At 37.0% G+C, this 72,089-nt stretch overlaps 1 protein-coding gene and 1 long non-coding RNA gene across 3 annotated transcripts in view; both read left to right on the plus strand.

The window, feature by feature from the left end:
• Positions 1 to 13,019: 13,019 nt before the first annotated feature.
• On the plus strand, positions 13,020 to 19,881 carry LOC118804440. The gene is made up of 4 exons (XR_005006987.1): positions 13,020 to 13,111; positions 14,534 to 14,605; positions 18,647 to 18,706; positions 19,846 to 19,881. It is a non-coding gene; the product is annotated as an uncharacterized LOC118804440 (long non-coding RNA).
• Positions 19,882 to 54,117: 34,236 nt separating this feature from the next.
• Positions 54,118 to 72,089, plus strand: part of zbtb32 (zinc finger and BTB domain containing 32) — a 22,519-nt gene continuing 4,547 nt past the window's right edge. The window contains exons 1-4 of one of the 2 annotated variants that reach the window (XM_036564947.1): positions 54,118 to 54,227; positions 61,338 to 62,418; positions 67,008 to 67,108; positions 71,513 to 71,686. In XM_036564947.1, coding sequence (XP_036420840.1) covers positions 61,454 to 62,418; positions 67,008 to 67,108; positions 71,513 to 71,686 — 1,240 coding nt within the window. In that variant the 5' untranslated portion in view covers positions 54,118 to 54,227; positions 61,338 to 61,453. Of the gene's footprint in view, positions 54,228 to 54,387; positions 54,718 to 61,337; positions 62,419 to 67,007; positions 67,109 to 71,512; positions 71,687 to 72,089 lie in introns of those variants that run through there. The other variant, XM_036564948.1, reaches the window with a different exon arrangement.

A 72,089-nucleotide genomic window follows, 5' to 3' on the forward strand; every position in this document is an offset into this window, starting at 1 on the left:
AACCTTTCATCAAATGACACAGAACCATTGTTTTGTACGGCATCCTGCTTCATTGATGGAACACTGCAGAAGATTACTGGCCATGGGATCTCACTGACAATTCTTGGTGGGTTACAAATATTTAAGTATAACAAAGATATACAGTAATTCAGCTTCTAAAATGTGGTCATGTTAAATGATTAAGTTCATTTTTTACTTACAGAACGGCAACCAGAGCTTCTGATTCCATGGCTGAAATATCTCCTCTTCTCTGTTAACCTTTTTATTTTCTTAATAGCCACCTTTACATGTGCATTGATCATTCGAAAGAGGATCTAAGCAATAAAGCCAGAAATTTGTAAAGAAAATATTCTCTACTCTTCTTGTACAGTGTATATCGCTGTTGTTGGAACAAAACCTCGTATCTCCATTTTTGTCAATTTTCAGTTTTTGACATAATTTGAAAATGCATGATGCTCTTTATATTGTTTGTAAATTTCATGAAGGATGGACTAAAATAATTGGCCAAAAATGACTTGAAAAAAAGTCTGGTTCCATTGACTTACATTGAAAGTAATGTATGTTTTTTCCTTCTCCTGTAAAGTTACCATGTTGGAGATATGAGGTTTTGTTCCGACAGCAGCGATATGCTTTTCTCATCACAGGCATCCTCTGATTACTTGTTCTTGAAAGTCAGCATGGATTTATATTGTGGGAATTTCATTACAAACTGAAAAATTCTGAACACTGTGACTGAGAGAAAATAGCCAAGGTTTGTCAGTGATTGGTTGCTAAACGAGAAGTAATGGCATATTTAAATCTAAATTACAGTAACTGTGTCTTTAAAAGTTAAAAAAAAAATTACTTATTGTCCTATTGGTTGAGCTGGGTGTACTTTACAAACCTAATAAACCCTATAAACTTATAAAAAGTCAGCCATTTTTTTTCTTATTTCTTTTCATTTTCATGTTTAGCCTGTTGTACATGATATTTGCTTCCCCAGTCATTATTCACCACTTCACAGTTCTTAAATCATAACAGTAACATTTCAGTGAATTAAGGTAAGAATGGTAATAGCAATGCAGTCATTAGACAAACTGACAACTTCATTGATTATTTGGAACCTGATTGTTAATTTATCAGGGAGGAAAAAAAATATATATTTTTTTTACTCCATATTACACAGATCTTAAAGATTACTACAAATTAGACAGATCTGAAAGATTTAAATGAAACATGAAACAATCAAAGGTTTTGGTGACACTTTATTTTAAGTGGCCCTTTTAGATGAAACCAACACTCACCTCAAAAAAAGGAGATATATGTTTTCCATTGGACAGCATTGATATGAGGGTTAGTATTAGGTTTTGGGTTGAGGTTAAGGTTAAGTTTAGGATTAGGACAAGGGTTAGGATTAGGTTTTGGGTTGAGGTTGAGGTTAAGGTTAAGGTTAGGGTTAGGATTAGGTTTTGGGTAAGGTTGGGTACGTTTAGATTTTGCGTAATGGAAGTAACATATAAACAATACATATATTTAATGTAAGTAATGTATCATCAAAACATCTACAAGATATTTACTTCAATGTATTCAGATGCTTCACTACTGCTACTCCACTGATATGTTGTTGATGTGTTACTGATGATCTATAAAGAGTTTATTAAACATATACAAAGGGCTACTCCAAATAAAGTGTTACTGAGCTTTTGAATAAATCCAATTCCACTGGCTCCTCTGCCTTGCAGTAGCTATATGGAGGGTTAATCACAAATACTAAAGGTCTTACTTTGTACTTTGTACTGCCTCATCTGAGTAGCTTTTATTATGAAATAATCCTGTTTACTAAAGTGTGAATTGTGAATTGACAAGTTACGAATGGTAAAGAGTGGAACTGAGTATAATAATAATACTACTACTAATAATAATAACAAAAATAATGATGGGTTTCTTGATCGTAAGGAAGGGAAATGTTTTCGGATAGCCCTTGTTTTAACATTCAGCTTTAACAAAGTTGATAAATGAAGATTACAACTTTCTTTAAGCTGTCAAATTACTGTTAAGTTTGCTTCCCCATTACCGCCAACATGTTTATTGATTGATTGATTGATTGGCTTGCTGGCTTAGGTGCTTGCTTATTTATTACACTGTTAGAAATAAAGGTTCTGTACAGGTACAGAAAGAGTGTCGAAACAAGATAGTGTACCTAATAAAGTGGCCTGTCAGTGTAATGACACAGGTAGAACTTTGAAGTTGAACTAAATCTAACACACTTCCTTACTGTATTACAGTATAGCATATCTATAACAATGTTAATTTGCACAAAAATACACAGGTTACTTTTTTATAATGTTCATATCATTCTGTAAATTTCTGTATATAATATTCATTGTATTATGTAGAATATCTAGTAGACATATATGTTCACCACCAATGTGAAGAAATATGCATTGGTAAGTCTCTTTACCATCTTATATCAAACGAATGACTTCAATTACATCTCAACACTGTTAGAAATTAAAGTTCTGTTCAGGTACATTTTTCATTCATCAAGGTTCAAACAGTGCAAATGTTCCCTCAAAGGTACAACAGTGTTTTTATGGTCCAACTGTGAACCTTACATAAGTTTTTCCAGGTGAAAAGTACAGATTAGTACCTTTTCATAACCGAATGTTTTAAAACAGAACAGTAAAATAAAAAGCCTGCAGACGAGACGGGGTGTGTGAAGTCAATACAACTTACAAAAATATATCATTTCAATAAATTATGGTACAATTATGTTCCCTGACTAAAGGTATTGAGATGTACATTTGAGGGTACCAGCCCAGTGACAAAAGGGGTACTGCCCCAGTGACAGTTTACTACCTTTATTTCTGAGAGTGTACCGTGCTGTATCCTAAACCTGCTCCTTTATTCCAGGCTTTTTTTTCTGCGTTGTAACTTTCACTTTCTGTTTTCCAGCCCAACCACGCCTGTTTTATTCTAGTATTTCCTCTGAGACTCTGTAAATCTGTCAGGACAGTGTAGACTGCTTTGTGGATTCATTAAAGGTATGTCTATTTTGTCCTTATTTAAGCCAAAGTCCCACCAGCTAAACTTGGTTATCTAGACGGATTAATGAGAGAGCCTGCGCACCTTCTGATAACATCACTAACCTGCTGTACTGGTTAACTTTCTCTAATCCGCACTGATAGTTTGGTTTTAGGCACATCCTGCATAGAACTAATACTTTTCGCCTTTAGACTCAAGTGATACATGAATGTAACCGATGCTCCTGAATAAAACAGTCATATTTGCTCTGATCTCTGGAATGAAGTGGACTCAGTTCGCCAGCTTGACTCACATTTGCTTGGCTTTTATTATTATTAGTGTTTTATAATTTTATTATGTAATTATGTGCTGTTCCTCTCTTTGGTGCTGCTGTCTCGGAGAGCTGCTGTACAGAGTTAGAGATCTGAAGTGGTGGATGGGAAAGAAACCGTTATTTGGCGCGAGACATGGTGGCGCCTGCAGTTCAACAAACCTACTGCATTTCTTTTTTAAAGCACAAATGTTTAATGCTTTTCAATACATTTCTAAAATTGCCATTAATATTCCAGTAATGTTGTTGGATTCAGAATTTAGAGGTTTCTTGTTTTGAAATGACCTTTGTGAATTTCTGATGTTTACTGAAGCAGCAGGAGCATTTCGTTTTACTCTTGTCTTCATGTGCAGTAGTGGGTCCAGACTTCCTCCATTCCTTAGTCTTCCTGTGAGGAAAGGAATAATTCCTCCCAGTTCCAATTAAGTGCTTCAGCAGATCCTTGTTACTATTTTGGGTTTATTTTACTCTGCTCTTTTGGTATACATACCAGTACATACCAATAGGGACAAATATATACAAATATACACCAGTATATACCAACAACAGTCTAATATTTGTGTATTTATGGTCACATATTTGACAGCCTTCATTATTATCATTATTATTACTCATCTAAAGTAGCAATACAGCTGTCTTCTAGTAATATATATATATATATATATATAAAAAACACCTATATGGATAAAAGTATTGGGACACCTACAGGAGGTTTTATGACATGCAATTCTAAAACCATAGGCATTAATATGGAGCTGGCCCCCCCTTTGCAGCTATAACAGCTTCCACTCTTTGGAGAGTGTCTGTGGAAATTTTTGCTCATTCATTCAGAAGAGCGGTTGTGAGGTCAGACGAAAGATTGGAAGAGAGGGCCTGGCTTTTAATTTCCGTTCTAGTTCATCTCAACGGTATTCAATGGGGTTGAGGTCAGGGCTCTGCAGGCCAGTCAAGTTCTTCCACACCAAACCCTCCCAGCTATGCCTTATGGACCTTGTTTTGTGGTGCACAGTCATGCTGGAACCAAAAAGGGTTTTCCCCAAACGGTTGCCAGAAAGTTGAAAGCATACTACTGTCCAAAATGTCTTGGTCTGCTGAAGCATTTAGATTTCCCCTCACTGGAACTGAGGGTTCTTGGCCAACCCCAGAAAAAACAACCCCATAGCATTATCCCTCCTCCACAACACTTTACTGTTGGCACAATGCAGTCAAGTAGGTAACGTTCTCCTGGCATTTGGCAAACCTCGGACTCGTCCATCAGACTGCCAGATAGAGAAGCATGATTGGTCACTCTACGGAATACGTTTCCACTGCTCCAGAGTCCAGTGGCCGCATGCTTTACACCACTCCATCCGATGCTTCACAGTGTGCTTAGTGATATAAGGCTTGCATGCAGCTGCTTGGCTATGAAAACTGATGCCATGAAGCTCCCAGTGCACAGTTTTTGTGCTGATGTTAAAGCCAGAGGAGGTTTAGAACTCTGCAGTTATTGAGTCAGCAGAGCTTTGGCAACTTTTATGCACTATGTGCCTCATAGTGAGCTCTTTAGAACAACCCATTCTTTCACAAATGTTTGTAAAGCCAGACTGCATTGCTAGGTGCTTGATTTTAAACAACTGTGGCAATGGGACTGAATGAAACACCTGAATTCAATGATTAAGAGGTCTGTCCCAATACTTTTGTCCATGTAGTGTGTGAGAAGTGTATTATTTTGAATGAATGGCTCTGAGTAGAGTTAAATGCAGATTTAGGTCTCAGATTTACTCAGCAGCATTGCTAATCTCACATTATCCTGTAATTGTGTTGGCTTTATAAGACTGTCCTAACAGGAGTTCAAACAGAGTTTCCAGCTCAGATCATCTCATCCACTGAATAGCTTAACAGGCATTTCAACATGATGTTTAACATAATAATGCAATGATCATGTTCAGTAGATCAATAAGCACCTCTTTGCTCTTTGTGTGTAATTTAATGATCTTGGACGACCTGGAAATTTTTGCTCATTCATCCAAAAGAGCGTTTGTGAGGTCAGACACTGTTGTTGGACGAGAGGGCCTGGCTTTTAATCTCCGTTCTAGTTCATCTCATTCTGTGTAAGCATAAAGGTCACTGCCTCATCTGAGTAGCTTTTATTATGAAATAATCCTGTTTACTAAAGTGTGAATTGTGAATTGACAAGTTACGAATGGTAAAGAGTGCAAGTGAGTATAATAATAATAATACTACTAATAATAATAATAAAAATAATGATGAGTTTTTTGATCATGAGGAAGTGAAATGTTTTCGGATAGCCCTTGTTTTAACAAAGTTGATAAACGAAGATTACAACTTTCTTTAAGCTGTCAAATTATTGTTAAGTTTGCTTCCCCATTACTGCTAACATGTTTATTGATTGATTGATTGATTGATTGGCTTGCTGGCTTAGGTGCTTGCTCATTTATTACACTGTTAGAAATAAAGGTTCTGTACAGGTACAGAAAGAGTGTCGAAACAAGATAGTGTACCTAATAAAGTGGCCTGTCAGTGTAATGACACAGGTAGAACTTTAAAGTTGAACTAAATCTAACACACTTCCTTACTGTATTACAGTATAACATATCTATAACATAATGTTAATTTGCACAAAAATACACAGGTTACTTTTTTATAATGTTCATATCATTCTGCAAATTTCTGTATGTAATATTCATTGTATTATATGTCTACTTGATATTCTACATATGTTCACCACCAATGTGAAGAAATTTGCATTGGTAAGTCTCTTTACCATCTTATATCAAACGAATGACTTCAATTACATCTCAACACTGTTAGAAATTAAAGTTCTGTTCAGGTACATTTTTCATTCATCAAGGTTCAAACAGTGCAAATGTTCCCTCAAAGGTACAACAGTGTTTTTATGGTCCAACTGTGAACCTTACATAAGTTTTTCCAGGTGAAAAGTACAGATTAGTACCTTTTCATAACCGAATGTTTTAAAACAGAACAGTAAAATAAAAAGCCTGCAGACGAGACGGGGTGTGTGAAGTCAATACAACTTACAAAAATATATCATTTCAATAAATTATGGTACAATTATGTTCCCTGACTAAAGGTATTGAGATGTACATTTGAGGGTACCAGCCCAGTGACAAGAGGGGTACTGCCCCAGTGACAGTTTACTACCTTTATTTCTGAGAGTGTACCGTGCTGTATCCTAAACCTGCTCCTTTATTCCAGGCTTTTTTTTCTGCGTTGTAACTTTCACTTTCTGTTTTCCAGCCCAACCACGCCTGTTTTATTCTAGTATTTCCTCTGAGACTCTGTAAATCTGTCAGGACAGTGTAGACTGCTTTGTGGATTCATTAAAGGTATGTCTATTTTGTCCTTATTTAAGCCAAAGTCCCACCAGCTAAACTTGGTTATCTAGACGGATTAATGAGAGAGCCTGCGCACCTTCTGATAACATCACTAACCTGCTGTACTGGTTAACTTTCTCTAATCCGCACTGATAGTTTGGTTTTAGGCACATCCTGCATAGAACTAATACTTTTCGCCTTTAGACTCAAGTGATACATGAATGTAACCGATGCTCCTGAATAAAACAGTCATATTTGCTCTGATCTCTGGAATGAAGTGGACTCAGTTCGCCAGCTTGACTCACATTTGCTTGGCTTTTATTATTATTAGTGTTTTATAATTTTATTATGTAATTATGTGCTGTTCCTCTCTTTGGTGCTGCTGTCTCGGAGAGCTGCTGTACAGAGTTAGAGATCTGAAGTGGTGGATGGGAAAGAAACCGTTATTTGGCGCGAGACATGGTGGCGCCTGCAGTTCAACAAACCTACTGCATTTCTTTTTTAAAGCACAAATGTTTAATGCTTTTCAATACATTTCTAAAATTGCCATTAATATTCCAGTAATGTTGTTGGATTCAGAATTTATAGGTTTCTTGTTTTGAAATGACCTTTGTGAATTTCTGATGTTTACTGAAGCAGCAGGAGCATTTCGTTTTACTCTTGTCTTCATGTGCAGTAGTAGGTCCAGACTTCCTCCTTTCCTCAGTCTTCCTGTGAGGAAAGGAATAATTCCTCCCAGTTCCAATTAAGTGCTTCAGCAGATCCTTGTTACTATTTTGGGTTTATTTTACTCTGCTCTTTTGGTATACATACCAGTACATACCAATAGGGACAAATATATACAAATATACACCAGTATATACCAACAACAGTCTAATATTTGTGTATTTATGGTCACATATTTGACAGCCTTCATTATTATCATTATTATTACTCATCTAAAGTAGCAATACAGCTGTCTTCTAGTAATATATATATATATATATATATATATATAAAAACACCTATATGGATAAAAGTATTGGGACACCTACAGGAGGTTTTATGACATTCAATTCTAAAACCATAGGCATTAATATGGAGTTGCCCCCTCCCCTTTGCAGCTATAACAGCTTCCACTCTTTGGAGAGTGTCTGTGGAAATTTTTGCTCATTCGTCTAGAAGAGCGGTTGTGAGGTCAGACGAAAGATTGGAAGAGAGGGCCTGGCTTTTAATTTCCGTTCTAGTTCATCTCAACGGTATTCAATGGGGTTGAGGTCAGGGCTCTGCAGGCCAGTCAAGTTCTTCCACACCAAACCCTCCCAGCTATGCCTTATGGACCTTGTTTTGTGGTGCACAGTCATGCTGGAACCAAAAAGGGTTTTCCCCAAACGGTTGCCAGAAAGTTGAAAGCATACTACTGTCCAAAATGTTTTGGTCTGCTGAAGCATTTAGATTTCCCCTCACTGGAACTGAGGGTTCTTGGCCAACCCCTGAAAAACAACCCCATAGCATTATCCCTCCTCCACAACACTTTACTGTTGGCACAATGCAGTCAGGCAGGTAACATCTCCTGGCATTTGGCAAACCTCGGACTCGTCCATCAGACTGCCAGATAGAGAAGCATGATTGGTCACTCCATGGAATACGTTTCCACTGCTCCAGAGTCCAGTGGCCGCATGCTTTACACCACTCCATCCGATGCTTCACAGTGTGCTTGGTGATGTAAGGCTTGCATGCAGCTGCTTGGCTATGAAAACTGATGCCATGAAGCTCCCAGTGCACAGTTTTTGTGCTGATGTTAATTCCAGAGGAGGTTAAGAACTCTGCAGTTATTGAGTCAGCAGAGCTTTGGCAACTTTTATGCACTATGTGCCTCATAGTGAGCTCTTTAGAACAACCCATTCTTTCACAAATGTTTGTAAAGCCAGACTGCATTGCTAGGTGCTTGATTTTAAACAACTGTGGCAATGGGACTGAATGAAACACCTGAATTCAATGATTAAGAGGTCTGTCCCAGTACTTTTGTCCATGTAGTGTGTGAGAAGTGTATTATGAATGGCTCTGAATAGAGTTAAATGCAGATTTAGATCTCAGATTCACTCAGCAGCATTGCTAATCTCACATTATCCTATAGCTGTGTTGGCTTTATAAGACTGTCCTAACAGGAGTTCAAACAGAGTTTCCAGCTCGGATCATCTCATCCACTGAATTATGTTCTGGTCATCTCCTTTCTTGTCTGCTGTAGATAATGGAATCGCTATGTTTGATGTCATTGATGATCCTGGTCCAGCCTTTTCTTATACAGTCTGGTAAGCCACAACACCCCTAATCAGATTTCATGTTTTGTTGATTTTAAAGGAAAATAAGTTAACATGTCCACTACAGAGAACACAGTTCTGAACATGTTAATGCGCGTTTACTGCTTACTGAAAATAAATGAACATGTGGCCTGGTCAAAAGTTGTGGCTAATTTTCTATGTACATATTTACGGGGGCAGCTGTGGCCTGGAGGTTAGGGAAACAGCCTTGCAACCGGAAGGTCGCTGGTTTGATCCCCTTAGCCGACAGGACGTGACTGAGGTGCCCTTGAGCAAGACACCTAACCCCCAACTGCTCCTCAGGTGCTGTGGATAGGGCTGCCCACCACTCTGGGCAAGTGTGCTCACTGCCCCTAGTTTGTGTCTTCACTAGTGTGTATGTGGTGTTTCACTGCATGGATGGGTTAGTTTGCGGAGGTGAAATTTCCCTGTTGCGGGATTAATAAGGGTCACTTAATCTGAATGTTTTTCTAATATGTCAAACTCAGCAAATAAATAGAAATTGTACATTTTAGCTGATTTTTTACCTTTATTATCTTATTTTCATTATTTTATTATTTTTTTATTTATTATTATTCATATTCTTATTCTTATGTTAATTATGATTGTTTTACTATTATTTGTCATTTTAATTATTTATTTATTTTTTACTTTTTGATCTTATTCTCCTCTTATTTTATTTTATTTTGATTTAATCTGTTTTTATTCACCTTTGCATTTTAGCTATGTTTTATTTATTGTTTTATATTTTTTATTGTATGTTCATTTTTTTTTATTATTAATGTTTCACTTTTTTATACTTACCTGATTTGAGTCTTTTTTATTTATTAAATTTACTTTTATTATTTGATATGTTTTTTACACATTACCCCTTGCTCTGTGTCTACTCAGCAACATTGTAAATGAGGGTCATCCCTCAATGTTCTGCGAGATTAAATAAGGGTTGATTGTTTGAAATCTGTAGAAAAATGTCATGAGGTGTTCTCTGTAGAGAATGTTTTAACTTATTTTCACTTAGAAAATCCACAGAATATTTGAACAGGGATGTTCAAAACCTTTGCACATGACAGTATACAGTATGTATTTATTTTCATATTATTGTTCCTTGTTTTGAGTTTTTTATCTTACAGAATGTGAATGCACTTATCGTTGGAGAAGTAGATCCTACTGCTGGTCATACTATTGATTGTGAAATGCAATTTACTGTCCAGTGGTGATGGAATTTTTAAACCTCAATTAATCCTTTAATTGTAGTTTTCCAACACATAGACATACACTGTGATTTTGAAAGCATGGGAGCCATCACAGCGTGCCATGATCCACAATTGTGCACATGGAAAGTTAACTTGATGTCATGTCAGAGTAAGTCTCAGTTACTGCTTTATTATTGTGCTTAATTGTACACTTCTTGTTACAAACTTTCAAGATGGGCACTAAACATTTATGATATGCCAACAGTAATGCTCACTGTTTGTCGTATATGTTGAACAGAATTTGATGCCTGTGCTTGCTTTCACCTTCCTGATTCTCCAGCCTTACAAATGCACTGCATTGAAAATGATGTACAAAAAGCTGTGAGCTTCTGTAACTCCAGTAAAGAATGTGGATTCTCAGAGTTTCCAGATGACCTACTGGGTGATGTAGACTGCAGAATCATAAAAGGTATGTTGACCCCTTAAATGGCCAGGGCCCATCGGGAACAGTTCAATCAGTTTGCATTGAAGCCTCTGTAGTTACTGAATAATAAGCCTTAGTATGTAATAAGCCTGGGATTTTAAGGCGTTCAATGTTTATTAATATTCCCTGAGTGCTTAGCATTTGATTTTGCCAATGCACTGCTGTTCTACCCATTTTAAGTAGTTTATCTGAATCCCCTGACTATATAATACAGTGTTTTTCTGGATCATTTTACAGAACTGATTCAAAGTCAGTTGAAAATACACTTTGGAAATAACAGACTAAGATCATTTTGCTTTGAGTGACTCTATACCTTATTTGTGTTTATTGTCACTAAAAATAAAATTAAAATAATAATGTTTCACACTGATTTTCAGACTTTGGGACACACTTAATTCAAAACAATGGGATCTTACTGCTCACCAAGTGGCCATGAAGGACAGGGATGTAGTCTCACTTCCTGCTCTAAAACACTATTTAGTCTATAGACTAAAATTTACATAAACACACCACCAGATTTACCGTGATGCAGTGACTCCGATGTGATGCTTAGTGTGTGTGTTGCGCTGGTACGAGTGGATCAGACACAGCAGTGCTGCTGGAGTTTATAAACACCTCAGTGTCACTGCTGGACTGAGAATAGTCCACCAACCAAAAATATCCAGCCAACGGCGTCCTGTGGGCAGCATCCTGTGACCACTGATGAAGAACTAGAGGATGACTAACACAAACTCTGCAGCAGCAGATGAGCTATCGTCTCTGACTTTACATCTACAAGGTGGACTGACAAGGTAGGAGTGTCTAATAGAGTGGAGAGTGGATCCACTCATACCAGCACAACACACGCTAATACACCACCACCACAGTGTCACCGCAGTACTGAGAATGATCCACCACCCAAATAGTACCTGCTCTGTGGTAGTCGTGTGGTGGTCCTGACAACTGAAGAACAGGGTAAAAGGGGGCTAACAAAGTACGCAGAGAAACAGATGGACTACAGTCTGTAATTGTAGAACTACAAAGTGCACCTGTATGGTAAGAGGAGCTGATAAAATGGACAGTAAGATTTCTTCTTTTTACCCCTACCCCTTGTTTTTGAGTGTCACCCTAACCCCTTGGGTTACATGGAGTTACGAAGGGTAGTGGTTGAAATCTTGCCCTAGGAATTGGGACCCACACAATTAAAAAGAAAAAAATCAGGCTACTAGCGCTGCTCTGTAGGCGACCTGGCCCGGCTTCAGTGATAGCAGAAAAGGGAAAAGTTCAGCTCCTCACTGCTGGGCTTTAGTTACATTTAGGGTAACATATGCAAGAAGGGGTATAAAACAATTATTTATTATTGCCCACCACTAATTCATTGGTGATATGAAGCTAAAGTCGGCTATTCTTGTTCGAATTTTCCCATTCCACCTTAAATGGTGCAGAACTGCTGGACTATCTAAGGTGGAACGGGAAAGTTAGCTGGCTAGCTACTGAAACATTAGCATACTTTCAGCAATTTTTTATGTTTGTTAGGAAGAAAAGGACCATAATACATTGAAACAACATTAAACTAAGATAATACAGTGGTTATCGTAATTGTTTATCACAGAAAATTCTCACATATTGATGGTACATGTCTATGAAAGGTGTAAATTAATGATTGATAGAAGACTGATACAAAATCTGATGTCTGTTTAGGATCTTGATGTAGTTTCTCATTGATTTTCAGTGTGGTTAGTGTTGTTACTGTGTTGTGTTTTGCTTGGCTTTCCAAGTTCTCTACATGATGAAAAAAAAGGTAGCAAATGTTCAGGTATTCAAATAACATGCTTTAGCATCCAGAATTTTTCTCCACAAAAGTTTTTTAGTTTTGTAGTAATGTTTTGTATTATTTTTATTTATTTATTTATTTATTTATTTTTTTTAAATAACTTTATATTTTTTATCTCTTTCTTATTGCTGTGTCTTTTCTGTTCACATTGTAGCATAAAGGGCACTAAACAGGCCTTTCTGCCCTCCTTGGAGTGTGATAGGCCACCTAGAGGCCTGGCTAGGAGTGAAAAAGATTTTATAGTTATGCAATATGTGAAAGCCCACCTACTTTAACATAGATATGGCAATATATAATTTACGAGAAAAAAACATACTTTGTTTTAATAAAATAAATGTATACTAACTTATGCATTTTTCAATATTGCTAGAAGCTCAAATCTATAGTTGAACAACAGTTGTTCTTTAAGAACTGTTGATCACTGACATAGAAGGAGGCGAGTAAGTTCAGAGGAGAAGAGTACTGTGCATTGTTTCTTTTTCTCATCCTCTTTTTCCTTTAGATGATGATGAAGTTCCTAAAATCACCTGCACTCTTCAAATGGGGTGTGGGGATGTGAGGCATATCTGTGTTTCTCCAAAAAACTGTGGATGGAAGCCCAATAAGCGTTTTAAGGAAATCAATGATGCAAGATGTGTTCTCATGTATGATGGTGAGTTCAGTTTCTAAAAAGACTAATCACAGTATTGATTTGTAGAATTTACAAAACATTATTCTCATCTTTTGTGTTACACCCACTCTTGCCCAAATTCAAACAGGCTGGGATTTTTGCGTCCCGTCAAATATGGCTCTAAAAATGAGCCGACCAAAATTTCACTGACAAGTTTTATAATTTGAGCCCCTTTGCCCTCAGACTGTACAAGCCCTGACATTACTTGTACTTAAATTATCAAATTATAATTACTTTTATTTATTTATTTATTGAATTAGTTGCTATTTCTTAATCCAGGCAAGTCATTTGTACTGGTTAAAAATTCATGTACTTCTTTTATTTATTTTATGCTAAAAAAAAATAATAATAACAATAATATTAATAATAAAAAACTCAAATATAAGCAATAAGAAAGTACAGGGCGGGGTCACTCAGAATTCCTACTGTTTATTAGCTCTTATCTTTCCTTCAGATGTTGTTTTCTAACATATTCATATGTTATATATACAGCATAAATATGTATCTGTGTATAATTTCAAGTAACTGAAAAATTGAGTTTCAAAACTTAATTCATTTGAGTTACCACTAATATTTTGAGTAGACTTAACTTTTTTCAGGGTTTACAGTGTGAGGTTTACAGCTGGGGTTCTTTTAGGCAGCCCCTCTTGTGCAATACTGCCACCTGTGGTTCTGTCACACATTAGCACAGAGCTGGAAATCCCACCAATAAAACTCTAAAATCTCTTTAAGAAAGTGTCACATTGGGATCCTTTTGAACAATGACCAAACATTTCATCTTTGGCTTTTCTTTAGGATCAAACTCATTTTAGGTTTAAGTGTGAGTAGATATGAGCAAAATAACACAGTCAAAATAATCACCTATACCAATAATAACATCCATAATAACAGTATGAAATGTTGATAAGAATAATAAGAGGAGGATACGAGGCTTAGATTAGGGTGCTTTTTTCATGGAATGCAACAGATAGAATTCCTCCTTTTACAGATTATCAATTGCATTAAATCTATGTGTGTTGTTTGACATGCACAAAAGGGCCTAGTGGGCAGTGCTGATCTCAGTGTAGCTGAAGATGGTTCTTCTGTTCTGCTCAAATCACCACTTATTATTTTGTCATATGAGTAACTGACCACCACAATTTTCACTCATTCTTATTGCAGCCTTGATTTATGAGGGCCAGTATCTTCACTCCTCAAGCCTAATGAATCCCTCACTGTACTCCCCTTCATTTAGGATGAAGTGACTTTTGATTTTTACTGGATTCACCCCAAGAAGACACATCTGTTTAACTTGTTTGAAATGTCCAGATAGTTACCTAAATTAAAAATAATTATGTAAATTTCTTTGTTTCCTTGTTTGTTTGTTTTTTTTTTCTTTTTCTTTCTTTCTTTCTTTCTTTTAAGTAAGCAAATGCATCACAGCAAATCCAAAACTGAACTTCACAGACCATCTAAACTGCACCATAATACATCCAGGTATGTAAATAAATTACAATGTACATATCACACAGTAACATTCAGAATGCTGAGACTGTTTAAATATAGCACCAAGAACAGTGGTGCACAACTCTGATCCTACAGGGCAGAATTTGGTGATTTACCTACACTCATCTGTTAAGTGCCAGGTTTAGTGGCTGTGTTTGTGTAGGGAGACAAGCAAACTGCACTGGCCAACTATGACTCCCCTGACCTAGAGGAAAAATAATAAAGGAATCTGTTTAGATAAGAAGGAGTTCCTCTCTGTCATGATTTTTGGGAGCAAGTTAAAATGTACAGTCATAGACACCACCATAGTTGTAGTGATTACTTTTCCAAATTTCAGTAATACAAAGATAGCAATTCAAATACTGTATGTACTTTTTTAGAGATGACCATACCAAGCTGAGTGACCATGACTCTGTAAACTGGAATGCTATAGCAAAAAACAAGAAGTGTCCATAGAGCGGACCTTAAAACTCTATAACAAAAATTGTCATGTAATTTGATTGTTCCATTATAGTTCAGAATGCTTTTCCTTCTCCTGCAAAGTTACAGTTTGGAAGATTCAAGACTTTGTTCCAACACTCCTGATATGCAAATTAGTTTAAAATACACGTATTCTGTTTAAAAGTATTTATGTAACATTGGGTGCAATTGTGTATCTCCTGCTCAGGTTTTACTAAAGTCCATTGCAGAAACAGGAGCGATAAGCAGGAAAAACAAGAAGAGCAGATAAGTGTGTTTCCTGGTTGGTATAGTATAGTGGGTAACACCCTTCTGCGCTGTAGACTAGGGTTCAATCCTCTGCCTGGGAAAGCACTCTACACTATACCAATACGAGTTCTTGGGCAAGACTCCTAACGCTACCCTCGCCTACCTGTGTAAAAAATGATCAGATTGTAAGTCACTGTGGATAAGAGCGTCTGCTAAATACCGTAAATGTAAATTTTTCTATCTGTGAAGTGAGCAGAAACTTTCAAACTGCTGAAAATATCTCAACTGATGCTGATAGACAGCGCTGACTGAAGCGAGTTTTACTCACTACAACCCCAAGCCACCTGTTTAATAGATGCAAAAGGAAAGACAAATGATGAGTATGTATGTACAGTCATATGCAATGACTGAACATCTAAAGTACATGCTTTGTTGTTTTCGAAGTGAAAATAAGTTAACACACACTCTACAGGGCACAAATTAAATATGGCATTAACTGTGCAAATTTTGTGAACAATCAATATGTGACGATGGCAAACGGAACCAGACGCTCACAGCAGAGGGCAATCCAAACTCACAGTCAGTATACACAGGCAGAAGGTCAAAAACCAGATATTTAGTACAGAACAAAAGGGCAAGGCTTGAATCGTGGTCACAAACAAAATATGGGTCATACACAAAGAGACAGACAGTGACACAAAGAAAACAGTCACTATGCACATGTGTGACCATACTTCACAGAGATCTAAAGCTAAAGCCTGGGCTTATATACTAAACTAACAAACACTTGTAACAAGAGACAGGTGTGGATAATCAGTAGTCAGGCAAACTTGAATGGGAAAGGTGGATCTGAGAGAGTCCTGAGTCATGTGCTGCAGCGAGGGGTTCTGAGAAACGTAGTTCTGAGCAGCCATGTTGGCTGTAGGCACAGCCAGGTCTGAGGGAGGCGTGACAATATTATTGTATAGTGGAAAAAAATGCACAATATAAAATGTGCCGTAACTTTTTTTTATTTAATGTGTTAAATTGAGCTAATAAACATTAATTATGCTTTAAAATGTGCAGAAGTGTGTTTTCTGTAGAGCAGTGGTCATTAACCCTTCTCCTGGAGATCTACTTTCCTGCGGAGTCCAGGCTGCATCTGCATGCTCCTCCTCCCCCATTACTAAACACTAACGCCAATCAAGGACTTCTGAAGAAGTGAGTTATCTGGAGTAGGTGTGGTAGACTGTGCTTGGAGCTTGACTCTGCAGGAAGGTAGATATCCAGGAACAGGGTTGGTGACCACTGCTCTACCCACCCACATAAAACAGTTTCAGAGTCAGGGAAACTTACTGAGCCAAAACTTACCCAGCATAACCAAAAGCTAGCAAGTAGGTCAGCTGTCAGTAGCTGCCTGTCACCTATTCATTTGTTTATCCATACACCAGCATTGTTCGTTTGTCCGTTCCCTCATTTATGTGCTGCTTCATCTGTCTCTTTGTCCGTCCATCTGTCCATCTGCACATCTGTTCATCCATGACTTTTTTCGTCCAGTTACCATCACATAAAAGCTGGATAATGATTTTAATTCTGTGTGAGTGGTGGAGCAGGCTAGGAGTGTTGGACAGAGAGCTGTCAATCAAGATCCTCATTAGCCACGCCCACTTCCAAGTTCTCAGAAATGTCTGATCAGTGGGTTTTAAGCCACGTTTTATCATATTTATATCTTATATTGTTCATTCAAGCTTTGCTGGATGTTTAATATAAAACTAACCTTTAGTATCATACAAACATTCCTAATGTTTCACTCTGTGTTCTGTGGGACTTCAGGTGAATGAATATAAAAGACTGGATTAATAATGCCTGATAGTTTGTTAGTCATACCTGGAGAACATGAACTGACATGAGAGTTATGAGCGAAGCCCCGAGTTGTATTTGTACTGACCCTGCATTATCAGTACATACCAGTAAAACAAAGCTCCACTATCCTATCTGGGAGGAGGCAAGAGATCAGTTTATAGACATTCATCACCTTTGTAGCTTTTATTTTTTTCCTGAAATGAATATTTTTTTCCTCCAGCAATCATCTCTGGCCTAACTGTATGCATATATTTTGCATTTGTCATGGACCATTGTTTATCTGTTAAGCCATTTAAAGGAGAGTTCCACTGATTTTTTCTGAATTTCTGCATAATTGGCATAATTAACATTGGCATAACAGCACACAATAACAGCCTTTTTTTATTCCTGATCTAACTTACCACAGCAATGAACATCACACAAAGTCATGTGTGTGTGTGTCACTGGGCCTCACTGTGTACAATGCTGTGTCTTTTATTTCTCTTATGATACTTATACTTAAAACACATTAACTAAAATCGCGTAGCTACTCACTCAAATATATCTTTATGCCATTTTTAAGTGATTAGCTGACATGAAACTGAACAACACTGACTGAGGCTGCACTCTGCACAGGTGCCTGTTGATGCCCCTCCAAAAGTCCCACTATCCCCCAGAGCTATGATTCAACTGAATGCACTGAATTTCTGCTTGCCTCACCATCATTGTCACTTATCCAGTTCTTCACAATTTAGTAATCGGCCAGGTGTAAGCCTCATGTCACACTCACAAAGATCTGCACAGCTGTCCATCTTTAATACTGCACACTGACCCCAGACTGAAGACACTGCACACAATGCATTCTGCTTAGCATCACAAATCATTTTGAATTGTTCAGCCTGGCAAGTGCACTGTTTTTCTTTCTTGTGTTGGGGGAATGAAGAACAAATGTTTGCTGAAGTGAAACTTCCACCTTTGGTGTCAACAGTAGGGACACAGGTCGTCTTTAGCGCCTCTGAAAAATACATTCTGAAAAAAGCAGACTGCAACAATTAACGCTTCCTCTAGTTGAGTGTGGTACTTCAGTGTGTTTAATGAAGCAGGATAGCTTAAAATTAAAACCTGCTTTGAAATCCACAAAACATAACAGGAAGTACGGGTCAGTATTTAAGAACCAATGTGACTCAGACAGGTTTAAATGTGGGTTTATAGCTAAGCTAATGACAAAGTATGATTACTCCATAAGGTTTTATTCCAACAGTTATTTATTTATTTATTTATTTATTTGAAATACTTTGAAAATGCCAGTTACACTTTACATTGTGTCATAAGGACCAACAGAATTGCTCCAAGCTTATTTGGAATAAAATGTTCTTGCATTCACGTACATTGAAGGTTAAGATTGTTTGTTTTTTTCTTCTACTGTAAAGTTCTGACAGTGAGGATGAGTATGTTTGTAGTTACTGTTTAGCTACATAAATTTTCCACCCTTTATTTTGGCAGAAGAGAAACAGGGAGACTCACTTCATGGGGATGGATGTGTTACTCCACCCAATAAAGCAGGTGAGCAGAAATAAGCAGGTAAACACTTGATGAGCTTGTTTTCCTGCTGAGTGACAATCATAAGAGGTTTCTCATAAATATAAGCACAAAGAAAGCATACAGAAATATAAGTCTTATCACACTTAATCCGCAATTACACTTTCTGAAAGATATGTTTATGGTGTTGTATTAACAATATGCTACGTTTCAGTATATCTTAAAAACACTTGTCACAAAATCTTCTCCTGGGATTGTGTTTTGGGATTCTGACTCCTCCCCCTCGCTACTCTGTTCAGCTTTATTAGCTAGTTAGTTATAGTGATGGGAATTCCGTCTCTTTTTAGAGAGCCGGTTCTTTTGGCTCGGCTCACTAAAAAGAGCCGACTCTTTCGGCTCCCAAGTGGCTCCTCAGATTTTTTGTTGCTTAAATTAATTTATTACCAAATTATGTGTAAAATGGATTACTAATGTAAAAACATAGATTATATCAAATATTTATTTATATGGCTTTATTTATATACTCAACATGGAACAGAGTGCTACAAAAATAAATTATGAAATACAAAAATCAAAGACCCATCTAAATTAGACAAAAATGTCCAATCTCTGATTGTGTATATTATTTGTAAATTTGTACAGTGAAACAACACAACATCAACAAAACATCACTCAACTTTGCACAGTCTACACTCTGCCATTGAAGTGTCTATCACATTATAATGTGTCCAAACTTTACTACGTTTCCTGTCACTCATTTTCCTCACCTTTCCAGCATGTAGTCTGTCTGACTATGTAAAGCGCTTTATTATTTATTAATAAATAACCATTAGTAATAACCAATATTAATAACCAATATTAATAATAACCATTATTATTTGCAGTTTTCATCCAACACTTGGTTTGGCACAGTATTTCTTTTTAAAGAAACACTTGTCTATCTTTATTGTAATTCATTGTAATGACTGTAAAAACACAATTATTACACAGATAAAATGCTGTATATAATGTACTTAGGTGACTAGGACTTTTGCCCAGGACTGTATAAATTCTGCATAAATATATAAAAGTTATCAGGCTTATATATTGTAAACATTATATATACATCAGTGTAATTTATTCTTTTTTACATTTTAATTATATACATCTTCTTTTCTTTTCAGAGAAAATAGGACCAGCATTTATTGCAAGCATTGCAAGCAATGGAATTCTTGTGATTGTGGTAGTGATTGTGATAGTAAGTAATCAACTTAATATGCTTCAAATATTTGAGAATATTATATGAGAAATGCTCATAAACAGGGATTTCAATTTACACATTTCTGGGATTTGTTATTTCAGCTCATGGGACCAAAACCTATAAAATCTAACATCAAATCTTATATTAATTTTAAAAGTTGCATAACAAACATTACATGCTAGAGTTTGGTACAAACTTATCTGGGTAACGTTTTGACCTGACACCCAGAACAAGATCTATGTATGTGTTCAGTCTGTGTTCTGAAAGTAAAAGAACTAATAAAATAAAATAAAATAAAATAAAAAAATAATAATAATTCAGGCCTTGGATATCTAGAAGGATTGTTGTGATCTATATAACCCCAAATCATTAATTGACATAGTTATAAGCTAAATATATACATATTGCTGTTGTCGGAGCAAAACCTCGTATCTCCGAAATGATAACTTTACAGGAGAAGGAAAAAACCTACTTTACTTTTAATGTAAGTCAATGGAACCAGATTTTTTTCCAAGTCATTTTGGGCCGTTTCTTTTGGGCCATTCATCATGAAATTTACACGCCATGTAAAGGGCAACAGACATTTTCAAATTATGTCAAAAACTGAAAAACGGAGATATGAGGTTTTGTTCCAACAGCAGCGATATCATCATTTATATGGTGCTAGTCTTCTGGGAGGTGTCTGTCCCAAATCCTAACCATTACACTTGTGAAAATAATGCATACATTTTTTGTATTTGTTTTCAATATTGTCTTAAAAAGATATTTTAGATTTCTTTTAAGGTGAAGGATTTTGATTTATTCTAAGTTTATTATTATTATAATATTTATTATATTATCATAATATATTATTGTTATGTCACTATGGAAACACAAAGAGTCTTAGTCTGTAGGTGGAGCCTTATTGTAGCCACACCCCTGCATTTTAGAGCAGGAAATTAGACTGCATCCCTGTCCCTTGGCCACAAGGTGAGCAGTTAGATCTCATTGTTTTGAAGTAAATGTGTCCCAATGTCTGAAAATCAGTGTGTAGCATTAAGAATTGTCACTACTGAAACACATGGTTACTGCAATTAAGTTTTTTTTGTGTGTTTTAATGAAAAATAGTATGACTTTATGTGTATACCACTGTTCAAAGCTGTGTTTGCTAGTCATGTACTGACGAATATTTTTGAGTTCTGCTCAAATTGTCGGTACAAACACAGTCACTACTGAAACCTTTGGTAAAGTTCCCGTAATAATTAATAATATAGTGATGCTTAGGGGCAGCATGGTGGCGCAGTGGGTAGCACTGTTGCCTCACAGCAAGAAGGGCCTGGGTTTGATTCCTGGCCGGGCGACCAGGGTCCCTTCTGTGTGGAGTTTGCATGTTCTCCCTGTGTCTGCGTGGGTTTCCTCCGGGTTCTCCGGTTTCCTCCCACAGTCCAAAGACATGCAGTCAGGCTAATTGGACATGCTAAATTACCCCTAGGTGTGAATGTGTATGTCTGTCTGCCCTGCAATGGACAGGCAACCTGTCCAGGGTGTATCCTGCCTTCTGCCCAATGACAGCGGGGATAGGCTCCAGCGACCCAGAAGGATAAGCGGTATAGATGATGTGTGATGTTTATTGATTTATGTTATTTTTGTAATTATTACCATCCCTGTCATAATATTCTTTTTGTGTGCCTTGTGCTGCCATTATGTGTGTGTGCTGCATTATGTGCAGGTCCGTAATTGGCCACACAGGGGCGCCCTCCTGTATATAAGAGGTCACTGAGTCACTACCAAAGGGGACATTCAGGGCTCTGTCTCCTCTGACATAACCTGAAAGTACACTTGTCCAGACCAGCCAAGCACTGACAAAATGGAATTTTCAATCATTCTGCTTTGAGTCCCTTCCTCTGCTAAATTCATGAAAGCTTTAAAAGCTTATTGGTACGGGGCGAACTCCATTTGTTTTGATGACCATTTTCTCCTGGTTTTAAACTACCCCAACCTTCAGATCAAACATTTAAAAGTGGCAAAAAACCTTTTACAAATTTAACAGAGAAAAGGGAAACGAAGCAGAATGGAGTAAAGAGTGCCAGGCTGGTCTGGACAGATGTACTTCCAGGAAACACCAGAAGGGAGAGAGCCCTGAACGTATCCTCTGGTAGTGACTCGGCAACCTCTTACATGCAGGAGGGCACCCCCATGTGGCCAATCACAGACCTGAACATAATGCAACGTACACAGAGTGAAAACACACACACACACACACACACTTCCACACACACACCTCCACACACACACATGCCCATACTCACACACAAAACGGCAGCACAAGGCACACAAAAGGAACATCATGACAGGGGGTCATAACAATAACAAAAATAAAAATAAATCAATAAACCTCACTGACTGAGTAAACCTGAACCATGGGCTGTTATTAATTTTACAGATTGCTCTGATATGGGTCCACAAAAACCGGGTAAGTCTGAAATTACTGCATGAAGACCCATGATGTCTCTTTATTTCCATTCATTTATTTATTTACATTACCTTCTGTGTAATATAGTACACATCACAGTTTAACCATACTCATCAGAGAAGAGCAGTATATTCTAATTTCTAGATTTATATGAATGTAATCTTCATTTTGTACTAAAATCCCTTACTTACATTTTCTTTCTTTTGAATTTAACTGAATTTAATTTTTCATATCTTTCTTTTCAGAACACTGATGGGCAACCTCAGCAAGGTATGAAAGTTAAAAGAATAATGCTCTGTAATTTAATATTAAATACTGTTATGTACTGTGCCCTTGTTTGTGTGTGAGTTTGTGTGTAATGTTTGTGTGTGTGTGTGTGTGTGTGTGTGTTATGTATAGTACTGTGCACATTATGTAAAACTATTTGTTTGGATAGTAAGCATTTATTTGTTCAATATATATATGAATATATATATATATATATGAATGTCTTGAAATAAACTCAATTTGAGTGTGTTCACTCGAGAAGTTTCAATATTGACAGTTACCATCCAATAGCTACTTTATCTAATTGATCAATTATTAATTACATTAGGTGCTGCTGATGGCATTGAACAATTCTATCCATCCTATATATTAACATTGTCATGTTTTACAGATTTTTTTTGTTTGTTTGTTTTTTTTTACTTGTATTCATTGTAATGTTATATAGTTTATATATATATATATATATATATATATATATATATATATATATATATATATATATATACACCAAAAAAACTGGAGAGATAAACAGTGGTTTAGACAGTTTACATGGCATATCACATTTATAAAGCATTATACAGATAGGTTTTCTTTAAAAATTTGTATGATGAAATCTACATGAACTTATGTTTATGAAATATTAGGTTTTCACTAAGATAGTCGCAACCTTTGAATTCCATTTTGATTTTGACATTTAAACGCAGAACCAATGCCGCTACAATGAGCACCATCACAAAAAGCAGGAGAAGATGCAGTGACGGGTATCTGACTGTCAAAGTCAAAGACAAATCCTACAAAAGCAATGTTGATTTATCCTCCAGCAAAAATCACCAAAAACCAACAAATACCTTAATTTCCACTCTTCCTTCTGTTGGTGCTGTACAATAAAAAAGAACCTGTTTGCATCTTACATAATTTCACAGAGCTCTGTGGAGGTTTGGGTTTGCATATGACAAGTATTAATTAGTATTAATAATTTCATTAATAATTTAATTCAAGAGTTTTAATTTGCATTTGTGGATGCAGTGCCAAACTGTTTTCACAAACAGTGGTTTTCAGAAGTGTTTCTGAGCCCATGCAGTGATTTCCAGTAGAGAATCATGTCTGTTTTTAATGCAGTGCTGTCTGAGGGCCCAAAGATCATGGCCAGCAAATACTGTTTTTCAGCCTTGTCCCTTACATACAGAGAGTTCTCCAGATTCTCTAAATCTTTTAATGATATCATGTACTGTAGATGATGAAAAGCACAAGTTCTTTCCTGTTTTACATTGAGAAACGTTATTCTGGGATAGTTGCATTATTTGCCTTTACAGTCTTTCACAGCGTGGTGAACCCCTCCCCATCTTTACTTCTGAAAGACTCAGCCACTCTGGGATGCTTTTTTATAAGCAATCATGTTACTGACCTGTTGCCAATTAACCACCAGGTGTTTTTTGAAGCATTACACAACTTTACCAGCCTTTAGTGGCCCCCCTCCCAACTTTTTTGGAATGTGTTGTTGGCATCAAATCCAAAATGGGCAAATTGTTTTTTCAAAAAACAATAATATTTCTCAGTTTCAACAGTTGATATGTTGTCTTTGAAGCATTTTCAATGGAATATAGGGTTTAAATGATTTGCACATCATTGCATTTTGTTTTTATTTTTGGAAATGAGGTTGTAGATTCAAAGTAGATTCCACCACTGCCCCTGTAAAACTACTGTGATCCAGGGACTCTGTAAAGCTGTTTAATGTGGCCTAAAACTGTGAAGAGCTCTGATCTCCTACATTGTGTGAAGTTTGCTGTTTAAATTCTAATAATCCATAAATGTGAAGAGGTTTTGGGAGGATGGTATAAGACATTGAAACTACAATTGTGGGGCCCATGTAATATGAACATTTGTGGCCAATCCTGATACTATTGTAGAGGACCAACAATTCTAATAAGATAATTAAAATTATGGTAGCCCTTCAATTCATGGTATAGTAAGCATATAGTATTTAACAGGTAAATATGTAGTATTTAATAATTTTCTGATACATACCTTGCAAGTACATACTTATTGTCAGGTATATACAGCATTACTTCTTCAGAATTTAGTGATAAATATGTACTATTTATAAATAATAAATACTTGGTGCATACTTTGCTAGTTTAATATATAACTACGATAACTAATTTGAGAAAGATTTTCAGCTTTAAATGCTAAGAAGTTACATGATGATGGCAAGTATTACCAAACTACTTCAGGAAATACATGTCTACACTCATAGCAAAAAGGGTTCTTTGACTTGTAACAATAGTGGAACCCTTTTAGTGAACCATCTATACCACATTCTCCTGAAAAAACCTTTCATGATGCAAAAAACACTTTGATAATGCAAAAGGTTCTTTGAGTGTTCATGGTTCTATATAGTGATAAAAATGTGTAAAATTGTAGGGAACCAACCAGTGAGTACTCAGTAAGTGTCTTTTTTTTCAGGTACAGTAATATGATGGAAAAAGGACTGTAAAATAAAGTGTAACATTGTACACAGTATTTACACAGTAACTATTTGTTTTCTTGTATTTTCCTGTATTTGTGTGTCGTTTTTGCTTCATAATCATACACAGTGTTCATAACCATGCACAGTGTGATCAGATATAGGTCAACAAACAATGGTGAAAGGTAAGTTGTATGTGCACTGTAGTGTAAAACCTGGATGAATGAAGCAAAAATAACACAGGACTAAGAAAATGGAAATGTACTGTATTAATACAAGCTAACCAGTAAAACAAGACTTTCAGTACTGAGAATATCTAAATAATATGCATAAATATAATAAACAATCAAGCTCCCAAATCCAAAAAGCAGACAGCAGAGATCAGCAACAATTTAGAGTTCAGAACAGAATCTAATGCTTGTGCACGCACAGAACTACAGCTCCCATCTGCCCCGCAGCAATGACATCATACGCAGTGACGAGATGTGTGAAAACCCAGAAGACGCAGACTGGAGTCCTGCATGGAACTGTATTGGCCTGTACTCAGTAATTTGTCAATAATTGTACTTACTAATTCGTCAATAACAGCTGATCCTGTCCAACCCATCACTCCTGTCTACTTTCAGGGTTTTGTCTCTGTATCTTGTCTGTGTGTTGGACTGTTTGAAATATGTCACAGCCTGTTAGCTTCTGCAGCTGGATTAGTTCATCTGCATTTTTCTCAGCTGTGCATTTTGCACTGACCTATTGGTTTCGTCACTGTTTTGTAGATATTCTGTGTTTAGTGAGTTTTGTCTTTCTGGCCTTAAATTCTAAGTAAGTACTACATATTTACCATTAAATTCTGAGTAACTACTGTTGTACATACTTAATACTTTTCATGTAGTTACTAAATATGTACAAAGTGTGCACTGGAAAATTACTTGTAAGTACTTGTACTTGCCTCACAGCGAGAATGGCCTGGGTTCGATTCCCAGCCGGGCGACCAGGGTCATTTCTGTGTGGAGTTTGCATGTTCTCCCCGTGTCTGCGTCGGTTTCCTCCGGTTTCCTCCCACGCTCCAAAAACATGCAGTCAGGCCAATTGGACATGGTTAATTGCCCCTAGGTGTGAGTGAATGTGTATGTCTGTCTGTCTGCCCTGCGATGGACTGGCGACCCGTCCAGGGTGTATCCTGCCTTCCGCCCAATGACAGCTGGGATAGGCTCCAGCACCCCACCGCAACCCAGAAGGATAAGCGGTTTAGATGATGTATGTATGTATGTACTTCATATTTACCCATTAAATTCTAAGTGAGTGCAGCTGTTCGTTCCTGGTAGTTGTTACGTAAATTACTATGTATGTGTATGTACCATACAAATTATGTACTGCATCACTGGTAAGCATCACATATTTACTTATTAAAGACTAGTTACTTACTGTACTGTAAATTTTACCCAATGTTATTTTATGTTTATATTTTAGATTTTAATGTTGTCGTCCAATATGTTGCTTAAACATTGCTTTACTGATAGATACACAAGTTTGCACACTGCAAACTTCAGCTCATATGTTTTGTTGATTTTCTAAGTGGATATAATTTAACACATGCTCAACAGCAAACATACTCTTGCATAGTTTAATGCACAGTTACTGTTTTTTTAACACATGGGGGGGGTAAATTGGGTCTGTGCAAGATATGTGGCATATTTTATATTTTATGCATATTATTTGTATATATTTTCCAATATGTTAATGTCATAGTAATAAATGAATAAATAGAAATTGTGCACTAAAACTTGCAGAAAACGTTAATGTGTGTTTATTTACACTTAGAAATTCAACAAAACATGTCATTTGAGGAGGGATGTTAAAATTTTTTGCATATAGCTGTTCTCCAACTCAAATAAACATCAGATTGCAGAAGTTGGACTAATACAAGCTAACCAGTAAAACAAGACATTCAGTAATAATATGCACAAATATAATAAACAATCAAGCTCCCAAATCCAAAAAGCAGACAGCAGAGATCAGCAACAATTTAGAGTTCAGAACAGAATCTAATGCTTGTGCATGCACAGAACTACAGCTCCCATCTGCCCCGCAGCAATGACATCATACGCAGTGACGAGATGTGTGAAAACCCAGAAGACGCAGACTGGAGTCCTGCATGGAACTGTATTGGCCTGTACTCAGTAATTTGTCAATAATTGTACTTACTAATTCGTCAATAACAGCTGATCCTGTCCAACCCATCACTCCTGTCTACTTTCAGGGTTTTGTCTCTGTATCTTGTCTGTGTGTTGGACTGTTTGAAATATGTCACAGCCTGTTAGCTTCTGCAGCTGGATTAGTTCATCTGCATTTTTCTCAGCTGTGCATTTTGCACTGACCTATTGGTTTCGTCACTGTTTTGTAGATATTCTGTGTTTAGTGAGTTTTGTCTTTCTGGCCTTAAATTCTAAGTAAGTACTACATATTTACCATTAAATTCTGAGTAACTACTGTTGTACATACTTAATACTTTTCATGTAGTTACTAAATATGTACAAAGTGTGCACTGGAAAATTACTTGTAAGTACTTCATATTTACGGGTGGCACGGTGGTGCAGTGGGTAGCGCTGCTGCCTCACAGTGAGAATGGCCTGGGTTCGATTCCCAGCCAGGCGACCAGGGTCATTTCTGTGTGGAGTTTGTATGTTCTCCCCGTGTTTGCGTGGGTTTCCTCCGGGTACTCCGGTTTCCTCCCATAGTCCAAAGACATGCAGTCAGCAGTCAGGCCAATTGGACATGGTTAATTGCCCCTAGGTGTGAGTGAATGTGTATGTCTGCCCTGCGATGGACTGGCGACCTGTCCAGGGTGTATCCTGCCTTCCGCCCAATGACAGCTGGGATAGGCTCCAGCACCCCACCGTGACCCAGAAGGATAAGCGGTTTAGATGATGTATGTATGTACTTCATATTTACCCATTAAATTCTAAGTGAGTGCAGCTGTTTGTTCCTGGTAGTTGTTATGTAAATTACTATGTATGTGTATGTACCATACAAATTATGTACTGCATCACTGGTAAGCATCACATATTTACTTATTAAAGACTAGTTACTTACTGTACTGTAAATATTACCCAATGTCATTTTATGTTTATATTTTAGATTTTAATGTTGTCGTCCAATATTTTGCTTAAACATCGCTTTACTGATAGATACACAAGTTTGCACACTGCAAACTTCAGATCATATGTTTTGTTGATTTTCTAAGTGAATATAATTTAACACATGCTCAACAGCAAACATACTCTTGCATAGTTTAATGCACGGATACTGTTTTTTTAACATATGGGGGAGGGGTAAATTGGGTCTGTGCAAGATATGTGGCATATTTTATATTTTATGTATATTATTGTATATATTTTCCAATATGTTAATGTCATAGTAATAAATGAATAAATAGAAATTGTGCACTAAAACTTGCAGAAAACGTTAATGTGTGTGATTATTTACACTTAGAATTTCAACAAAACATGTCATTTGAGGAGGGATGTTAAAATTTTTGCATATAGCTGTTCTCCAACTCAAATAAACATCAGATTGCAGAAGTTGGACACAGTCTTAAGCAAAATAAATATTGCAGAAATGGAGTTACCAATAATCCAGTTCTGGATTCTGTTTCTTTCCTCTTTATTAATAAAGTTTTTATTGTGTTAATTTGTTATTTTCATAATAAATTTTACATTTTCTGCTATTCTTACCGTAATGGTGTTTTTGGTCAGAGTGACCAGTTCAGCCTTTATCGCTGTCATATAGTTGACCTAGTTGGACAGGGAGTAAGTCATATTGGGTTCCCCAATGCTACATCTGTTTAAGGTTATGCCATGTCTCTGAGAGATTGCAAGTTTCAATCCCAGTGATCCAAAAGGCTGATAATGATCTGCACATTTTTGGCATTGTTTTTACCAATACCAATGGAGGTCAGCTGATATCGGTAGGGCCCTGCTGTAAAGCTAGTTTTTCAGTCTGATAACAGTATAGAAGAAGACATTCATGTGAGAAATGTATGGACTGCTGTTTTCGCTTGATTTTAGCATGGAGCTTCATTTAGTTCTGCTAGCTTAGCTCTCCTTACTTTGAGGTATATTTGAGTATCGTTGGCTATTTTGCTTTGCTGTTTTGAGAAGAAAACAAGCGCAGCTTTATTTGAAATTATTCCCATAATTTCGTCTGGCAGCCCATTTTCTATTTCTGCTTGACTTGGTCAAAACCCATCATTTGGGTTTCATCATCATCAGTGAATCTTTACTGAAAATAATGTAGGTGTGGATTGGAGAAGCCTACTGGGATAAAACAATAGTTGGCATTTTCAACAATCTGTTTAATATTGCCTGTTGTTCTCATTTGGAATATTGTACGTTGATCACAATTACTTGGCAAATTTAAATCACTTGTTATTGCAGTACAGAGTAAATATTAAGATGATGTTAAAAAAATAAGAGAAAAGACTTAATACTTACCTGTTTAAACATTAATATAGCCAGTTTACTCATAAAGAGGACAGGACAGAAAATAGAGCCAAATGAATTTTATGTATACAACTGTAACTTTCATTTCCCTACTTTTCCTTTTTTGTTGTCTTTTTTTTTTCTTGTTTTTGTTGTTGGTTGATTGTCATTTTATTATGTGGAACACAGGATGAAGAGGTTCTGCAAACATCAGCCAATATAAATTCTATTAAAGCAATAAAACTATACCTTATCTGAAACTGAGCCACTAGAGGTCAGCAATGTTTTGTAATGCGACTCTACTGTACAGTGTAAATGTTCGGTATATCAGTTTGCTGAGTTATAACTGAGCAAACACAATGTTTTAAATAAATGTAAACTGTGTGAAGGCATGATATGGGTTATGTTGCCTTACTAATTCTGCACTATTAAATAAAGCCATAAGAATTTTATATTGTATATGTGTGATTAGTTTTGGGTTTTGCTTGCATGTATAAGAGAAGTACTGAAGTAAATTTCTTATCTAATAAACTTTCCGTGCATAAACCTCCATCCTCTTCAAATATACACACTGACTATCTTTTAGTGATATATTTACAGTCATATGCAAAAGTTTCCCAATTGTTTATTGATTTTCTAAGCGAAAATAAGTTAACACATCATCTACAGAGAAAACACTTCTGCATACGAATGTGGCATATTTTGGGGGAAAAAAAAGAGTTGGTGTCTTATTTTCTCTCAATATGTCAGAAATTGTGAAATTAGAAATAGAAATTGTGCACTAGAATTGGCAGAAAAATTCCATATTTACATTTGCTCTGTATAGATATTGTGTTAACTTTTTGCGGCTTCAGCGTAGAGGATAAGACAGGGGAGGCCATGATTCCACCACAAGAAGTGGTCTTTTTAAAAGAGCAGGGCAGAAAGGCACATACAAAGCATTGAACTCACAGGGGGGGTCACCACTAGCCATACTCTTTACCTTAACAGTGACCACCAACCCACACTAGCTCAGCCCATTCCCCGACACAGACCAACACAATAAACACATACCACATACCTTTAGCTGATGAATAACAACATAAACAACACTTACGTCCCTTTTCCGTTGGGTGCATGTCGTGCATGAGCCTCCTAGTGTGGCTGTCAGCAGGACCACACCTCATGAGCATCTAGAGGCCAGCTCTAGCCAGTAGCAGCGTTATTAATGATAGCATTTTCACATTTTATGAAAATCAACATTTCACTGGCTTTAACTTTTATTTAACATACTTTTGCATATTAACAAATAAAGTATATATTCATAAACAAAGAAATGTTGAATTAAATTAATGCAGGAAAAAGAATACAGACCTGCCTCAGTACCGTTTGCAAAAAAGCAGCTCCGTTTAATGATGTTCCCAAGTTCATACTTCACTGTGATCATGGTATTCTTGGCATCATATGCACAACCCTGAATTAGTAAATTATTGTAAAAGAGCTCTGTTTTTGTGTCATACAACGAAAGCAAATTGTTCCAAAATAGTTCATATTCATCTCAATACTCACGTAAATTGTAGACACGTATCTCCGTGCTTCTTTTTCAGCAGAGGAGTTTGCGTGGGTTGTAGGAATGGAGATGATTGCGGTTCAGTTCATCACTGATTGTTTCACTGCGTAGCTTTGTTTCTGCTGCTTTCGGGTCATCCTGCAATTCCCTCTGAGCGACTGCTGGCTTCACTCTTACCTTCTTAATCATTAGTCTGAAAGCATGTTGTGATTTTTTTGTGTGTGCAAGGTTGATTGGTTGTAGCTCCATGAACTTTCCACTTGAATATTATCAAATGTTTATTATTAACATTTTACTTACAGGGACGTTTAAGGTCCTTGCTAGGGCTCTTTAGCTTTTTTTTCCATAATATTGTCATCAATGGCAACTCTTATATAATTACACCAAGTGCCACAGATGTGCATGTCACCCATGCCATGTGCACTAATGCACCCCTATACCATCATGAATACTGACTTTGAATGGTACACTGATAACAAGCTGAGTGGTCTTTAGCCCGGAGGACACAATTCCATGATTTCCAAAAATAATTTCAAATGTTGATTCGTTGGACACTTTTCCACCTTCCCTCGGTCCATTTTAAATGAGCTTGGGCCCAGAGAAGGTGGCAGCATTTCTGGATCCTGTCTATATATGGTTTCTTCTTTGCATTTTAGAGTATTAACTTGCAATTATGGATGCAGTGATGGACTGTTTTCACAGACAGTGTTTTTTAGAAGTTTTTTGAGCCCATGTAGTGATTACTACTGAATTGGCCAGAATCATATTTGTTTTTAATGCAGTGCTGCCTGAAAGCCCAAAGATGAACTTTTTTCATTTTTTTGCCTTGTCCCTTGCATACAGAGATTTCTGCAGATTCTCTGAATCTTTTGAGGATATCATGTACCAAAGATGATGAAAAGCAAAAGTTCTTTGCTTTTTGACATTGACAAACATTATTCTTTAATTATTCTTTAAGATCAATTGCAATTATTAGGGTAGGCTTCAAGGGGTTAAACATGAATGTAACTGACTGCCTTCAAATTGCTATTAAACTTCTAATATTACATTAAAAGAGCAACAGTCTGTCTTACATTTGTACTATTTGAATTTCAGTAAAACCACACTGTACATTTACTTTAGGGTTAAACACCAAATCATTTCTGACAGTGAATTGAGGGATTTTAGTGAAGTGAACAGCATGAACGTTTATTTAAATCTGGGATTTAGTGGATGTGAGCTGTAACTTGTGGGTGTGTACGGCTGTCTTTATTTTAGGTGAAGATGCAGGGAAATACCTCTGACTCAAACTAACCACACCAGTCAGAAATACAGCAGAGACAGGCACTTACTGAGCAGGTAGGGGTACTAACACTTCTGAGGAATCAGAAACTTAAAACTTCACACACACGGTTTCATTGATCACCTTTTTCTACTCTCTCACTGATCTCAACTGTACTTATGCAGTATCTTCAACAAGTTATGTTAGGGAAATCGAGGCTATTTCAGCGATATACTGTGACTACTAGACTCATTATCAGCGTAAGGGCTTTTTTACTGTTTTTTTTTTTTTGAACATTGCTATTATTTTCCATTTTGCCATTAGCACTAGCAAAAGGTGTCATGTGTCATTTAGTGCCGTGTGTCACTGGACAGCATTACTCAGTTCACACGGTATCCCACCCACGAGCACAGGGGTACATGAGACCCCCGCTGTCTCGAACAAGGTGATGATACTTCGCTTCCTTTGAACAATGCATATGAGCTTTCCTTTCTGTGGTTTATTCTAGTAGGAGTAGTAGGAACAGTTGTTACATTGTGTGCATTGCATACTTCAGTTTAAGTATGGCAGTTTCAGTCAAATGTATAACACTATAATCGCCAAAACCGTTATTTCTGTGAATTGTATTCCTAAATCGTATTGTTTGCTCAAAGCACTGACGTCTTTTCATTAAGCAATAATGTCTCAAGCAAATCTGTAAAGCTTTGGCATAAAGATGTTAGTTTTTGAGGCACATAAGCATATAAGAAACATATGACATTTTTACATAAACATTCAAATTTAGGTCAAAATCACAGAGCACAGCTTCCTTTGCATAGTTTTAGGTGTCCATTTAGACCACCATGCACTCTTTTGAAATGATTTCAACATATGTAAATAGATAGATTAGATGGATGGATGGATGGATGGATGGATAGATAGATAGATAGATAGATAGATAGATAGATAGATAGATAGATAGATAGATAGATAGATAGATAGATTTATGTTTATGTGCTACTAATGCTTAAATGGTTGCAAAGTCAACTGGACAACAGGTAAAGTTCACATGGCTGTTTGATTTGAGAGCTGGGAAAATTTAACATTAACTTTCTGGTGTTCAACAAATTCAACAGCAGATTAACCAGCAGCCACTTTGCTATTGTCTGACACTAATTTGTCACAAAACAAGCAACAAAACAGAGCAAGCAATGAGCACAAATAAGAGGGATGATGAACACACCACTTCATCGTGAAGCGCAAATTACTCAGATTTGGTCATTTCTTTAGTGTTGGGGAGCGGCCATGGGACATAGGGGAATGGGTATGGGTAATCTGAATGCACTCTGTAAAATATCAGTAAATTACTGACTGCTAGTTGCTACTTTCACAATAACTCACTGCATCATATTTATAGTAAATGAGAGTAAAGCAACTTTATACAATTTTTATACATTTGTCAATCACCTACAACACAAGACCACACAATTACTGAGAGCTAACCATATTCTGGTCTAATACATAATAAATAAAGGTGGAAGGTAACAAATTATATTTATTCTCATTACTGTACCTGAGTACATTTTCCCTCTAAAGGTGACTTTTTATCATAGTCATTATACTTCTATACTTCTGTAATTCTACTACACTACTTCAATAGCCATTACAGAGTACAAATATATTATGAGCGTATGAGCTCACACACAGCAAAACAGAGAAGCTTCCAGCTGCAAAAACACTACAGATGAGTTCAGATCCATTCAATTTATTGGAGAAAGAAAGAGGAGAACATGACCAGTACACATGAGAAACATATTTCATCCAACGGTCATCTTAAGTGTCTGCTAGCTGGCTACTTTCATTAATACAGGTGTCAACCCATATGCCTTTTTGACACCTGTATTAATTTTCACACTCAGATTCGTTCTTCATGTTGTTTTTTTAAGACTTTCTCTCCTAAACAGTAATCTGATCAGACTGTGGGAGGTGGAAAAAGTTCTTCTGTTGCATGCACACTATACATGGACAACACAGACATTACATCACAATAATAAAAAGCCATCAGAGACACCAGGACACCACTCAAACAGAGTATTAAACATGTTGTGCTGTATTCAGATCATTGAGCCGACACCCTCCTAAGTTTGTTCTTCAATGTGTTCTTGAGAAACGTCCGAAGAAAAAGTCTGCGTCAGATTCGTGACGAGTTCTTAAACAGAACTGTTCACACCTTTGTGCTCTTGCGTGTGTGTAGATCCTGTTCTTGCCTAAGAACAAATCCCAAAGAAGAAAACCTTGGTGAATGTAAGTGGGTGTTAAGAAGAAATTTCTTCTTAAGAATCATTAATGAATGAGGCCCGTCGTTCTCATAGAAGAAAAATGACCTGGACTCTTGCTCATTTTGAAGGCTGTGAATGTAATGTTTAGTTAATGTAAGCTAATGTTGAAGGAGCCAGTGGGCAATAAGGCTGCAGGTAATCTGTATTGTAATTAGTATTTGTCTTTTAAGGCTTCATTATACAGTAACAAACTGCACAGCCTTTGAGAGATTCTAAACAAATAAAATAGGACATATATAATCATCTAATCATGAAATGCATGTAGTTAAATGTGATCCTTGTTGCTTACACAGTTCGCACGAAGATCTATCGGACTATCGGAGCATCTTATTATCACTCTCGGTACTCAAAACTTTTTTTTTTTTTTCTCTTGCAATTTCATGTTCTGTTTGCACAGATTATTTCCAATGATATCGGCAAGTCAACTCGGAAACATTTTCGGAGTTTGACTACGGGTATAAAAGAAAGTAACCTGATTACTCAAGTAGTTTCCAACAGAATCACACACTCTTACTTGAGGAATTTTCTTTATTAATGCTTTTGCTTGCACTCAAGTATAACTACACTCTTAGAAATAAAGGTTCTGTGCAGGTACATTTTTCATTCATCAAGTACAAACAATGCATATGTACCCTCAAAGGTACAACAGTGGTTTTAAGGTCCAACTGTGAACCTTAAATAGGTTTTTCCAGGTGAAAAGTACATATTGGTACCGTTTCATAAGCTAATGTTTTAAAACAAAACAATAAAATAAAAAGCCTGGAGACGAGACAGGGTGGGTGGAGTTAATACAACTTCTCAAATCTTCTCAATATCTCAGATAGGTTTTTTAATGAAAGCATAGTCTATCTGCACATTTTCTACTCCTGATAGATGAACAGAGAGATAGACAGACCAACAGACAGACTTGAGGAAACTACAGTAGCAACAAAAAGTACTGTGCAGAACACACATATAAAAAATACTGTAAAAATGTACACAACATACAAGACTTACAGTACACTTAAACAACACTATAGGTTTGCAAATGTGAGCTTGAATGCAGGTGAATACAAATGTGTGCTGGGCTGCATCACCTGAAGGATTACTCCTTACTGAGATTTCAAATGAGTCTCATAATGTATGGTTTTATGCAAGGGATTGAACACCCCTGGACAAGTTACATATGTGAAAATAGCACATCCTCCTCAGAGAACACATTTAAATTTGGCAATTTGGCACGTTTACTTGCTGAGTTAAACATGTATATAATATATATACCTTGGGGTGCCTAAACTTTTGCACACTACTGTTTCTCCTGGGTCTTGCTATCCACAGGAAAATCACACCTTACAGCCATGACTAAAAACACACCTGTCTGACATAAAATCTAAACCAAATGCACCCATGACATATTCACAACCTACTGTGCTATCAGTCAGATAAGCATCTAAGCTCTGATTCATGCACTGCACAAACAGATGCATAATCTCATATGTCTTCAGTCTTTCGTTTTTACCTCGTCTCCACCATGGGCCATAGTGACCGGCTGTCCAGATAGTGTTAGTTAATCTTCAGAGGCCTTTATGCGGATTTTTGTGACAGTACCTGCTATGAGAATCACAATTAACATGAAATTGAACTGTATCATAACTGCAAGTATCATTGATAACTGAATCACATTTACAACACATATTTGGATCATTCTACCAGATTCAGACCTTAGATAGTTTATAAGGATTATGTTATGATCTATTAACCCAATGCATTAATTGAGATAGCGATAAACTTAGTATATATGAAATCCTAATTAATTTGTCACTACCAAAACACAAAAAGATGTAATTCATAGGTGGGGCATTATTTTGGCCAAACCCCTGCATTTTAGAGCAAGAAGTGAGACTGCATCCCTGTCCCTCATGACCACATGGTGAGCAATTAGATCACGTTGTTTTAAAGTAAATATGGCACAAAGTCTGAAAATCACTTTGTAACATTAAGAACTGTCACTACCAAAACATATTTTCTGCAAATTATAAACTTTTTTTGTTGTTCAATGGAAAAATATGATGATTTTATGTGTGTACAACTGTTCAAAGCTGTGTATTTTCTGCTCAAAATTAGTTCAATAATTGTCAAAATACTATTAAAACATTTGGTAAAGTTCTGGTAGCATTGTGATTGTTTTGTAAGTGACAAAATGGAACATTCAGTCATTTAGTTTAATAAAATAAACATAATTAAAATATTGGGTCACTCAAAGCAAAAGAATTTTTGTTTAAAGTTCAAGTCAGTTAAAAGTCAAAAGTGTGTTTGCAACTGACTTTAAACCAATTCGGTAGATTGATCTATATACACCAACTGGCCACTTTATTAAGTACACCTCTTTGTATCTATACTTTTACGATATAACTGCACTTGTAGTTCTACAGTTACAGACTGTAGTCCATCTGTTTCTCTGCGTACTTAATAGCCCTCTTTTACGCTGTTCTTCAGTGGTCAGGACCCCCACAGGACCACCACAGAGCAGGTATTATTTGGGTGATGGATCATTCTTAGCACTGCAGTGACACTCACATGGTGGTGGCATGATAGTGTGGGTTGCGCTGGTATGAGTGGACCAAGCCGTGTTGAACACAACTGTAGAACTGTAGATGTTCCAGCAAGATTTGTCTAGTAAAGTGGCGGGGAACTGTACACAGTGTTTGAAAAAACAGTAACACTGCTGTTTTCATATGAGTCAGGAGGTAGTGGGAACTGTGTTTAAATCAATGTGAAGCATATCAGTGTGAAAAGTGATGTTAAACAGAAATGAAAGACTTACCTCTTTTAAGTTTTGTAGTAAAATGACTTGATAGTCGACAGTTTTGAAACCTGAAACTTGACAGTTTTACAGATGAACTAATGAGATAAGCTCTGCAAGAGAGAATGAAGCTGGTTTTGAAGATCCTCCAGAGTCGCAGTCAAGGGGTGGCCAGGGAAAGTGAGACAGTCCGTTATCATCAAGAAAGCATTCCGCAGGAAAAGTGTGAAAGATTACATTTTATGATGAAAATCTGCTTTCAGAGTAGATACCAGTCAGTTATAAGAGCCTGATGATGCTGCATTTAATTAGTTTAGTTAGTGCATCTTGCTGTGATAGGCTTGTAATGGCCAGTCTACATGTTGTTTTTTTTTTTGGTTTTTTTTTTAATATTGTGCATTGAAACTTTGATTAAAATTTCTAATTTTCTTATGAATTAATAACATGCATTACATCAATTTTGTGTTTCACTTTCCTTTTCGCAATAATTGGGTTGATGTTTTTTTTTTTGTTTTTGTTTTTTTTTCCCAAGTGCAAATGATGAAAACCATGAAAAAAGAATCTCCAGATGGAAATGGATGGAAAAACCAATTAATCACTTTTTATTTCATTTTAATGCAGTAGAGCTTTTATTTCATTTTTTTTTTCCTAGCTGTGTGCCGCTCCAATAAAATCTCTGGGTCTAGCCAGGCCACCTTGTTCTAGCTACACCCCTGAGAACTTCTTAATTAAGTTAATCTTTAAGAAACGTGCTTTACCGCTACTGCCAGACTTTTAATGGTTTAACATATTTAAATTATTATGCTAGTTCCAAGCATGAACACATCGGATCAGATAATCCATAAAGCTGCTGGATCCCACACAAAATTGCATGTTTGTGTCAGAATCTATCAAAGCATATGTAGGTGTCTATTGATTTGTAAAGCATCTGAGACTGGTTTAGTTCTGATACACAGAGTCTAGCTCATAAAGTTAGATAGTTACCCTAAGAAACGTATTAAATGGTCCATATTATATTAAAAAAGACTTTTACTTACTAAAATAAGAGTTTCATGGTATGTATGGTTAAAGGTCAAACTCATTTCCTGTCCATGCAGTCCATATATGGAGACAGAACAGCTTGTTTTGAATGCACTGTTTTTGTGATGTCACACATTTAAAACAGGCTGGTTTTGCAGTTTAGTTTCCATGCATTTACATATACCCACCTATTCAGCCTACGCAGTTTAGCACCGCCCATTTATATTGACATTATAAGGTGTGTTTCAGAAAGGACTGCTATTTGAATGAGGGCAGAGATCATTTACATATATCAGTCCTAAAGGCACAGTCATAAAAAAACAGCCTTTAATTATAAAAGATAAAGAGAGGGTGAAAAATGGTCATCTAGAAATGAATTATGATGTTTTTTTTCCTTTGAGCATAAACCTACACAATGATAATTAAATACAAGAAAAACCTAAGGGCCCTTTAAAGCAAGTGAAGCACAAAAATAGAGTATGACACATTTTAGAGTGTATTAAGAGTGTATTAATCTACATTAGGATGCTCATATTTATCCATAAAAACCAACAGTCTGTACATGGGCTTTAATTCCTCACTCATCAATATAGAACATACATATTGTGTTTATAACAGTTAAATAAATAATGACCAGCAATGACTGAATGAGTTTTATGATTTATAACTGAGTAATAAGACTAACGTCCAAAAGCTCAGGTCAGGAGTTATTCTCATGGCAGTACTGTAATGTGCTCAATAAATTGTTGCAGTGATAAAAAACCTTTTGGTCATTTTGTTTACTTTTTGGCTCCCGTTGCCCTTTACATTGTGTTAAAATCTCATAATGAACAGACATTAACTTCATTTACACGTTTAGGAAGCTTTTCCTGGTTTTGTTCGGATAGGGACAGACTGTTAGATGACCATAAAAGGGCTAGAATGCATCACTTAAGGGGAATTCCACTGATTTTTCAAAATGCTCTCATAATTCAGGTGTGAAGATGTAAGGAAAGCCATTAAGAGTGGTCTAACATGAAGTGCACCATTCTGAAGAAATGTACCAACTCAAACATCTTTACAATGGTGGTGATAGGAACTAGATGTCCAAAACGTTCATAATGGAGAGGTACATGCGTAGCATTATTCAGTATTTTTAGATTTGCCACTATTTTACTAATAATAGAATTTAATACATTTCATGCTCACTTCCTCTAGTACACCTTCTTGTTTCTAAACTTTTTGTCCATTTTATCAGCTCCACTTACCATAAAGGAGCACTTTGTAGTTCTACAATTAAAGACTGTAGTCCATCTGTTTCTACGCATAGTTTATTAGCCCCCTTTTACCCTGTCTTTCAAAGGTCAGAATTAGGGCCAAAGTGGGATACGTTTTCGACCGGGAGTTACATGATGCATGTTAATATGTGTTGTGCTGGTCTGAGTGGATCAGACACAGCAGTGCTGCTTTTGGTAACACGCCATCACCACATCAGAGTCACTGCAAGTGCTGAGAATGATCCGCCACACACATAATACCTGCTCTGTGGTGGTCCTGTGGGGGTCTCGACCATTGAAGAACAGGGTAAAAGGGGGCTGACAGAGGGTCTACAATCTGTGGTTGCATCTATATGGTACGTGGACCTAATGAAATAGACAAAGAGTGTCGAAACAAGATAGTGTACCTAATAAAGTGGGCTGTCAGTGTAACGACACAGGTAGAACTTTGAAGTTGAACTAAATCTAATACACTTCCTTACTGTATTACAGTATAACATATCTATAACATAATGTTAATTTGCACAAAAATACACAGGTTACTTTTTTATAATGTTCATATCATTCTGTAAATTTCTGTATGTAATATTCATTGTTTATATGTCTACTTGACATTCTACATATGTTCACCACCAATATGAAGAAATTTGCATTGGTAAGTCTCTTTACCATCTTATATCAAACAAGTGACTTCATTTACATCTCAACACTGTTAGAAATTAAAGTTCTGTGCAGGTCCATTTTTCATTCATCAAGGTTCAAACAATGTAAATGTTCCCTCAAAGGTACAACAGTGGTTTTAAAGTCCAACTGTGAACCTTAAATATGTTTTCCCAGGTGAAAAGTACATATTTGTACCTTTTCATAACCGAATGTTTTAAAACAGAACAATAAAATAAAAGCCTGGAGACGAGACGGGGTGTGTGGAGTCAGCACAACTTAGAAAATATCATTTCAGTGGATTATGGTACAATTATGTTCCCTGATCAAAGGTACTGAGATGTACCCTTGAGCGTCCCACCCCAGTGACAAGAGAGGTACTGCCCCAGTGACAGTTTCCTACTTTTTTTTCTGAAAGTGAATGATTAAATTGTGTAGAAATATAGAAAAATCAATGGAATTCCTCTTTTGAGATTAAATTGCCAAAAGTCCTTTGGAGTAATTCCATAGAGCACTGGGTGGGGAACTCCAGTCCAGGAGGACCAGATTCCTGAGTAGTTTGTGATTGTCTTGCTCAAATACATCTGACTCAACTCATCAGTTGGTTTGGTTGTTGTTCATTAGCAAACTGGACTCCTCAGTTCCCCACCCATAGCTTAGAAGAACCACTTTCACTCCTATAAAGAACATTTCAGTTAAGTATTTTCAAGAACCCTTTATTTTTCTCAAACACCTAAGTGGTTGAATGTAACAGTTATAACCACTTGAGACTGTTCATGTTTTGCCACTCTGTACATGAAACATATAACATTAAACATCTAACCATAGCAGGAATGGCAGCTTATCTGCTTTGTTCATCACCTCATTTCACCTTCTAATGAGGCCACACCAGAAAAATTCCCTGAGAAGAAACATGCATGAAGTGCACTTAATTTTAGCATGAACAGGAAAACGTCACATTTCCCATGCTGTGGTGCGACTGACTAGTAACTGACTGTCACACTGTGTCTCTCTCGCTCGCTCGCTCTCTCTCTCGCAAACCCACACATTACGGAGAATTTCACATTGAGCCACCACTCAACATTCCTCCAATGCACTCCCCCCACTCCTCTTTCTTATTCTCTCTTTTGATTTCTCAGCTTCTCTCCTTTTCTCTCACATACTCAAATTGCAGATCACGCAACCACAATTCTCAGCAATGTAAAGCTGCCGAGCCAGTGTTTATGAGCATTACTCTGGTAACTCACATGCTGAGTTTCTCATTCATGTAATGTGTGCATGTCCTAGTCATTTTGGTCATAGCTCTACGTGTGAGATGAAACCACAAAGCAGGCTGATTTAACCCTCTCTGAACCAAAAACAAACCAATTCAGCGGTTCAACTTGAACGGCGATCCTAACCTGCTTGCAAGAGCGGTATACGGTTCAATACAGTTGTTCGGTTTTACCTCTTTGTGACCAGCAAGACAGCTATGCAATAGCTAAGCAGCTAGTGATCGCTAACTTAAGCATTTGAAGGGAGTTAGTTAGTGTCACGTTCTCCTCAGATGTAGCTAGGGGTAGAGAGGAGGAAATATGTGGCATATGATGGAAGAAGGCAGGGAGGGACACAAGGACACAGTAGCTGTGATTTCAATCAAGGTTCTTTTTCTTTACTTCGCTTGCCACTGGCAAAAAGTGTATGATACAAGAATAATATTTATAAAGAAACAGTAAAAACCATGATACAATGAGCTGCCTATTGATTAATAATACACAGAATGAGTATGGAGAGATAAGATTTGACTAACCACTGGTTAAGTATTGACTTGTATGACCCAACCAACCACGGTGGTTGGTGCACGGAGGACGGTGCCAAAGAAAAGAAACCAATAAACCAAAATCTAATCTACCTGGCCAGGTCTAATCCTCACCAAAATACAGCGGTTGGCACTCATCCCTTACCTGATGTGTCTAAACATTAAAACAACTACCGTGTATGTATAGGCATGCCCTTACTTGACACACAACTCCTCTCAGGTGGGTCCTTTTATTTGCCAAGATGTGCCCCTCGTGACTCTGAGAGGTGGACAGAAGAGCGCAGCCAAACATGGACGACGTCATCATTGGTCCTTCGCACACCTCTATAGTAGTCTGGTAGGGTAAAAAGAGAGAAAGAACAGAAAAGGAAAAAAAAAAGAGGAGAAAACAAAAAAACTAAACATATATGCATCGCAGGCACGTAACAGTTAGCTATTACTAAGTTATCATTCAGCTGATGTTTTGTCAGTCTAAAATATGAAGATACACTCATATGTACAGTTTGTTAATACTGTATATTTGCATTAGGGACATGAAGAGACCTGCTTAATTATAACCTGCTCCATCAGCTGCTTGGAATAAGGGATGAGTTTGGACCACTGCACTACTAAACCTTGACTACTGTCAACTGTTTTTACTGGATTGAACATTGGAAGCAGTTTAGTTTACTGCTATTCGAGTCCAATTGTCAGCTTCGCATTGTTGCCCACACATGGGTTATATGCAGGTACATGGGCACTCACCCAAGTATACTTGGACCCAATGTTCAGAACTTGCTAAGTTAACTAGCAAAGTTGTTGTGGCTGAATTTGCTTTGTCTTAGTTAACAAGAAGCTGTGTGCAAGGAGGAGGAGAGACTCGTAGCTCGGTTACCCTGATTGTGTAAATTTAATGTATCAGAAAAGCAAGAGATGTGCATTTTGGTTGTTTCAGCAGCCAGTATTTGCGTAAAAGACATTATCAAGTGCAGCTTGCATCATCACATGTTGTGTTTCTTTGCTTTTGTCACTGCAATTGTTTTCTTCGGTTAGTCATAAAACACTTCAGTCCATAGCTATTATGCTGCCAGTGCATGTAAAAACAGCTGGTAAGCTGAAGTGTGACCTGCTGGGGCAAAAAGACTCAGGAACAGAATCAAGTCCTCACTTTTTTTTCAGAACTAACAAAAAAAAGGTTAACGCTTGGGCAGGCATCAAGTCAGACCATTAAGTTATATATTTTTGAAAGAGAGTATATAATTTCACAGGGGCAAAATACATTCACTCACTTTCAAAGAAGTCATAAAGACATAAATTAGGCCTGCAAATAAAAAGGTCTTAGTGTCATTAATATTCATATGTAATTGTGTATATCTGTAAGAGCTGAGTGCAGTTAGTGTTCAAAACAAAGATTATATTCATTTTGTTAAGAGTTTATGCTTTAGAGTGGTTTCTGGAAAAATTTCAGACTTTTAAATTGTGTTCAGTCTACAAAGCAGACAATGCACCACATGACAATGCAACATTAATCATCACCAGGATAAATGTTATATCAGAAGACTTCCTATTAGTATATGTATACTTGGGTAGTAGCATCACTCTACGTGCAACCATTTCTTTGTCCTCTATACAAACTCCTGTCCTAATGCATTAGCCAACTCATTCACACAGGAGCATCACAGCCATATGGAAACCATAAAATAATTTATACTGGACTTGACTGTGCTAGGATGGCTACATATAAATGCAACTGTCTAGTAATTTTAGTGGTTAAGCCAGTTCAATTCCTGTTTCAAACCTAATGTGTAAAGACTGCTTTTTCAGAGAAATATTAAAAAGTTTTTAATGTTTCATAACTTTTAATTATAAATATGCAAACATGACAGTAAATATGAGCAGTTTAATTTTAGAGGCCTCCCTTGTTGATCAGGATCCTCCCTTGCAGATAAGTACTGTTTTTGGGCAACGAGGCCTCCCGGACTAGTCACTTGAGCTATTTTACATCACAACTACAAAGCTGACTGGGCCAGCTGCCTGAGCAATGCTACACCTCAGCAACGAGGGCTTTCAACCTAAGAGGACCTTCCCTTTCAGCTAAGGACCCTTTCAAATTCATTACATTAAGTCAGTTCAACAAATTTTTTATCTAAATAGAACTTTATTTCTTTGAGGTGGCCATTGCCTTGAAGTAATATTATAAGCAAACACGTCCGTCATGTTGAATCTACTCAAAAAGCTGCATGCAAAATGGTGCCACTTTAAAAGAAACACCTACGAAATAGATGTATTTTGTAGGTTTACAATTACACACTGTCACTTCAAAGTTTAGAACTAATTTACCATCCATCAGGGACCCCAGCAGAACCACACTGACGAGTATTATTGTTAACTGTATTGGTAGTGGCAATGAAGTATTACTATAAATTATTAGAATTATTAGTATTATTAGAAAGCTGATACCAGCCTTTTCTGACATGCACACCAGCTACTGAGTGATGGTGATCCATGCTGAAGCAAGTTAATAACAGTAGTAAAAATGCTTACTGCAAAATTTCTAACATCAGAATTTCAAGGGGAGTCAGTAGTAGTGGGTGAAATACTAGTCAGAATATCTCCTAAGGCAATTTGTCATAACCTCTAAACTGGCATACTACAAGTTAAGTACTAAGTACTTTTATCATTATTATACTTGTACAGCAATATGGCACCCCTGGAGCAGAGAGGGTTAAGTGCCCTACTCAAAGACCCAACAGTGGCAACTTAGTGGACCTGAGTATTGAACCATATAGTCAGTCACCCATAGCTCTAACCACTAAGCCATGTAATGTACATTTTCATTAAAAGTGAAAAGCACCCTAGAATTATAAGCCACTGTTATTTTACCAAAATAGATTTCCAAGTACCTACAATAGCTGGCCCACTATGTAGTGTTGTCAGATCAAAATCATTTACTTGGAAGGGTCATCAGAAGAAAACATGATCTCATAACAAATGTCAATGTCTGAAATACACAAACACAACAGTTTCATTAAATGTATGTTTGGAGAAAAAGAAGAGCAGCATTTGATAAAAAGAACAGCTTGTCAACTGTTAAACAATTTGGGGGGGAGGGGGCATTATGCTTTGGGCCTGTGTGACAGCCAGTGGCAAATAAATTGTTGTGGAGACAGGTGGAAGTAAGGATTCTACTAAAAATCAACAAATCCTGGCAGCTAAACTTAAAGAAGGACAGAAATGAAATCAAACTTGGTGTACTTCAAGAAATTAAAGAATAAGGTTTTGAATTGGCCTTGAGAGTTATTAAAAATCTGTACAAAGATCTCAGACAAGATACATGTGATGTAACCTAAGCATTCTGCAAGGAACAGTGGGGAAAATTCCTAGACAGGCTGTAAGCTCTCTACACAAAAGATTTGGAGGCTGTGGTTTCAGCCAAATAGGGTCTTACTATGTAGTGACTGGCAGGGGGCTAAATCGTGCTTCTAATGGAGATGGTGTCTTATTGTTCTCACCAAAATACAAATTTGACTGGGGCTGCAGTCCAAATATGTTTGTGACTATGGTATGTATAAAGATGATTACTAGCAGGATTGTCATTTCATTTTTACTGACCTCTACTAGCTTGATAAAATGTCATGACTTAAAGGACAGTGGGCCTCATTCTCCGATATGTTCCTAAGTTTGTTCTTAAATGTGTTCTTGGACCTAAGAAAAAGTCCACGTCAGTGACCTTGGGTGTATGTAGATTCTCTTCTTACCGAAGAACAAACCCCGAATAAGATGTCAAAATCTGTGTAAATGGGTTTTAAGAAAAATGCCTTCTTAAGAACGTTTGGTAAATGAGGGACCGTCAACAGGAGTGACTTCAGAGAGTTTCAGTGAGACTATCCCTCAAAACCCTCAGTCATGAAGAAGAAAGGATCAAATGAATTCTATGCACACAGATTCTTTCTTCTTTTAACTAGTAGGCTCTATAAGAAAGCTTCAGTGGCGCAGCAATCCTCCAACCCCACATCCTGCATCGCAAGGCAAAATAGTAAAACCAATAGATTCTACTGTTAAACTGTACTTCGCAGGAAAGAGCTTGTGTTTTCAGTAAATGGGTATAAGTGAGAAACCTCGGGTTAGGCACAAGTTACTGTCTAACCACAAGCCTGGCATCAGGAGGTCATTTAGTGGGGCAGTGCCCCACCAACCAACCTTCAAGCCTCACTAAACCCACTCCTTTTTTTTTAGTGGCAGGTTTCAACAACAATCAAAGTGAAACCAAACGTTGCACATCCCCCACCCCAAACCCTGCACCCTCCATATTTCTCGGATGCCCCACTCATAATCATGTTCTGGTGCCAGTGTGTGAAGCTAGCTATAGTCCAGGTTTCATCATCAAGATATGATTTTGTTTCAGTTGCATTCTGATTATTGTTGGAAAACGTAGCACATGATTCCATTGAAACCGATCATTTGGCCTACATAGAGTGGTAGGAAGAGGAACATGACAGTTAGATGCTATCCCTACTCTCAGATAAAGGAATCAAAACCAAGGAAAATCATAAGACATCATTTAAAAGATTATTATTTAATGTAAAAGGATATGCTACTACTTTATACCATTTGACAGAGCTGATGTCAAAAAACCCAATCAGCAAGACATTCTACACAAACATCATTAAATTCCCAAAAAATATTTGTAAAAGTACTGGACATGTAGAGCCAGCATGTCTGAGCAGATCTGGTAGTGTGGGAGCTGTATTATTTAAAAGATGATTGACCACAAAAATGTCAGTGAACATCTGAATGTTATAGATTAGAGTAACTACTCTAATCTATAACATTGTTATTGAACTGAATGTTATACAGTGGGCCAAACAGTATACAGTGGGCCAAACTACTGCTGAGTAGTTTGGCCCACTGTATACATTACAAAAAAGTTGATAATCACAATCATTTTTAATTATGCAGCTAACAGACTGACAATACCGAAACCTTAATTAAAATAGTCTTTACACTCAGGAGCTTAAAAAATCATATGTGTATTGATGCTCCATGTAAGAGTATTGCTTTAGTAGCCAATCAGACATGCTGGCTGTACATGTCCAGTACTTTTACAAACATTTCTGGAAATGTAATGATGTTTGTGTAGAACATTTTGCCTTTTTCCCATTGTTTATCTGGATGTAGCATATCGGTTTACATTGTATAATAACCTTTGAACGGTTTCTTATGATTTTCCTTTGTTTTAATTCCTTTATTTGCGAGTATGGATAACATCTAACTGTCATGTTTGTCATTCCACCACTCTACGTAGGCCAAACGATCTTTTTTTCCATAGAGTCATGCAGCATGTCTTCCAACACTAATAAGAATGCAACTGAAACAATATCATATCTTGATCATGAAACCTGGTCTATAGCAAGCTTCACACACTTACACTTTCAGGTTATGCGCATGAACGTTCACGAATCCCATCCAAAGTGGACTAAATGTGACTGTATCAAAACAAACATGACTGTGGTAGTTATGTGTGCATTCGGGGAAAAAAAGAAATCTTCAGTTTTTATAGTAATTGATAAGAATAAACATCCTATTTTGATAGCAGTGTGAGTCAGCGTCAATATCACTGCAGTGGTATCTGGATGATGCAAATCGCACGACATCTTAACAGTCTTCTGCGCATGACTTCAACACTGCATTTCATATGAGACTAACTGTGTACACACTGAGTACATATTGAACATGTTTAATATCTGGGATTTGAAATCAGGGAGGCCACAACTATAGATTATAGGGGAAAAGACTGGATTATACACCCACCACACCAGAGGAGCCTCTTGGAAAATGATAGTTGAAAACCAGCTTGAAATGGTGACCCCTTCTGTTATTGTCAGAAGCAGTGAATAGCCTTAAAATCAGCCTGATTATTTAATACTTAATTATGTAAGGCAGGCTTTACGGGTATAACGTTTTTCCTGTAAATTGCATATTTGTACATTTTGGCTTTGATCAGTCAAAAAATAAGTTAGCAAGTTCTCAGCAGTAGATGTAGATTTTCTTATCTCATAAAGCCCAGCCAGGCACCAATGAAGAAAAAAAAGAAATCCCGATCATTGAACACTTTTTATGTAATGAGATATTTTTCAGATTTTAGTCATTATAAACTCATTGTAATATCCATAAAGAAACCACAAACCACAGCAATGCTTTGAGCAGACGTATATACAGCCTGTCTTCAATAATTATCACACATGCTCTAATTGTTCTGCAACACTGTCTCGAAGATGTCACGGTGAGTCAGTTTGTGATGGTTAAAGGTCCGATGCCTTAAGTGTTAAACTGTCAGTGGGCTGTAGGTGATACTGCCCTTGAGGTTTTGCAGAAGGGGGCTCTTGAAATTACTGTCAAGCACCTCAAAACGTAGTCTCGTGGTCTCTAGCTGCTCTTTGCTTTTTAACTGACATTTCAGTGTGCTTGTACCATATAGCATTAATCATAACCACATGATCAGTCAGCAGTGTAATGGTTGTCAGGCAGTTATGGGTTTTCTCATACTCTCTGCTTCAGTAACTGTATTTGATGATGTCAATTGAAAAATGGACACAATGAGTTAAATGTCCACTCTTAGCAAAACAGGTTCTATTTTACCAAAAAGGGATCTATGACATAATAATAGTGTAACCCTTTTTTGGTGCTATATAGAACCATTCTTAAGGAGCTGCATACAAATTTGCCCACCACAGAGAGTATTAACATTAATACTACTACTAGTACTACTACTACTACTACTAGTACTACTAATAATAATAATAATAATAATAATAATAATAATAATAATTTATGTAAGAAACAATACTTTCTAAAATGAAAACCTCTAGTCCTAAAATACAATTAGCTGATCTGCATTGGAAGCCACTGTAATATACGTTTACAGCATTTGGCAGACACTCTTATCCAGAGCAACTTACAATTTGATCATTTTACAAAAGTAGGCGAAGGTAGTGTTAGGAGTCTTGCCAAAGGACTCTTATTGGTGTAGTGTAGGGTGCTTACCCTGGCAGGGGATTGAAGCCTAGTCTACAGTATAGAAGGCAGAGGGGTTACCCACAACACTATACCAACCACTAGTATATGTGCACTCCTGATACCATATCATACCATATGATAGATGCACACTCCTCATACCAATCCACACACAAAAAAAAAAAAAAAACATGCAGTGAATAAACTGTTATGTTGCTTACATGGCCCACTAAGTGTACTGACAGATGAAGAAAGAACCAGGTTTCCTTTAAACTAGACATATTTTCCTAACAACTTGGCCATTATTATGTAATGTTGTTTAGGCTTTAAACTATTGGAAGTTTTACTGAACTTTGTAACGTAAGATATGGTTTAAAATATATGTTGCCCCAACGTCAGACAAGCTTTTTATGTTTTCTTTACATCTGGTTAATTAAACCAAGTGTAGGAAAACAAATGTGTGGCACCATTAGCTTGATGTTGACACAACACAGGAAATCCCATAGAGGCACTAGTGGAAATTAGCATTATTATTGTATTGGTAATCTAGTAAGCAAAGGTTATTTATAAGGTAATGATTCTGCATTAAACACTGCTAAATACTGATGTTTTTATTGTTGCATGACAATAATATTTAAATACCATAATATGACCAAAGTATACGATGATGTGTGACAAAGTTTGCTTTTGAGGGGAACTTTGGACAAACTTTCAAGGTGGAACCATTGTTTATTGTGATAAATTATTAACTTTATTAATAAAGCTGAAAATTGTGGTTTATATCATATTTTTTGTTATTGCCATTTATAAAACAAAACAGGCATATGGTGCGGTACAGTGATTTAACCATAGATAGTAGGTTTTTTTTTCTTTGCATCATACGTTGGAGTGACTCTTACCAGAGATAAAATCACACCCAGCCTCTAATGGTTTATTACCTTTTTAAGACCTTGTGGAGGCAACTGTAGAAAAAAACACCTTCTTTTCAACTTTCTATTTGTGCAATAAGGCCTACTTTTGCTGTGCTTACTAATGCAGAGCAACTGGACTATATGGGAGTATTCAGAACTGTGTGGAATGAACTTTTTTTTTTTTTCCATGATTCAAAAAACCAGAGTTGTGACTGGGACAGCCAGAATAGGGTACTTCCATTAACTGTTAAGGTACCCTAATCTACACAGTTCTTTACAATGAGTTTCAGTGACTGCTACATTTCTTTTTCCTGACTATTGAACTGCCTTCTAAACACCTCCACTCCTGCCACTGTTCTTGAATATAACACACCTCTCAGAACACCTACCGTGTTAAGTTGAAAGATGGGGTACCCCTCATTCAAAGTAGACAGTGAGTAGGTTTAAAGTGGCGAGTCTGTGGCAGTTTCCCCAAGAGGTTTCGGTCCCAATAGTACAGTTTCAGAGTGTATCACTTCCATACAGGCCCAAAACCGTTGAGTACAGTATGCAAAACCTGACATTTCCTTTTAAAACATAGGGGGCAGTCTGGAAATTACTGGACCATTCAAACCAGGGACTGTTCTGTACATCACGTAGCCTGAAACACTAGAATTATGCATCTGCATCTGTTTAAAAAAAAATCCAGGAACAAATGTGAATATAACTACAATATGAAAGTGAACATTTCACTAGTGTTACTTACATACTGCTTTCAGAATCTCATGATGCTCATCTGTGAATTTAAAAGATTGCATTAGATTACATTATCTATGCAAATCTAACATGGGCAAATTGTCAAAAAAGCGCAACTATAATTAACCTTGTGTAGATCTAATTTCTTAAAAAGGTACTCAGTTTCTTTTTAGTGAAAAGGAAGCATGGTTAATGGCCGTGGTCTCTATGGCTTTACTAAGGTGCTGTTTCCTGTGAACTATAGCCTTATAAGAACATTCTCACACCTAACACTATCAGTAACATGCCACAGGTGTATGCACAGCAGATGAAAGAATCGCAAGTGGTCAGATTTCACATTGCAAATTAGCAAGTAGGATGTTCCAGTTTTTTGTATTTCTCAGAAACACTTAGGACACCTTGGACACTTTAACTGTTGATGTGGACACAGAACTTTAGTTAGTCTGTCTTTGACATGAATAAAAGAACTAAAATCATTAAACACATCAAGGCTGAATTGAATGTATAAGCACTTGTTGTAAAACGTAATGGCACTTAATGCAAAGAATGAACTAGAGTAAGTGTGAATTCATTTCTGAAGGCAGCAGTAGAAAAGCTATGCACTAACTTGCCGGGATTGCTAATGCTAACGCCCATTCTAATGACACTGATTAAATTATCATCTGTGGTTATCATAAGCATGTCAGTATTGTTTCACAAGTAAGACTGTTTTCACACCCAGTACTGTGCAAAAGCCGGTGCACCTAAGCATGTTGTTGAAGATCACTAATCTCGCCAATATGTGTGTTTTTTGCTAGTGCAAAACACTGTATATCAGTAGAATAGATGCACGAATACATACAGACAGTAAAAAGAACTTCTTCTTTGAAAAAAAGGTTAATATCATATTTCTCTGTTCCATATCCCAAAAAATTTAGTTTTATCAACAGATCTCAAACTAACAAAACATTATTTTTCTGAAACAATGACATCATACATTTGATATCTCTCAAAAACAACTCTGAATGCCCAATATAATAATTAATATTTCAAACTGAATGTGCAGCAGATTTAACAGGTCATAAGCCAACTGATAGATGGATGCCCTGAACACTAACTTAGCATAAGCCTATTTTTACATTTGTAATGCCCTTGCATGCTAGTTCTACTCAAAATTCACTTTGAATGAAATGTTAAGTGTTATGCATCGTTTTCAGGCGTAGGCTACCGTAGGCCTACTATCTTATTATTTTTAAGATCTGAAATGGATCTGAAATGGATAATATGTTGCTATACTGAGAAAACATAGTGCCACTATCTCAAGATCTTAAGAGAACTGTCTTTGGAAAACATGTGGTGGCATGATAATGAAATAAATAACTTGAGATCTTTAAAAAACAACTAAAATGAACTATTCATTACTGGAAAATGATGTCAATAAAATTTGCATGATGGGCCTTTTAGGCCTGCATCAGTGTAAGCTGTTTGATGCATTTGACCATGAAATCTCTCTAACATCACACTGAAATTGGTTTTCTGCAAGGAGACATGTATTATGTGACCACAGTAAATAATGTTACATTGTGTTGGAAGACAGTCATAGTGATTAACTTCCGATCTGAATCTGAAAAAATGACAGCTAGTTCATAGCAGAATTTCATGTGTGAAAATGCTGCAAATCTACCTGTTATATCTGGAGAGACTCTTAAATTAGAAAACCTGCTTATCTGGATCGATTTCAGCAACAGTATTACCACTGCCTCCCACGACCTCCCATGGGTGTCAAGAACCAACATGTTAGAAGCCTTTGCACCAATTATGCAGAAGTTCATGCTAGCGTGCAAATTGTTGAGATCAATTTCTCAATTTCAACAATCAGATAAAAAGGCTTAAACCACTGAGCCCAAATGACAGGTTCTTGCAGCAGCCTATTGCACCTTTAAAAGATTTCTGGTTTCCGGCAATGCTGTACCTTTGCTACAGAGAACATAGCCTAGCAGTAAATCAGGAGTATACTCTGCATGTCGTGTGGCTGTTTCCGCTTCTTTAGAAGGATTCTGTGGTATCAGATAGAGATAATGATCATTCTAAAGAATGAGAGTGGGCAAAGTTGTGAAAAGAACACATTTGACCCAATGGCCTACCCATCCAGCATGAAGCACCCCAAAACAGATGAATATAACACTCTCTAATAAAGGTACTAAATTGTCAATATTGGTACCCCTCAAGTCTCTGGACTGGTACCGGCAAAGGTGCAGCTTCAGTACCTTCAGATAAGGAAGATAATTGAACCAAATTCCTTTACAGTTGTATTTTTAACTCCATACAATCCTGTCTTGAGACCATTTATTTTACTTCTCTATTTTAAAACTTTACATCATGTGACCTTGTCCTTAGGAAAGTATACCTTTTAAACTAATTTAAGGTACACAGTCAGACCTGAAGACAGGACTTGAGGGTACATTCATATTGTTTGTAACTTGAGAAACAAAAATATACCTGTACAGCATCCTTTTCACACCTTTGGAAGAGGGCATGGGTGTGAGGATGAAGGTGACAATTTGACAGATAAACAGGGGGATTTCAGATGATTCTGTGGAGTGTTTGATGTTGAGACGGGTTTCAGTTGTGGCTCAACACCGCACAATCTCTCTATTTTTTCTTTATTGGCTGTTTTCCACCTCTTGACATTTTCAAATTGTGGATTGATTGTCTGAGAATGAGTGGGCAGGAGAAGAAAAAGAGAAAGTAAGAGCTGATTCTGTAATGATGTTAGCGAAAGAGCACAAACAGTGAGAGAACGCTGTTTGATTACTACTGTTTAACTAGCTATTTAAAATCAATCAACACTTTAAAGTTGCAATTACATTAAAAATGATTAGAATTAAAGCAAAGAGTAGACTAAGAAAGATGAATGGTTTATTATGAAAGGACTACAGAGTGTGTGCAACCGATTAATGTTATAACACTGTAATAATGCTATAATAATACATTAATAATACTTTAATAAAATAGAATTCTTAAAACTTTTGCCCTACAACCAAAAAATGACAAATTTGTCAGCATTTTTTGGCAAAATGTATACATCTGCTTACACTTAATGATTATTTGCACCAGCTTGATTGTTACCACTGATTCTACATTGTAACTCTATGGCTATGAAAAGAATTAATCACCTCCTTAATATGTACCAAAACAGACCAATCAGAGGAAGCTGATGAGTGAGGGGAGGGGTTGGCCAGAGTGCAGAGGTAGCCATGCTGTAGCTCACCTACATTTAGTCCTCCACAGGTCGATGTCATTTCTGGGCAAAGCCACAATGCATGTGTGTGTCTGTTTGTACACTCACCCATATCAGGACGTGGCCTGAACCTCGAATGCACTGGTAAGTTTCTCTCACTCTCTCTCTTTCTTTTTCTCTCTCCCCTCCTTGTTAACTGAAAAAAACATCATAGATAGATTTCAAAAGCTTCCGTGCAAGTGTCACATTGATTGTCAGTCTGTTTGTGGAGAGTCTCAGTTTGCAGGCCTGGAGAGGATGTGTCATTGCTGAGAGGTTTTCCCCTTTTTACTCATGGGCCTCTCTCTTTATCTCTCTTTCTCTGTCTGGACCTAAACTGAGCACTTCATTTCAGCAGTTTTGTTTTTCAGTGAAGTCTGTAAGTTAGCGCCCTGCAAATGACCTTTTGCAAGAGCCCGATGCATAAGCTGTTAGTCACTATTCAGGAGACGAGCATAGAGCACTAGCAGTTGTGATCAGCAACACTATAATTATATGATCAGTACAAACGATTCACCGTTAATCGATGACTTGGCTTATTTGCATAGGGGTCAGATAGTAATCAAGGGCTTACACTGTAGGAAGTACACAACGGGTGAGTTAACTAGTTTCAACTTTCTGCCTAATAGCATAAGAAGCTGATAGATGATCGTGTAGAGCACACTTATGTATCTGTTATAGCCTTACCACTAACTGTTAACACATTTTGTGGCAGTAGATTGTAGTCACTGTAAATATGCGCACTTCTTCACTAACCATGAATCCGTTTCTTCTGATATAAACTAATAATTACAGTTAACGTGCACAGCTGTGAGATAGATTTGATGGGCCTGTAGAATAACTAGCAATGTATGTGACCTGAAGCGATAATCAACCGATGAAAGGCAGCAGGACATTTGCAACATATATAATTTTACATCGCTTATGTATACCTATATGCTTTCCAATATATAATTATCCATTGTCAGTGTATGTTATATCAACCATGGATAATTATAATTTTTGTTGATTTTTTCAGGCTTAAACTTTTACAACTTGATAAGTGGTTAATATTTTTCACATTTATATGTGGTCAGAAACATTATTGGAAGTCTTAAGCAACATACTGCAGAATTTCACAGAGTGCTATTCCAGTAACCCTGGGCTGACATATTAAGTTATAATTGAAGAATACGTTTATGTTTTGAAGTTTTGTTCAGAAGTGTCCTCATTTCCGTTTAACACTGTCGAGTCAACATGCCTACATAAAACCAAACCACTTTATTTCTCACTTATAGATCATTATTCCTCTGCGAGTATGAATATGAAGAATTACTCTTTAAGTAGGTGGAGAACCTACATGTTTATTAAAATCATAGAAATTTAAACGTAATTTGAATTTAAACTGCCATCTAGATTTCCACAAATCTCACATCCAACCACATTTTCAGGCAGATTGATACTTTTAAAATTATGCAAAAGGGCAAAATTTGTGGTATTAAGTTGGTGTTTCTTTGGAACACAATACTACTACTACTACTACTACTACTAATAATAATAATAATAATAATAATAATATTGATAACAGCAATTCTAATTTTAGTTGACTACCTGATTCATCATGACGACTACTGCCTACAGTAAGTTCAGAAGCTGCTTCGGAAGAAGCATCATTCGCGTATAACATTATTAGCATCTGCCAAACCAAAGTCTACATAATACTCCATATAAGTCCAAGCAAGTTTATTTCTCATTCACAGATCAGTACGTCTCAAAAGATATAATAACCAAAGAATTGCACTAAACATTGGTAAAGGCAATGTTCAGCGCTTAGCAGTGTATTTAGAATCACTCTCACAGTTCTCTGACCCTTTTTATATAAAAATTTTAAAAAGCAGCTCTTCACGTTTTCCCTGTATTGACTGTGCCTTCTCCAATTATGCTTGTTTCCCAACACTATTAGAAAAAAAGTTCCATGACTTGTAACAATAGCAGTGATTCTTTCAAGAACCATACTTCAGGTTTTCCATCCCCCTTTTTAAGGGTGTGCACTGGACTTACAGTGTATTCTGAAACACAGGCACTTCTTTACAGTGAGGGGACACTTTTGGTTTGTTATTTACGATACTTCTAGTGCATATATTCATTTCAAATTTAGACACAACATATTCTGACTTTTTGACTGTACTTATGGATATAAACAAAAAGTATGTGTTCTTGAGCATAATAAAGATATGTTTGAAAACAAAATGCACAGAGAAAAAAACCTCCCACGGTAAATTTACCAGGGAAGGAGAAAACCTTTTGAACTTACAATGAACGGTTATTTTTTAAAACAATTCTGGATCATTTGCTTTGGACAATTCACCATCAACTGTTCACACAATGTAAAAGATGGATACTGTTTTGAAACTTGGAAAAAAGTCCAAGTCAAAAATGGAGATTACATCAAAAGATTACATCATTTCAATGCTACTGCAAAAAAATACATTCAAATTGCATGTGGTGTCATTATAAAAGACAATGCCATTGGTTGGGAAGATTTCACCCAACAGGTAGCAATCATGGTAAAGGTGAAGGAGGTTCCTCAGGTTCTCAGGAACAACACTATTAACCCCTTAATCCAAGGTTTATTACATTTTATGGCTTATTATTCAGTAACTAAAGGGACTTAGGTGCAAACTGGTTGAGCTATTCCTAGGTTACAGAAGTGGGTAATAAAACTTTGGGCCTGCTGGCAGGCACTGGCAATTTTAGGGGGGTTAAACAATGCTCAAATGCAAAAAGCTACAGAGCCATAGCAAAAATCTTAAACATCCCAGTCAGTACAACTGGTATGATGGCATTGTCACTGTTCAAAAAAAAAAACAAACAAAAAAAAAAACAAAAACCTTTAACTCCATTTTTGTTGCTTTTCATTTTTCTACATCATTTGAACACACAGCAGTCGACCTGTGTGTATAGACAAATAGTAATGCTTTTAAAACCTCTTTCTATTAATTTACATTAAAAGTTAAGAATGTTTTTGTCTTTTTCTGTAAAGTTACTATTTTGTAGATACTTGTTTTATGGACAGCTACAATATGCAAGTGAGAAGTGTACTGAACCACAAATAATTGCCCTCGTCCACCTTTGTTTAAGCTTATAAAACTGTTAAAAGACATCACATACGTAAATCTAAGGTCTATGCACTGGAAGTACATTAAATAATGAAAATAAAAGTGTCTTGAATTATTGGTTTCTCTCACTGTATTAGTTGTTTCACAACTATTCATGTCTGGTTAGCTGACGTACATGGCTGACATAAGACTACTAGCATAACGCTACACTTTTCTAACGGAATGTTCCATGTCTGACGTACGACATAAGCTGTATTTTTTTGGGTAATCATTTGCAAAAATTTGGTAGCATTTTAAGCAACTTAATTCCAACTAGTTCATCATGTTTAATATCCACACCTATACACATGTTGCTGGCAGTAACTACAATCCCTAAACTATAACTGTAACCAGGCATGAAGTCATTAGCACATATGTCACATTTGTGGTAAATTTACTTTTACAAGTAATGCAATCTAAAGGCCTATGTTTTGTGTTAAATTCGGTGTAGTCAAATATATTTTAAATGAAATGATGATGCTTATGCTTTCCTTTATGCGGTTTCTGCTATAAGAAAACACAAAATCATCTACAAGATGAATGCGTGTCGTTTATACTTTATTCGCTCTTTGAAGTCTTTGCAAAACAGTGGAACAGTGTATTGATGAACATTTAGGTCGCCCAGATTTTACCGTTCAGTAACCTGCAAAATGATTAGGTTACCACTAGGCTGTAGCAGTGAGGATTAAAGGGTTAAGTCAATTTAGCATCAATTCCAGTCATTTGGAAAATGACCTCTATCAGTCACCACATCTACTTTCCACCCAATCTGTCATCATCACAACCAGACTGAGGGGGAGTGATCATATCATTAATATACACTCACACGCATGTTTGGCAGCCTATAAGACATCCTTTCCTCAAAAACAGCTTTTACTAAACAGACATTCATTGAGACTACTGTAGTGTACAGAGCATGACGGAAAACAAATTGTTCGCTCATCTTAGCTTGGCGGAGAATCGGTCAGGATAGACCTCTGGCTATTGCTCCATGGAGTCTGTAGCTCCAAATGTCACATGTTTTAGGAGTACATTTTCCAAGAGATAGATTCTCAGATAAAGCAAATGTTATTTATTTAACCCCTTAAATGGCCAGGGCCCACAAGGGTGCCCGAGGTTTTATTAAACACTTCTTTAACCTAAAAATAGCTCAGCCAGTTTGCATTGAAGTCCCTGTAGTTACTGGATAATAAGCCTTAATATGTAATATGCCTGAGATTTTAAGGGGTTAAAAGAAGCATATAAGTAGTAATACAAATCACTTTAATTGTCAATTGTTATTCTTTATACAAAATGTACTATTAATCGCAGCTTTGAGCATGAAAAATCTTCTCACCTCGACTCAAACTTAAAACTAATTTGCCTCTGTTTTCCAGAAATAGATCATATGGCAGTGTTGCAAGTTCTCCGTAATTCTGTGACGTATTGCCCCGTAATCAAACGATGTACCACTCACCACATCACACTGTTACTACAGTAGATGTATATCTTAACCAACCTACTGTATCACTTTGATACTGTTGTTGTTGATCAAACAAACTTGCAGCTTTGTCTTATGAGAAGCTGCGTACAGGCATTAGTCACAGTTTCACATTCTAAGGAGGTCTGTGGCTTCAGCTTGAGCTTTAGGGCAAAATTTCAAAGATGATGCAAAACGCGAAAGTCATTCTCCGGCTGACGAGCAGACATACACCTCCTACAGTCTGTTTTATTCAGATGACACGCATCGTAATCTTTGCGAAATGGCCAAGAGTTCCACTTAAACAGACACAGCAGACTTTCACAGTGTCGTTTAGTATGTTGGCTGGCAGTCTATGTAGGGTAAAGGTGCTATGACGCTAACCTCTTGTGTAGGGGCGTTTCGGTACCAGTCGACTGTTTAAAAGTTACTGTGGTGCTTCTGTACTTTTTACATTAATGATGGAGCTGAAAAATGTGTATCAGATGACTTACATGTGGTTTGGGTGCCATTACCAGGCTGCATTAAAAAAAAAAAAAAAACAATACAGGCAGTGATAAATGACTTCAGCCTACATGACCTTTCCACACAGTGGAAACTATCCAGTGACAAGACCTGTCTGCATTCCTCTGCTTGCATGTCCATGTTTCTAATACATATATTCATGTATTTGTAAAATGTGTGGGATTGAAGGAGATCAACCAAAGACCCTCTTTGTGCGTTACATGTAACATTTCGAAAGTATGACCTCCTTTAGTGTACGATACCATCATTATAATTGTATGCAAATTGATTAGCACTGATGTGGGTGATGATAAAGGCCTTCGGGGTACCGTCTTTGTCAGCCATGGATGGAAAAATCTCATCAGAACAGCTCAACTAAAACCATGGAAGATCTAGAAATTAATGTTGCTCATTTGCATTTGTCCTTGAGTCCACACATATATGTGAATGTTCTGGGATTCTTAATACATTATTTTAAAACAGTAGATTAGACTCATTTGGGCTGCTTTAATTTTTACTTAATTTAGGAGGAGAAATGTCACCGACAGCACACAATTAATTTAGGAACTAAATTAATAGGTCCTACGTTTAGCTAATGAAACAAACTATGCGAGGAATGTAAACTGGATATAACAGCACCACTGGTAAGTCATAGGAAAACATTAGCTCTAATGATTTATTTTCATGTTTTTAAAGAATAAAACATACCTTTGTCTATATCGTCATTGCCGTAACAAATATTTGCATCTTCATTTTTTGTAATTTTTTATACTTTTTTCGCATAATTTGAGAACTCCAACAGAAACAGTTCAAAATAACTTTCATCTCATTACATTTACTTCCATTCAAAGTTACCCCAGGTTTTCACCCAATCTGATGTGTATTCGTGTATTCGAGTGTATTCGAGGTGTTCTACCGTATTATGTATTGTCGCTGTGCAAAGAAAAACAAGTATCTTAAAAATAGTAACTTTACAGGAGAAGGCAAAAACACTCTTACCTTTACCTTAACTTAGCTGTAAGTTAATGGAAAAAGATTTTATTCCAAGTAATTTTAGAGCAATTCTATTGGTCCAATCATCATGAAATTTTCACACAATGTAAACGACAGCAGTGTCTTAAAATGATATAGAAAAATAAAAATGAACTAAAATGGAGATACATGGTTTTCTTTGCACAGCGACAATATATAAAACAGAAAACACATCTAAATATGATATTTTTCTGTAAATCGCTGTAGCCGGAAGAAAATGTGGTATCTCCATTTTTGTCGTTTTTCAGTTTTTGAAAATGCTTGTTGCCCTTTACGTAGTGTGTAAATTTCAGGAAGAACGGACCAAAGGATTCTGCCCAAAAAGACTTGGAGAAAAGTCCGGTTCCATAGATTTACATTAAAAGTATCTTTTCTGTATCATCTTGGAGATACAAGGTTTTCTTCCGACAACAGGAAAGAGATTAGCACACGATTTCTATTTATTTGCTAAGTGTAACGCGCTGGAAAAAAACAAAACATAAAAAGTAAATGTGCCACAATTTTCTGCACATACCAAATTTGATGTTTGTTTTTCTGATTATGTTCAATTCAGCAAATAAACAGTATTTGTGCATTACAATATAAAGAAGTGTGTTTTTTTGTAGAGGATGTGTTGACGTATTTTCACTTAGAAAATCAACAAAATATATCATATGACCAGTCCGTACTTTTGCATATGATTGTGCGTGTGCATGTATGCATTATGGAGTAAAAAAAAATATAAAAAATGATCAATTATTTTACAAGTTATTTACTGATTGACTTCTTTGATTATGAAGTTTTATTATTTAAGTATTTAGTCTATCTGGGCATCCTTGGCTTTATAGTTGTCAGCATTAAGGCCCGTTAGTTGCTTTCTTAAAAATCCGTGGGTAAAATAGGGTTGTTTTTAAGTGATGGCATTGAAGAACCGCTTTGGGTTCACTAGAAAAGAAATTCAATGGATGATGATGATAAAATGTGTAAGTGTGAAGAACTTTTTAATGTATTTTAACATAATGTAACAATGTAATGGTTCTATATATTTCTTCATTTGCCTCTTCATTACAACTCTCCTCATCTCTTTTGTTTTCTTTTCATCAGGTTGAATGGAGATTCCCAGCACATGGTCCATCCTGAACACCTTTCCCAGTGTACCTCTTCCACCCCACTGTTCCTCTTCCATTCTCAGCTATCCCCTCATTCCAGAGTGAGTTGAGATGATCCGTATTCACAACCCCCACCATTTGCCCTACTTTTGTCAGGCAGAAACATTCCTGCGGGAAGGTACTCTATGTGACACCGTCCTCATGGTGGATGGTCACGTTTTCAAAGCTCATGCCTTGGTGCTAGCCTGGGTCAGCAAGAACCTTGAGCGGCAGCTAACCAGTCAAAATCCAGGCACAGGCTATCACTGTAGTGTTAATAATGTTTCTCCCCACACGCTTAAGCAAATCCTGGACTATGTGTACAGTAAATGGGTGGACATCCCTGAAGGGGATCTTCCAGAGCTTCTGAGGGGAGCTCAGCATCTGGAGATTCAGTCACTTGTGGAGCAGTGTCAGATAGTGGAGGTGGAGATCCTAGAAAGGGTTAAAGATACAGAGCTAAGGCTGTCCCCCAATGTTGATATAGGGCATTGTGATTCAGAGGCATGCAAGAAAATCCCCTCTTCTGATGAGGCATCCCCCATCAGTTCTTCTTTAGATTCGCCACCTGTGACACACTCTGACCATGAAAGGTCACAGCGTGTCTCTAGTCCATCACCTCCCCCACCACAGAAGCCCCCCTTGTCCATGGTCGTTCCACCTACTGCAACTTCCAGAGAGGTCACAGGCTCCAGTTTGTCCACATCACAAGGCCCATCCTCCACACTCCACTGGCCACCACTAAACCCTTCACGCCGGATGGTCCTTAGTTATAGAGACCTCATGGCGGTCCACACCTTTCGGGCCTCCCAGCATATGGTTGCCTGTTCCTATCCCACTCCCATGTACCCCTTCTTTCACCGCTCCCTCCAGCCCCAGATGCCTACCTCTCTGCTGAGCTACCCTGGCCTAGTACATCCCTACCATCTTCTCCGCCCCGGACCTCTGGCCTTGGATAGTCCAACAGGGCAAGGCCTCAAGGGGAAGAACGATTCCATCAGTGCAGCGCTGGCAGGAGCAGCACAGGACAGAGAAAGGTAAGACACAAGGAAATGCAATATTGTTGCTTCATTACTAATGTCATCACTGTCATATCAAAACTGTTTTAAAACTATTTGAAAACGACCGCTCTCCTTAACATTGTGGGCGCATTTTTTATGAATGGACCAATAGAAATGATCCAAGATAAATTTTAATAAAATCTCCTTCATTAACATATATAAAAGTTAAGAGTGCTTTTTCCTTTCCATGAAGTTCCATTTCTAAGCGAGAGGTTTTGTTTTGACAGCAACGATATGCAACAATGGAAAATGTGAATTTAAATAGATTCGACAGTGTCAAAAGCACACATGGTAATATATCTGTATAAAAATATATAAAGGCACAGACCACCAGGTGTCTTTTAAACAAACATTATATCTAAAAAAACTTATTGTTTAAAAAAAAAACATACTTGAAATAGAGTAGATTCTAAAATCTGACTGGGTGAGCCACTTTAAGTTATTGTAAAATACTTCATATACCACACATATAACTGTACACATCAGATGAATTTTTTATTATTGCCTTATTAAAAACCATTGTACTGTTCCAGGTATAATCTTTGTGCATTATGTTGCTTTGCACCTATGGTCTACCACCAACAAACTAATTTGTTTAGTGGAAGAATTGTTCATAATGATTATTATTAATAATTATTAATAATGAATTATAATATGTATATCATTGCCAGCTTTCTGTCTGGCCTAACAACACTGCTTCACTGTGGTGAATCCAGCATAACGCATGGTCTCAAGTGGCTTAAAGCTCTATCAAAAACACTCAGCTAGACTATTATGGGAATCCTTTAAAGTCTTGAAATCTGCCACAATATTGATTCTTTGCAAACACAACCTTTGTTTCAAACCCTTAACCTTGTCAGACCCTGTTCACTTTCTACGGTGCTTATCTTAGGATTTTTGGAATTTGTCATCACTCAAATGCAAAAGATTTTTTGACTGGATGTTGTTAAGCCGAACGGAGAGTGCAACTTCTCACAGTCATGTTTTGTAAAGCATTTTTGTAAAGCAGCTTGCGATATCAGGGCAATGAGTCCTCTTTTTATTTTTTACTCATACTTTCACTTAAGTATAATTTCTCGGTACTTTTTCCACCCCTGCATAATGTTGGGTTGCATTAGTGTCCTGAATTATGCAATAAACTAGCGCTGAAAAGTTTATTAGTTATATAACATGAAATGGTGAACTTTTTCCACAGGATTTTTCCTAAGCATATTTTTTAAACTATTTATTTATTTTTTACTTTATATAAAGCTTCATTTGAAGCACCACTTCAGTTCCTGAAATGAATAACATTGAATGCAAAAATCATTGTAAATTTGTGTTTTCTTGAAATACTTAAAAATATTATAAAATAATACTGAAATGTTGCTTCCACATTATAACGAACATCAGAAATAAATATTTTTTTTATTTAGTTTTACCACACACTTCTATAACCTGAGAATAACTCAGTTTGCATTGTAGCCCAAGTAATTACTGAACAATAAGCCTTAATATGTAAAAGCCTGAGATTTTAAGGGTTTAAAAAGCTATTGAAGGGTTTCATTCCAAAACGTGTTATAGACCACTTTCAAAACATTTTATTGCTTTCATGATACACACTGTCAAGAGTGGATTTCACACATATACGAAACATCAAAACTTTATTAGACAAATACAAATCTTTTCCGTTATACATCAGCTGTAATCCATCTCAAAAACTCTATATTCAAAACTGTGACAGATGGATAGACAACATTTTGAAATGAAACGTTTCACTTACAAACAATTTTTTTATTGATTATCATATTGCATTCATGATAAGATTAGAGTATGATCTTATTTTTTGTGTCCCTCGTATGTAATTTGGATCTAAAGAGGTTAAGCTGTAAGCACTCATGTGTGGGCCCACACTTCAGTTCCCCACTCTCATAACTACGTAACTAGTAGTTTCGTAGTCGCTACAGTATATTTAGGTGAATAGTGAACCTTTAATAATAAGGGGTTACTTATTGACTGATAAACGGCTAACTTTCCAACAGACATTTTTTCCTTAACCACCTCTCCACCTACACAGTCTTATCACAGGTGGCATCTTAATACTTGACACTACTGTTTAATTAATGCTTTGCTATAATGGCGTAAATTTGATTAATAAATGTCACATGTCTACAGAAGGTATATTTTTTGTTATTTTTCAGCAAAAAAAAAAATAATAATAACCGGTGCTGGTGCTCTACCACATATGCTGAAACCTTTCATACACAGCAGCACTGTACGTCAGTGTGTGAGCCTTTTGCACTGTACTGCCCACTCGGTTCCTGTCTGTGGAGTGTTATGGAGCAAAAAGTGCTAATACTATCGGGATGGAGAAACAAAGGGGAGACCCCTTCATTCTCCCTCATTACTCAAACAACATACATGAAAGTTTCTTTTCATCTCCATTAGAGAACTGTGTGCTGTTTCAGTCTCATTTTTAGCCACCGTCTGCTTCTTACAAACACACACACGCTCCATTCATGCAGTCGTTTTCTGACATTTGCTTGCTGGCAAGTGAAACAATACCCAGCCCACTTGTGCAAAATGAACTGGAATGAACTTTGCACACACAGTCTGTCATAAACGAATCCTTGCTTTAAATATACCCAGCTTTGTTTCATATTCTCTAGCATTCATACTTGTAACAAACTGGAGTCCGTTAGTCAAACAGATAGCAGATAACCTGGCACAACTCTGCTCCTGTTCTATTTTAGGAGGAAGAGTAGGAAAGAATCAAGCCCACAGATCTTTTCTCCCTCCTTCTGTAGATTTTAATCTGTGTCCATCTTCATCTTGGCAGAGGAAACCATCGCCTTCTTGCTTCGCTTCCTGTCACACACATTCTCAAATGCTTTTTTTCCCCCCTTCATGCGATTTTTGCTCTTTTACTTTGAGACCCACAAAGAGAGGTGATGTAAGATCCCATGTAAGTGTGGCCGGATTTGAAGTTGTTTTGCAGTTTCACCAGACAATGTTTATAAATATATTTTTACATGGTTTTTTAATGTTTGGGCTTCTGCATGCATCGGTGTCCATGTACGTGCGCGTGGGCTGTATAAATTCACCTGGGAATTGTGGCAGTGATCATTTAAATGCATGTTAATAGGCATTGTGTATATTTTGCTGCTAATTTGCATTTTTAGTTGAATGCGTAATTCATGTATAAAATAATGGGCAAAAAAAAATTGGGATTCTGAATGGCATCAAAAACTAACTAATAAATAATAAATGGAACTGTGTCCTTTCAAACCCACGTAAATGTGTTTGTGTGTACATTTAGTTGATTCAGAGGCATGCAAGAATAGTTGATTCAGAGGCACGCTTCCATATTTCGTTAGATTTATTATTATTTTTTATTAATCTATGGGGTGAAAATGGGATCTGCAGTGATATAAAAAGCTCACAGTGGACAGTAGTCATCAGTAAGGCATGTATATTTAATGAATGAATGATAATGAATCATAATGAATGTCACTCAGTATAATGTAATTTTATTTTATAATGTAATTATGACTTGTAATAACTTTAGGAGGTTCTTTAAACTTTGGTTTAGGTTTGGTTTAAAGTCGTTCACACTAACACATTACATTTATAAAATTCTGCTGAAAGTTTCTTTAGAAAACCAAACGTGGACTGTAAAGGCTATAACTCCAAATGATTAGTTTTGGTTCCCCTGGACTTTGAGTGTATGTTGCTCAACTGCCACTGCTGACCAGCCCATACAATTTCAACAGTTCTGGTGGTGCTTTCCATAGTTCTGTCTCATTCTGGTACATACCCCACATAATAAATAGTAACAAAGGTCACTGATTTATTTATAGATTTATTTATTGGATTTATTTATGACATACATTGTGATGTATGCAGCTCTGTAAGCATGTGACACTGTGCTTTCTGATGATTGAGGTGCTATTGAGCAGTTGCATCCACCAGGTAAAATCTCTCAGTAACAAGCTGTAAGCAAATCACACGTTTTATCATTTCAATCATACAACTGTGTGGTGAAGTGTCAGACAGCCTTGCAGGACTCTGCTCTATTGTAGTTCTGCAGGTGCTGTGCATGTGTTTATCAGTAATAAGCATCAGATCCCAACAGTGCAAAACAGTGTTTGCAAAATGGTGCTGGGTTCAAAGGATTATTAGAATTGAAACACTTCAAATTGATTTATTTCCAAACTTCCGTGAGAGAGGGGCTTTCATGGCATTCTCACACTGGTCAGAATTAGCTGTGGTCATTCAAATACAAGGCCAAAGTGCTTCCTAGGCCAGCAGTGTAAACCACCTACACATGATTAGACACCTCAAATTCAGTGACCTATGTTGCCACTCTGAAAATTCTTCTGTGCCATGCAGTCAGTGGTAGAAGGTGTTGAACCATTTGACTCCAAGTTTACATAAAGCATATGTGTGTGTATATATGTGTGCACATTTAAGATGCTGAAAAAAAAATGTTAAGCCTTTACAAACTGTAAAGTTTCTCAATTTATATTGAACATAAGGAAATGGTATTGCAATGCTTAAGCTATCTTCTTATGTTCTTTCTGCAGGAAGCCAAAAGTGCAGTCAGAAAGGGAGATGCTTTGTAGACACTGCAGCAAGCCAGCTGTAGAAAACTCATGGAGGCAGGCATCCAGGACGGCACCTTCAGGTAAATTACTATACACACACACACACACACACACGCACAATAATGATGCTTCCTATATGCATCGGCTACACCAATCAGCCACAACATTAAAACTCCTTGTTTCTACACTCATTGTCAATGTTATCTGCACTGACGCTGACAAGGTGGTGGTGTGTTAGTGTGTGTTGCGCTGGTACAAGTGGATCAGACACAGCAGTGCTTATGAAGCTTTTAAAGACTGTCTCCCATCACCGTTCACTCTGTTAGACACTCCTACTTTGTCGGTCCACCCTGTAGATGTAAAGCCGGAGACGATAGCTCATCTGCTGCTGCACAGTTTGTGTTGATCACCCTCTAGTCCTTCATCAGTGGTCACAGGATGCTGCCCACAGGATGCTGTTGGCTTGATATTTTTGGTTAGTGGACTATTCTCAGTCCAGCAGTGACACTGAGGTGTTCAAAAACTTTAACAGCACTGCTCTATCTGATCAACTCATACCAGCGCAAAACACACTAACACACCACCACTACCTCAGTGTCACTGCAGTGCTGAGAATGACCCACCACCGAAATAATACCTGCTCTGCGGTGGTCTTGTGGGACTCCTGACCATTTAGGAACAGAATGAAAGGGGGCTAATAAAACATGCAGAGAAACAGAGCGAGTGCACTGTAATTGTAGAACTACAAAGTGCTTCTCTATGGTGCATGGAGCTGATAAAACAGACGAGGACTTAGATAGAAGGAGGTGGTTTTGGTTGATTGGATTGCGCAAAAGTCAGAGGCCAAAAGGCCAACAACAATTTATTCATTGTTCAGCTTCAGGAAAACATACATAAAATATCACAGAGAAAAGAAAATATATATATATATATATATATATATATATATATATATATATATATATGTGTGTGTGTGTATGCACAGCATTTAGCATGTCCATTCTTCCATTCTTTTACATACCTCCAAAGTTCAATCCTAGAAGAAGTTGGTTGCATTTTCTGCCTCTCATAATCCATAATCTCAAACACATTCAATGATTTAGAGATCTGGACTCCGGGGTGGCCAGTCTATTGTTCTGAGAACACCAGCAGCTGCTTTCTTTGATGTGTCTGTCTCCTTTTCTCAGTAACAGCGTCTTGACAGCTACACATCCTTTCAGACTCATAGTGTTGAGTTGTCTTCTCACAGTGGAAGGATGGAGAGAAACACCCGTAGAGCTGAAGCAGCTTAGTTTTCACCTCTCTCTCAAAGATGAAAGCTTTAAGTTCTTTTTATCTAATTGGAACAGTGTTGAAGGTCTTGCACAGTTGTTAGGAGTCCTCTATACCTTTAATCATTTTTTGAACTCCAGTTTCAGAAACTCACGTTTTTTCACTTATCTTTCTTTGACTTTCCTCGTCACTATCCCTTTTTTATGCAGGTGGATTATCTTATATCTAATCTCCTCAGAAATATCTCCTGACAAATGAATAACTTAGACTTGCTGACTGTTTTGACTGACAATTAAATAAATGAAAGAGTGAACCTGTTAGAAATTTGGACGAATTTGTTTTTTCTACAAAGTCAGGACATTTTTGTCCTGAAAATGAACAAAATACAAGCATGCACCAATTAGTTTAGCACCCGGGTAGAGAAATAGTCTTAATGTTGATATCTTGGCCTTCATTATATTCATTATGGCTTGACCTTTGTATAAAGATATTTACTATAGAAGTGAAGGTCACCAGATCACTTTGCATTATGTTGTTGTTAATGCATTGCCTGTAGACAGGTAGGTAGGTAGGTAGGTAGGTAGCTAGATAGATACCTAGATTGACAGATCGATAGATAGATAGATACATAGATAGATAGATAGATAGATAGATAGATACATAGATAGATAGATACCTAGATTGACAGATAGATAAATAGATAGATAGATACATAGATAGATAGATAGATAGATAGATAGATACGGGTCAAATGGAAAAAAAAGAAAGAGAACGTTGTGGCTCTCTCTTGTGGTACGTTGGTACGCTACTGCGGTCGCCTGGCAAAAGGAACTGTACAGTATGTTCTGCACTGCATGCTGATTGGCTGTACAGTGCACACAGTGTGGAAACATGCAGACGTCATCTTTCACTCTGCGTGTTTGTGAGAGAGAGATTGTAAAGCGTTATCGGATGCATGAATATCTTTTTGACAGTACAGAACAGAAAACAGTTCAGTGTTAGAGCGTTATCTTCCACAGCCATCTTATGCTTAGTATAATAAAGTGAAACAGTGCTGTTACAATTTATTAATGCACAACAGTGTCAGTGCATTCGCACCTTCCTTTTACTCAGCAAGAGAAAAACTTGGGGAAGCTAGTTGTCTCTGTTATTGCAGGGGTTTTTTATGTTTCTCTGTACAGCATCCTGTGTGTGGTGCGGTGGGGGGCGGTGGGAGGTAATGGGAGACAAAAAGACAGCAAGTCAGAGAAAGAGATAGAGGGAGAGATTGTGAGTTTGTACATTAGTAAATAGGTGATAGGCCACTAAAAGCTTTATGTCATTCTTGCAACTTGACTCAAACTTCCATATGTCCTTAGTTCTCACAAACTATCTAAACAAAGACAAAAGTGTTAACCACGCTTTTTTTCTTCATCTTTTGAGCTGTATGAGAGAGGATGTGGTGTATGTGTGTGTTTGTGTGTGTGTGTGTGTGTGTGTGTGTGTGTATGTATGTGTGTGTGTGTTTGTGTATGTATGTGTGTGTGTGTGTGTGTGTGTGTGTGTGTGTATGTGTGTGTGTGTGTGTACACGGCGAGCAGTACAGCAGGTTGCATGCTGAAAGTTGCCACAGGATGTACTTATCTAAAAATGGGCCCCTTCGCAGCATGATGGCAAAGTTGGGATGTCACTTAAGGCCTATAGTTTTTATCATATCTCACCCTCAAATCCACTTGTTACACTTGCTACCTATCTATCTGTGTACTTGTCTGTCTATCTATCTATCTATCTATCCACCTACCTACCTACTTACCTATCTACCTACCTACCTACATACCTACCTACATACCTATCTGTCTAGCTATAATGCAAACAACACATTCACCAATGTAAAGTGGGCTTCAAAAAGTTTTGGGCTTCAAAAGCAAACCTGGACATTCCTGTCCTCACTTTTGCAACCCATTAACCTTCTCAAATAGGTAAATAAATACACCAATAGGCTACCCAACCTCTGCCTGTGTAAAGGAAATAGGTCAGTTTAGTATGAAAATTAGTGTCATTTGTGTCTGTTAGTTCACTGACCACAGTGACCTGCTTATCTTTTCCCCTTGCATGCTGAAACAGACTGAAGTTATCAGCGGAAATGCACGTATTATTCTCGATTGGTAAATAAGAATGAAAGTGTCTTACAATGCGTTTAGAAGGTTTAGGTGGCCGTTCTGTTTTGTCCTGCGCATAGACAACAGACAATGTCATTTGCGTTTAACACATTTTTCTCATGAATGGAGTCACTGGCTGACCTGAAAGTCCACCATTAGAATAAAGTTCAACTGACCTCACACCAGAACCAAGTCTCACGGATGCTTCTCACATGCAGGCAGCTGAGTCTGCACGGTGGAAGGCTAATCGCCACTTCAAAGCACAGATAGATCTTAAAGGTCTCAGAAAGGTGAGCGTGTTGGTGCTAACAGGCGAAGGTGTAAACCAAAGTTGTGATCTGACCAGTCCATGTGTGAAAATGGAAAATGCACCAAACCAATGCTGTCTTGTGTCTATTTCTGTTGGTGTGATCTCACTGGTTCACTGACCATGAAAAGCTGACAAAAAAACAACGTTACTTGTCAAGTGTACCTTTCAAGCAGCACACAACTCCACATACCTAAATTTATTTTAAATTATATTCATTTCGCATGCTTGTGAAAGGCTGCACTGTTAAGATAGATCAAGTGTCTTTTACATTGTTGAGTAGTTGAGTTAATATAATAATGGAAGCAAATTCTAGTTTCCGATCTGCCAGGCTTCAACCAGCTTCAAGTAGCTACAATTACATCCAACTGTGTAGCATAGCATTTTAAACTGGACACTCAATATTATGTAGGAACTCTAAGCAGACACTACAGTGTCCTAATAGTGTTCTATAGTGCTCTAAAAGTGAGTTACGCTACCATTTCTCATTAATTCTTTGCCAGTGTTGTAAAGCTACTGTTCTGTAAAGCTTATTCAATCTCACAACAATAACTACTAAAGAATACAAGTGTGGGCGAAGCATGGATGGGTCAGTTGGTCAAACATCTTCTTGTATATTAAATTTACCATATGTCTATGTTGAGACTCAACACAACCTACCAGAAATTTTTATTACAAACAAAATGGTGAGAAATGGTGTTGAAACATGCCATATATTTTCTATCCATTTCTCTCTCCCTTTCTCTTTCTGTCACTTTCATTACTAGGTTCAGAGGAGACGTATCATGGGTGTAAGTTCTGTAAGAGAGGTATTCGGGAGAAGCGATCGCTGCGGTCACTCAGAAGGGGTCTCGGGGGTGAGAAACCCTACCAGTGCAAACACTGCAGCAAGAGATTCAGCCTGAAACACCAACTGGATACACATCTCAGAGTACACACAGGTACAAAATCTGAAAGTGGCCCTTATGTAATGAAATGACATGTAACAGGATATTATTCTACACATTTCTCTTGGTCGGTTTGTCATGACATTTTAAGACAAGGTAAAGAGCAGCTGGCTCTTTCAAATTTAGTCAAAATTAAAGTCAACAAAAACATAGATTAAGTAGCCTCAGCTGTTTTACTAGAAGCCATTTTATACTCTTACTTGAGTACATTTTTATCAAGAAATATAACTTTTCGATCATTATATTCTTCTACATTCTTTCAGTTTTATTTTAATCCAAAGCACACTTAGTGCATTTCGTTTATCCAGAGATTCTTCATCCTGATTGGTGCCTTTGTTGTCTGTTCAAACCCCGATACTTCTTACTTCTTTCAGATTATAGTGAGGTCACGTTTTAA

Source organism: Colossoma macropomum, unplaced genomic scaffold (genome assembly GCF_904425465.1).
Source record: "Colossoma macropomum unplaced genomic scaffold, Colossoma_macropomum, whole genome shotgun sequence".
NCBI lineage: Eukaryota > Metazoa > Chordata > Actinopteri > Characiformes > Serrasalmidae > Colossoma > Colossoma macropomum.